Raw genomic sequence first — 72089 nt, 5'->3', positions numbered from 1 at the left:
GGTTATAATATACAGTTTGGGTTGCTTTGTTTACCATCCCTTGTATTCCTATGCTTTTAACATTTACCTACATGCCTATATGTGCTCTGGACCATATTCTAAAGATGTGTATCCACAAGCATGTATTTTAACAAATTCCCTTCTCTCTTTTCTCCTTTATAAGCAGAGTTGGGTAGCTTAGAACTCTGTAAAGCTGTTGGTTGGACTTGACCTTAGCTGTTCCTCAGTGTGGACAGTGCAGGAAAACCCTCAGTCTCTCTCAGCCAACCTTGTGCTAATTCAGGCAACCTTTAGATTTGACTGGATGGCATTGTAGTATTCTCTGCTAAGTGTCAGTTGCTACCATTATTTACTGCTGCATGGATTTAAGAATCTCACAGACTTTCAATCTTTGTCTGGGAAAGAAAAGGATTGTGGCCAGTTGCTAGCATTTATGGAGGCATTCACATGAGTGCTAGCATTTCTGCATGTGCTGTCCCATCCGACCAGTTGCCCACAATATCAACGCAGTGTTTCTCCCTTGTCACCCACATTGACTTCCACTATCACTATGGAACACAAATCTGTTCCAGCTATAAACAGAGCCTACAAATATTTGAGATCGGGGCGGGGGGGGGGGAGAGAAGAAAAAAGGAAAGAAAAACTTATATTGTCCACTACAAGACTCAGTTTCAACACATGTTCTCTTAGCCCAGTACACAATTGTTTATTATTGTGTAGAGAAAACAAAAGCAGAGTGCAATATATACCACTTAAAACTCCTGGAGGAAAGCAGAATATAAAACTCTGGGGGAAAAATACATTTTAAACAGTTTAAATTTGTAAAAGCATTTTAGTTTTTATCTTTCAAATCTGCATTACGAGCAGCAGCAGAAAATGGTCCTTATTCTCAACTAACATAAAGGGCCATTCAAAGAGAACCTCAGTGGAAGACGATGAAATCCAAGAGCTCAAATTCAGCCAATGTGTTCAATTTATTTATCCTGAGGTTTATTTTTATTTTTATTTTTTTAAACTATGCAGTGCCTTACCACTGAGTGTAAGGCGTGTAACCAATACAGGGCTTCAAGCCATAATATATAAAGTTGCTGAGCTCGAGTTCTTGTATTTAGGTCAATTAACAGCTCAACCTTGTGAGGCTCTTCTGAGAAGTGAACTCCATATGGCTAATGGGTAATGGTTTGGCTGCCTAAGGAGCCAACGAAGCTGTCCCAAAGATTTATGTAGATCAGATATTTCGTACAACTCTGGCATGTATTAAAATGTTTTCTTAGTCCATTTATTTGACTTCCTTAGGGCATTTCCAGCTTATGAATATTAAAAAAACAAAGCTCAGAGTAAGAAATTGAGGGGCAAGGGGGAGCAGTTTTTAACATGATTGCATTTTTATTTATTTGTTTATTTATTTTTATTTTTGCATTGAGTCCTTAGTTGACCAGCCAAAATATCTTAAATTCGACTTGAGTTTAAGAAATATTGCTACTCCTGTCCTTGAGCCAGGTTGCACTGATAAAATCTTTGAGGAGAAGAAACAGCTAGATCTCTCTGCCTTGGCCAATTTGTTCACATAAATTGTTTACTTATGCATGTTTAAACAACTACTGACAAGGCTCTCTTTGGAAAAAATATTTTCTAAGCCTGTCTTCACATGGAAATGCGTTTCAACTGAGGCCCACAGGATCCTTTGTACTTTCTCACTTCTGTTCCTGCCTTGACTGATTGTGACCCAGCAAGACGAGGGAAAACTTTGGGGCAAATAAAAATACAACAATCAAAGCTTGTGGTTACTCTCCTTTTTTGTTGTTTATCTGAAGATTTATAAACATAGAGGGAATAAATATATTAGCCTTGTGTTTTAAACCAAATATTTCCAGGCCACCCAATCTGACCACTTAGACCTTTTCAGTTTATTCTCACTTAGGGATCAGAACGTAGTTGCAGTAGAGCTCCACTCAACTGGTATAATACAGGGCTGAGAGATGAGATCTGGTTTGTAGAAATGTTAGGTGAGTCAATAAAAATATTCACAGACTGCAGAATTTCCCTCCCTCCAAGTTCGTTTAACTTGTGTATCTTAAAAATAAATCTCAGTTATTTAAATCTGAAAGAATCTAGCATGCCAAATCCAATCTAATCTAGGATACTTCCAATTATTGTCTCTAAATTCACAATCCCAAGGACTGTATTATTGGAAGAATGGAAAATGGTTGTTTTGCCTGACTCTGAATTCTACTGGCTAATTGTATTTCAGCCAAGCATATTGGGCAAATCCCATCTATGTAGTAAGTATACAGTTCAGTGGGTCATGCAAACCCAGAAAAGTAATTCAACTGAATAAACTATGGTTGAAATAAGTGCAAGGAAGTATATCACATGACTGTAATAAAATATTTCCTGATAACACTCTAAAATATAGGCACTCAAATGGCTGACTTGTATATTGGCTTTATATGTACAGGCTTTGTTAAGGACATCCACTTAATTTGTAAAAAGTGAAGAACTTTTACAGAATTTGTTATGGGACTTCCTAGACATATACATATATCCATGGATATATAAAATTATAGAACCACTTTGGTGTAGGAATTAAGGCACCAGGCTAGTAAAAAAAAGGAGGCAATAAGTTCTACTGTCACCTTAGGCGCAAACCAGCAGGGTGACCTTGAGCCAGTCATTATCTCAGAACCCTAATAAGCAAGCAGTGGTAAACCACTTCTGAAATATTGCCAATAAAACTGCCAGGACTTGTCCAGGCAGTTGTCAGGAGTCAACGCTGACTTGAAGGCACAAAATAAATAAGTATATTTTATAAATATGAAATAAATAACTAAATTAAATATTGTAGCAAAATATTAGTGCTATTGAAATTGTGAACCTATAACTAAATTTATGATATTATTTAAAACTAAAACCTGGCAACTAATAAATAATTAACATCTAACAAGCATAATATTGGTAGCATTAAAACTCTAAATATCTAAAACTGCTGCATATAATTTAGGAAGAACTATAAATGTCCTTGGGAGTTTAGAGTATATTTTTGTATACATAGCAGTAAAATTCTTGACTATTTATCAGCCAAATTTTTTCTTTCAATCAACAAGAAAGAACTATTGATACCAACTCCACCTAGTTTTAGAAGCAGTATAGCAAAATGTAGTGATATGCAGAGAGGTGGACTCTAATTGGTCAAATAAAAGAATCTGCATATAAAAGAGATTGATATGTTCTTGGTTCAAATGCTATGATATGCTACAAAGATCAGAATTGTATAAACCATGATATTCCCTGTGACAGACTATGGAAGCAAAAGTTGGAGGCAGAATGTGAAGGATATTGCTGCTTTTGAACATCAGGGCTGAAAAAGACTCAAGAATACAATGGACAGCCATGAAAACAAACAAATGTATCATTGAACAATCAACCTGGAATTCTCACTTGAGGCACAACAACCAGGTCAAATTATCCTACTTCAGAAATATGTGAAGACCTAAACTCTAGGTTTACATGAGAAGGCTCTAAAGGTGGAAGTAAAGAGAAGAAGAAGATCATCAACAATGATGTAGATGGACTCAGTCACTATGGGAATGAGTGCACTATTGGAAGATCTGAAGAACAAAGTTAGGGACCGATTATCATCGACAAAATCAATTATGTGGTTGTTAGAAGTTGATAACAACTTGATGACACATAATCAGTTGGTGCCATGGATATTTTATCATATGAAGATTTATAGAACAGGGGTTAAAGCCTCTACAAAATCCATAATATAATATGGGCAGAGGATTCTACAGCTTCTATGCCACACAGGCAAGAAGAGATAGCATAACATATTTTCTTGTATTTGCCTTCTAAAACAGTTAATGGAAAGACATTGAACAGAACAAATGTTGGAGTATTTCTCAGTTTGGAAACTCAGAGAAATATTTCGCAGGTCTAATCAGGGGAAACAATTACACAAAAATGTCTCTGGGCAAATGAGCTTGATCTACTTGTCTTTCCATGTCCAAAATAGATGCTGTCAATACTCCCTTTGTCCATGACAGTAGGGCTTCCTGATTAGGGCTTCCTGAGAGAATCTATAAAATGCAGGTTTTCCAGTAGACATTTCTTCTATCTAGGATTCAAATTATGTATGGCAAAGGGTTAAAAAAATCTTAACTTTAACTCATAAACAAAGAAATTAGCCAAATCTTGTATTCATCTTCAATTCTCCAGCTTTGCAACAAAGGACATATGAAGGATTGCATGGGACTAGGAAGATGATTCTTAAAAAGTTTGACAGCACAATTTCTAGTTTTGAATCAATAACTACATATTGTGCTTTGACAAAAAATATCTTTAAATACCAGGGATAAATGAGGCTTTCATTGATTGATCAAAAACAAAATTCAGGAATCTGTTAGCACTTTTTCCAATTAACACATTTTATTAAAAGGCATAGATTCCCAAAAGCTATTCTTTTAATGAGATGTGTTAGTTGGAAAAGGTATTTAAATTAACATAGGTCTCTAGGGGTACCAATTTCAAAGCCTAATTGGGGGGGGTTGAGGTGTATCCTGAATACCTAATCCAGATGAGCACTTTTTCCAGCAGAAGTCTGAAAGACCATTCCCTAGATATTTAAAAATCTTAAACCTCAATTTTATGGGCATTTAGTTGCCATCTGACAATTCTAAAATGTTTAGCAAATATACTTTGTCTTTGCATAGTGAATTGGTTCCTTCTTACTGCGTACCACAACTTTTAGCCCAATAGCCCACTAGAAACCTGAGACAGAAGAACTACATCATCAGCATATGAAAGCATATGAAAGCATATGAAAGCATATGAGCTAATGGGAAAATCAGCAGTGACAGGCAACCAGAAAGATCAATAATGATGGTGCCAAGATACAATCCTATCTGACTCACCAGGGTGATTGCTTCAGTTAGGTAGCCTTGTGGAATAGGAATCTTTAAGATTTATGAACCTTGCAGTAAATAGGAACAATAATATACTTTGGTTTCTTGTGGAATTAATGAGTTTATCCCACAGCATAGCTCTAGATATTGAGTTGAGGGTGATCCTAAAATTAATAAAAACTGCACATAGGGCTTCACCCATCTAGTCAAATAAAGGCATGATCAAAGAAAAAGCAGTCAGCTCTAAAGCTGGCCTTTTCCTCCTCAAAGATGTGTTCAGCACCCAGCCAATCCATACTTAAACTACTTGTTTGACATATAGTTTGCCAGCAATATATTGGACCGATATGGTAATATTTGCTGCTACATTCTTTCCCCACTCTATAAGCAGGGACTATTATGACTTTTCCAGTTCTATGCAGCATCACAGAATGATTTATGAAAGACAACAGACAGGCTACAATCAGAGCCTAACAAAGTTGGTAAAGATAAAGGTAAAGGTTCCCCTCGCACACACAGTCATTCCCAACTCTCCGTTTCAAAGCCAAAGAGCCAGCGCTGTCCGAAGATGTCTCCGTGGTCATGTGTTTGGCATGACTAAATGCCCAAGACGCATGGAACACTACTACCTTCCCACCAAAGGTGGTCCCTAATTTTTCTACTTGCATTTTTATGTGCTTTTGAACTGCTAGGTTGGCAGAAGCTGGGACAGATAATGGGAGCTCACTCTGTTAACGTGGCGCTAGGGATTTGAAACGCCGAACTGCCAACCTTTTTGATCTACAAGCTCAGCATCTTACCACTGAGGCATTGTATCCCTTTGGTAAAGATAATTTCTACAATTAAGAAATCATAACCTGGCACTTTTCTTGATTTAAAGTAGTTAAACAATTTTTTTTCAAATTTCTGAGCATGTTACCATAGCCAGCATGAAAACCAGTCAGGATTCAGATCAACTTAAATAAATCTAAGTTCTTCACATGCACATAGAGAAAAGAAATGTGGCTTCCAAACCACAGCTGGAATTAAAGAAGCAAGAGAAGAAAAGTGATTTGCTGGTTGTACAGCTGTAAGATGCCAAAACTGAGTTGAGTTCTGAACCTGGGATGCTATTATCAGCTGTTGCTAGGATGTTCTGAATTTTTTTCTTATAAAATAATTGCTTATGCTACCTTTTTAAAAATAATAATAAGAATGGACTATACACAAACATTTTACTTTATTTATTAAATGATCTAACTGAAGTTCTCTTAGCTTCAATGCAATCTAAGTCAAACTGTTATTGGGTTATCTGATCTTTGAAACTATGGCTATTATAAGAGCAGATTGGAGTAATTCAGTTAAATTAGTTATTTAGAATTGACTTACCCAAGTAAATAACAATTGCAGAATAGATTTCATCAGTTCACCTGGAATTTAAAATTGTAGTAAGCATTTCTCCCCATTGTGCCTACCAGATAGCTGGTTAGTTGGTTTGTTTGTTGGTTGTTTGGTTGGTTGTTTGGTTGGTTGGTTGGATGGTTGGTTGGTTGGTTGGATGGATATGGAGATGGAGATGGAGATGGAGATAGGCAGGTAGGCAGGCAGGCAGGCAGGCAGGCAGGCAGACAGACAGACAGACAGACAGACAGCTATCAGGCCCTGGAAAGTAATCACTGTTGACTATATATAAAAATGCTCTGAATAAAAGGAAATTCTATTTACAGAAGACTCAGAGCAAGCACAAAAGTCCCATCCTGTCCTTAGATTACCAAGCAATGTATGAGTTCAGGTGAATAATGGTGACATTTAGTATAAAGAAACATATTATTAGTGCTTATCCCTGCCAAAATAATAAATGCATGGTACGGTTTAGTTTGTAGGTCATATTCCGCGATGTACTTTATGAAAGCAGTGTCATTATGTCTGGCATCTTCTCCATCCAAATGCCAGAAGATGGCTGTCAGAGGTGAACAGCCAGGGAATGTGGAAGGGGGAGAAGGTTGAAAGCTCACTCTTGCATGTTATCCCTCTAAAAGACTTTTTGAAGGGATCAATAGTGATACTGTATTTTTCTTTAGTGGGGCATTCCAGAGTTAGTCTTATTTGACATTAAAGAAATTGGAAGTTCTATCATTGCCAGGTAGTTCAATTTTTCTTTAGCTTCAAGTCTTCTTATTACCTTTTTCTTAATTTAGGTATTAGTAACATTCCAGCAGGGGCCTCAGGGGTATAATCAAAATAGTTAATATTTGCTCTTAGATCCTGTTTTTTCTCCAGTTCTTGAAGCTAGCTGTATACTTTCTTTTAGCTCCCTATTCTATTCTTTATATTTTGGCAAATTAAAGTATTTGCAAAGAATTCAGTATACCATATTATTTGTGAATAGTTATGAGAGGTAAAGCTCAACAGTAATGATGATATTAAGGAACGGGGAAAAGGAACTGTCAAACTATAGAAAACATATGTATTTGCATTCTAAAAGCTTACTGCATTCCTTGTTTAGAAACAATTTTATGTATATAAAACTACTACAAGAAAAAAATCAAGTATCTTTTTAAGAAGAGTCTTCATGAAACAGACCGTGTGATAGAACAAAGAAATGCTTCAAAAGCGGGTTCTTATAAAGACTCTATGGGGCTGTGGTGTTGCAAATTTGGCAACTTTAACTTTAATGTTGGATATATTTCAAAACTGCTTAAAGAAATTTAATAAAGCGTTTGAAAATTAAATTTTGCCCACTTGCGTTCAAATGTATTGATGAAACAAATGCAGTTAGATCCATTCATTTACATGCAACAGAATAAACAAAGGCCATTTTAGATGTAACCCTTAGAAGCCATTGGGGGTATGAGTCATGTGGAGCTTCTGTGTTCTATTTTTTTGCTTTACTTTGAATATAGATAAGGTATCTAATTCTGTCTAAATTTGATTTCTTAATTCAGATTTTCTTTTCTTTAAAAATTAGCTCCAGTCTCTGAAAATCCTGGAGTGAATTGCTATTTTGTTTTTATTTCTATGTATACTCATATTCATATATATATATATGTATATATATACATACATATACATATACATATACATATACATATACATATACATATACATATACATATACATATACATATACATATACATATACATATACATATACATATACATATACATATCATATACATATACATATATATATATATATATATATATATATATATATAAATGAAGTACTTCCTCAAACTCTACAAGAGCAACATTCTTCCTATGGAATGGATGGCTTCTTATTGTCAAAACACTTGAAATCAAGGAATTATAAATTAGAAATGTCGACTCTCTTAATTTCTTCAGGAGTATTCAGATTGTACCAACTATTGGCCAGCTTAGGAAAAAAGGGCATGAGGCACTGGTTGGGTTGTCAATTTTTTCCCCATTCTCCTGTAGTCTAGAAAATGGCCTTTTTAACCTTTCTACTCATCTTTGGAAACTCCAGGTTTCAAAAGGAGGTTTGTTAGTTGTACGCTAGTGTTTGGATTAAAATTTCTTCTAATCTTTTTCAAATTTCTCTCTTCTTGTTCTAACTCTTCCTTTTGTCCCCTAACTTTTCTTCTCCATTCATATGGTCTCCACACCCTGGTAAGTGGTTTTAACTAAATTTAAATGAAGGATTTTATAATGACACAAATCACTGCCATTGATTAATCTAACGGTTATCCTGCATTCTGTTTTGGCAAGTACCTGGGCAGTGAAGCAATTTTTAAAATTACAGATTACATTTAACAATAAAATAAATACTAAGATTGTCTAACAATTACCCATAGTCTGGAAAATATGATGCGTTTTTACAGATTTCATAAACAATGAGAGTGGAACATCTTGAATATTCTAGTTTACATCCTGTGCTTTTCAGAAGTGATTGGGCTGGGACCTTCCATTTTCAAAAGTTGCAGACTTAAAATAACAATGAGCAAAATTAAAATGTGATCCAAATGAATGAATGGAAAAAGGAAAAATCAATATCTCAGTGGTTCTAAACATTTTCTTCACCATGAGCCTCCTTTAAGTACCTTTTTAGGTCATGGACCATGACCATGGACCACCAAGATTTAACTCAAAATTTAAACATAATATTTCTTCAAGCTTTTGCAGACCACCAACCCCCCCTCCCGCCGTGATGACATTGCAGCTACCCAGGAGTCCATGGACCACAGGTTGAGAACCACCACAATATATTTTATAGTAAGGAAAAATAGCAAGAGGTGAATGACAAGTAACACTTTCTAGAGAGGTCAACCAAAAGCTTATTATAATTTATAATAGCTTTATATAATTTAAATAATTATTCACTCTAAATAAACAAAGTTATCACTGTTAAACCAAGAATTCTGGTAAAGGTATTGGTAGTGATGGCCATTGTCTTAAAAATAGAGCATGACCTGATGGTTGAAGCCCTGCCCTTTTTACATGCATGCTAAATACCTATATAAATACAGATAAAGGTAATGTCCAGTCATTTCCAACTCTAAAGATTAGTGCTCATCTCTGTTTCTTAGCTGAGGGAGCCATCATTGTCTGAAGACATTTCCATGGTCAATTTCCAGCATGACTATACGCCAAGACACACAGAATGCCATTACCTTCCCACTAAAGGGATACCTATTTATCTACTCACATTTGCATGCTGTCAGCCTCTGCTTTGCTGCTGCTTCGGCTGCCATTGTAACAGGGAGGGGGGGCATGATATTTGGGAGGGGACTCATGATGTGCTGGAGGAAGATTCTAGATGCTGACCTGACCATCTTACTGTGCATGTGGAGGAAGGGAGTTTCCCGCCAAGGTTAACTGTCTGGCATTCCCTCCTGGTGATGTCTTTTGAAGTTATCTCCCACCTGACAGTTGGGTGTCAAGGGGAGGGGATTGAATTATACATGATATTCTTTGCTTTCATGCCTAATTAACCAGATTCAGCTTAGCTTTGCTACTGTTCGTTTATAATTAGTAAAAGTACACTTGATTTCAAACAAATGGCGTTGAGTGGTTTCTTTCCTGATTATTAAATGAAGTCGCATCTGACAATAAGCTGAATCTCAATCGCACCCATCCCGGAGCAAACAACTTCCGAGGGGGGTGCCGTCACAATAAGAAAAGAAAATGTCTTTTCATGAAAGCGACCAGGAGGAAGAAGCGGGGACAGCGGCGGGACCATCTCTAACAGAAAGACTGGCCAAACTGAGAGTGGAAGAACCTGCTGTCCATCCCAGATGGACTTGGGGTGTGGGACAGAAAGAGGAACCTGAGGAATTACAAGCTAGAGTCATGAGAAGGAGGCCAAAGAAAAAACCAGCGGCTGACTGGAGTGGCACTGGAAAAGAAGACTACAAAATCTCCCATGCCATGAGGCTCCTCGAACAGGAATGGAGTGAATGTCGAATTCGAGAGAGAGCTGTGGAAAGGGAGCCAACAGAGGAGCTGGAGAAAAGGTACTCAATGCATGGCTTAAGGGAAACTGGAGGGGCCAAAGGGGGATGTGCACAAGAAAACCCAGAGCCAGCCTCCCCCCCTGCAGCTAGAGACATTCCAAGAGCAGGGGGTGCCCAGGTGACGCTGGATGGCTAAGGTCCCACCCTTAAGCGTAAAAAATGATGGAGACCCTAGAGGCCTCGGGTTGTTTATTATTCAGGTCTGGAATTATATGGAAATATATGGGCCTGATTTAGAAACAGATGAAACTAAAGTGAGAATGGTGTTAATGGCTTTGGAGAAGAAAGCAGCCGACTGGATGGTCAGGCTACATAAATGCAATTCCCCTCTCCTGATGAATTTTGATTAATTTATAGCATCCATGAGAAGAAGGTTCGACGACCCTTTGACTGAGCGTTCCCTTAAACAGGGAAAGAAAACTGTGCCTGACTATGTGCAGGAATTTCAGGAATTGTCAGCCTATATGAGGGGGTGGTCGGAAGAGGCCTTGCTGGATCAATTCGCTGATGGCTTGGATAAAGTTGTTTACCAACAATGCATAAACAGACACCTTCCCCGTCATTTAGAAACTTGGCATGAAAATGCGGCAGACGTGGAATTGGATTTAGTCAGATTGTGATGCATGAGAGAGGGAGAAGTTGAGAAATCCCCCCAGCACCTCCTAACCACCCACCCCCCGCCCAAGGAGTGAAGGCAGGGGAAGTTTTGCGGGCAAAGCCAAGCCTTTCACTTGATTCCACTGTGGAAAGGAGGGGCATCGTGCTATGAATTGCCGCGTCAAACTGACTCAACCCGCTCCACCCTCCAGAGGGAGGGGAAACCGGAGAAGACTCCAAAAAAGAGGAGGGAGGCTGCCTTCGCTGCTGAGAATGTTTCTCGACGCTTCGAGGAAGAGGAGGAGGGAGACAGAAGCCCCAGCTCGTCTGATGAATCTGATGATGAGAATTCTCAGCGCTGGGTAAGTTGCCGATCTGGTCCTATGCTTATCCCAATTGAACTTAGAGTGCCCTCTTCTGGCACAACAGAGAAACTTTTAGCTCTATTAGACTCTGGGTGTTCCCGTTGCATGATAAGCCCTGAGATGGTGGAGAAACTGGGCTTAAAATTAAAGACTTTTAAAGTCCTATTGCTTTTTGCCAAATTGATGGTTCTACTGCGGGAGGCAGCCCTGCTAATTTTTCCACTGAACCCATCGAGATGTGGATGGGTACCCACCAGGAATTAATAACTTTTATTGTGGCCCCTGGGATGGACCGGCCCCTTATCTTGGGACTCCCCTGGCTCCGTAGATGGAACCCACGCATTAACTGGAGAGACGGTTGGTTACGGATTTGAACAACCACACCCCCTGAGGGGAAAGTTGAAACTCCAGCCTTTGATACTACTACCCCCACACTGGCAGCCAGGGGGCAGGAGAGAATTGAGGGGGAGGAAAGAATTCCAAAGGAATATTGGGACCTCAAGGATGTTTTTAGTGAGAAATCTTCTGATAAATTGCCCCCTCACAGACCCACAGATTACACCATTGATATTTTACCTGGAATAAAGCTTCCAAAGCCCAAAATATATTCAATGTCCCCTAAAGAGATGGAGGAAATGAGGAAATTCATTGATAAAAACTTGGAAAGGGGTTTCATTGAGCCAGCAAGACCCAAGGTAGCAGCGCCAGTATTGTTCAGAGAAAAGAAAGATGGCTCCCTCAGATTGTGTGTGAACTTCAAAAATCTGAACTGCATCTCAGCTCAGAACCTGTACCGATTACCACTGAAGGACATGCTGGCCCAACTGGGGAAGGGCCGTATTTTCACTAAGTTGGACTTAAGAGAAGCGTACTATAGAGTCAGAATTAAAGAGGGGGGCGAATGGAAAACTGCTTTCAACTGCCCCCTTGGTTGTTTCCAATTTTGAGTAATGCCATTTGGCCTACAAGGGGCACCTGCAGTTTTCATGCAGCTGATTAATGAGGTTTTACATGACCATCTTTACAAAGGAGTTATCGTCTATTTAGATGATATCCTTATTTACACGGAAACACGTGAAGAACACGTGAGGCTTGTTCGCACAGTGCTAAAAAAACTTCGGGCGGTTGAGCTCTACGCCAAATTATCCAAGGGCGAATTCCATCAGGAGAAGGTTGATTACCTGGGCTATCGCATCTCACTCAGGGGTATTGAAATGGACCCCGCTAAGGTCACCGAATGGGAGGCCCCTCGTACACATAAGCAATTGCAAAAGTTTTTGGGTTTTGCTAATTTCTACCGTCAATTTATTCCCTCCTTTGCTAAGATAGCTCTCCCAATAACTAACCTCCTTAAGTCTAAGGGAGGGGCCAAACCCAAACCTAACAAGCAGCTGGATTGGACTATGGACTGTCAAGCTGCTTTCAAGAAGTTAAAGGGCCTTTTTGCAGAGGAACCAGTTCTCAAACACCCGGACATGGACAAACCTTTTGTGGTCCAAGCTAACGCCAGTGATATGGCTGTGGGTGCTGTACTACTTCAAGCTAATAGCCAAGGTAAATTACAACCCTGCGCTTACACCTCTCGGAAACTGACCGAGACGGAGACACGTTGGGCCATTTGGGAGAAAGAAGCTTTTGCTGTTTGCTGGGCTTTGTCCACATGGCGCCATTTTCTGGAGGGCGCCGAACACCCTTTCGAGGTGTGGACTGACCATAAAAACTTTGAGAACGCCCAGAAAACTTTCTCCTAAGCAGATGTGCTGGGCTCAGCATTTCAATAGATTCAATTTTACCTTGAAATACATTCCAGGGGGGAAGAATTTTATGGCTGATGCTTTGTCCAGACTCCCTCAGTACAACTGTTCCAAGCTCAGTGTGGTCCAGCCTGTCATTCCCACGAAGAGCCTCGCTGCTCCTGTTGTTACTAGACGTCAAGCAACTTCTAAGGTGGAGGTTACTCAGGACTTTATTTCTAACCTAAAAAAGGCCCTTACTGGAGATGACTGGTTCCAACAGCACATGTGGGCACTTTGGGTTCGTCAAGACTCTACACCTCGTCAAGCGGCAATTTTGGTGGCCCTCGTTGAAAAAGGACATTGAGACATATGTTACCAGTTGTCCCATTTGTGCTGCCGCTAAACGCCCTCTGGGTAAGCCCCAAGGGTTACTCCAGGTGGTGGCTCGCCCAGTGGCCCCGTGGAAGGAGATCTCCATGGATTTCATTGTCGAGCTTCCTGAAAGTCAGGGACACACTGTTATTTGGGTTGTTACGGACTTATTCTCCAAACAGGTCCATTTCATCCCTTGCTCCAAGATCTCCTCTGCTAAATCTCTCGCTAAGATGTTCATCTCTCATATTTATCGCTTGCATGGGGTGCCCAACTGCATCATTTCGGACAGGGGTGTTCAGTTCACCTCCTTCTTCTGGAAGGAATTTCTGAAGCGGATTGGCTCTGCCCAGGGGCTAAGCTCTTCCCACCACCCTCAGACTAATGGGGCTTGTGAAAGGACTAACTCTGTACTGGAACAATATTTACGTTGTTTCATCAACTACCAGCAGGATGATTGGTTGGATTTATTGCCGCATGCTGAGGTGGCTTACAATAATTCCGTCCACAGCAGCACTGGTTTTACCCCTTTTTGTGTGGTGTTCGGCCAGGATTTTGGACCCATTCCTGAGATTCCTCGCGAGCAACCACAAGTGTCCTCGCTGTCCGAGTGGAGTGATCGCCTTCAGGACATTTGGCCTTTGGCTCTCCAGACTCTGGATGCTGCGCACCGTGCTCATAAAAAACAGGCTGATAAGAAACGGACTGAGCCCTATGAGTACAAAGTTGGTGATCAAGTTTATTTATTCACTAGATTTCTTCAAACACCCCAGAAATCGAAGAAATTGGGGCCCAAATATGTTGGCCCGTTTCCCATTGTCAAGATCATCAACCCTGTTTCTGTCCGACTCCAGTTTCCTAAGCATCTCAGCTGGGTTTACCCTGTTTTTCATGTTAATCTCCTGAAGCCTCTCTGCACGTCTTCTTTGATACCACCTCTCCCTCCTCCACCCGCTCCACTTTTGATTGAGGGTGAGCAACATTTTGAGATCCGTGAGATTCTGGACTCTCGTAAATGGCGAAGCCGTGTTCAGTACCTGGTGGCTTGGAAGCATTTTTCCCCGTCTCACACTGAATGGGTTGACGGGTCCCATGTTCGGGCGTATCGTCTGCTCTGCAAGTTCTACTCTGCTTATCCTGACAAGCCCTTATTGTCAGACAATCTCCTAATTTTTACTTTCTTTTGTTTTTTTTCCTCTCCTCCTTACCCTTTCTCTCTTTTATTTATTGTTGTGTGTCCGTTTGTTTGTGTTCTTTTCGTTTCTGCAGGTCTGACCACCCTTTTCTGGAGGAGGGCCGGATGTCAGCCTCTGCTTTGCTTTCGCGCCTAATTAACCAGATTCAGCTTAGCTTTGCTACTGTTCATTTATAATTAGTAAAAGTACACTTGATTTCAAACAAATGGAGTTGAGTGGTTTCTTTCCTGATTATTAAATGAGTCACATCTGACACATGCTTTCGAACTGCTAGGTGGGCAGGAGCTCGGGCAAATAATGGGAGCTTACCCCATGTGCAGCACTTGGGTCTCAAATATAGACTGTCACCTTTAACAGCTATATATAAATAGACACACGTTAAAAATAGGTAGGACTTATCCAGTTGTGTTAGTTGGAGATTCATACCTATAGTTACGAACATCCCTAGACTTTGGCCATTTTTTAAAAAGCCAATAGATGATGTTTAGTTTCACATTCTAATATCCTCTTGTGCCCATTAGTTAGTGCCCATTCCTGACCTTCTTTTCTATATCAAATATTAGGAAATATGGAACAGCATTGGGTGGTAAACATATGGCCTATAGAAGGAGACCTACAGTGTGGTCAATGCTGGGTCTAATCCAAACTACAGGTAGTCCTTTGTGTTATGATCACAATTGAGCTCAAAATTTATGTTGCTAGGTGAAACATTTGTTAGGTGAGTTTTGCCCCATTTTATGATCTTGTTTGCCACAATTGTTAAGTGAATCACTGCAGTTGTTCAGTCAGTAACAAAAGCTGATCATATGACCCCAGGACCCTGCAACCATCATAAATATGAGCCAGTTTCCAAACATCTGTATTTTGATCATGTGACTAGGACAATGGTAGAATTCAATTTTTTTTACTACTGGTTCTGTGGGCGTGGCTTGGTGGGCTTGGCAGGTTACTGCAAAATCCCCATTCCTTCCTGATCAGCTGGGACTCAGGAGGCAGAGAATAGAGAAGGGCGGGGCCGGTCAGAGGTGGTATTTACTTATCCTTCGAACTCCTCAAAATTTCTGCTACCGGTTCTCCAGAAGTGGTCAGAACTTGCTGAATACCACCTCTGGACCAGGGGAATTCTGCAACAGTCGTAAGTGTGAAAAATTGTTGTAAGTCACTTTTTTCAGTGTCATTGTAACTTTGAACAGTCATTAAATGAATTGTTGTAAGTTCAGGGCTACCTGTAGTAAAAAATAATTACCAGTTATGTATGTAGACAAATCTCTCCTGATTTATCTACAAACATCTGTTGCAAAAATGAACCACTGAATCATTCTCATATCTTCTAGGATTAAATGATTTTATGACCTTTTTGAAATATCTTGGGGGGGAGGAGGGTAATGAACAATTTTTTCTACTCCCTGTTCTTTAACAATAGTTAAGATTGGAAGAAGGCGGGGCTTAGCAGTGAGAAGACGGACTTTCAGGCAGTTCCTGAGAGACCATCTAACCGGGTCATTTTGGACGATTCTTTTTGGATCTAAGCTGTCCCGGAGAGACAGTGAAAGTGGAGGGAACTCCAGTGGTCCCAGAGATGTTCGCAAAATCTCTGGGAACCTAAGGAAAGCCCTCTTTGCCAGTGATTTCCGGATCAGCCAATGCTGACTGTAGCTGCAAAAGCCCAGAGAGAGAGTGGATATAAACATGTCGTTTGGTGTGAGTTTTAAATCTTTTTTTCTTGTTGGAAAGAGAACACTCTAAATTTGGAAACTTAGTTTAAAATAAGGCTGACTAGTGAGAAAAGCGGCGGGGATAAAGGTTGCCGATTGAAAGTTTATTTTTCTGTTCCTTTTTTTTATCTTTAGAAGCCGGGCTGGACTTTCTTGTAATATAAATCGGCCTCTTGTATTCCTCCTTTTTGCTGTCGACATTTTTAACTTTGAACCTAGTGGGTACATTCAATTTAAACCTAAAGTGCCTTGAAGATCTGCTTTTTGTTTTCTTTTAGCTTTTTGGTTGTATTTTAACAATTAGTAATTAACAATCGCTACGGAACAACAAAGCCAAAGTAAAACTATAAACTACAAACCACAAGCTAACACTGCCATCTAGTGGACTTGAACCTTGTTATTAAAATCCCTCCTGTAATGCATTTGATACCGGTATGTACGCAGCTGGAATTTTGCTAGACAAAACAGCAGAGCTGAGAGTGACCTTGGAAAGACTTTTATCTTAGGGGGGAAAAAAGAGTCCGAAAAAACCATTTGTTTTAGCTTGTTGGCATCCTTTCATCTCTGAATACCATTCTCACACCATCTGCTGTGGAGATATTGACATTGATTTTTTCTTTTTTGATCATCTTTATTGACTTTTTGATTTTTCACACCTTTTTTCTGTTTTGATCATTTTGATCATTCCTTTTAACCTTTGGATCATTCTTTTTGACCTTTTGACTATTTACACCTTTTTTTCTTTTTTCTTTTTCCCACTTGTAGCTGAAGCATCTCTCCTTTCCTTTTCTTCTTGGAGGGGGGGTTCCTTTATATATATATATATATATATATATATATATATATATATGTGTGTGTGTGTGTGTGTGTGTGTGTGTGTGTGTGTTTGTGTGTACACACACACACATATATATATTCTTTTGTATTCTCTCTGTATTTCTTCCCTGAAGAAATTGGGACATCAATAGATGGCTCAATTTAGATCTTGAACAAAATAGTTGGAAAGAGTTCCTTTTTTCTCCTTTCTTTTTTTTCCTTTCTCTCTTTTCCTTTTTCTCTCCCTCCCTTTCCTCATCTCTCCCCCTTCTCCCTTGTGTACCCTACGTACTTCAACCTTTGTATTTATAACCTTCCACCCTCTAATACTAATTGGCTATGAGTAGAAAAGCAGTTGCTTTTGGCTCTATTTCAACCTCTGCCTCCTCACCTGTGGGAGGCTAGAGGACAACACAGACAATGCCCCAGCATGAAAAAGAGAAGGAAGCAAACTTTGAAACACTTATGCAAATGATGCAGAAAATGCAAGCAGGAATTGACAGTAAAGATAGCAAGTTAGACACCCTTGTAAAGAAGGTTGAGAGTATGGGGAAAAAATGGAGGTAATGGAACAACAAAATCAAAGCATAGTGCAAAAAGTTGATAAAATGGAAGGGAAAGTTGAAAGCATGCACAATTGGATGTTGAAATACGAAGACAGGATTCAAAAAATTGAAAACAAAATCCAAGAAGGAAGGGGAGAAGAAAACTGAGAAGCTAGAAACTAGACTAAGTGATGTAGAAAGAGAGAGCAGTGGAATATTAAGATGGGAGATGGATAGGTCTGAATTCTTTTTAAGATTTTAAAATATAGAAGAAGAAAACGGAGAGGACTTAGTTCAGATAATTTCAAATATTTTGGTAGACGTTCTGGAGATGTCCCAGGACAAAATAATAGAAAATATGGTTGAAAGTTTTAGAGTATACACAAGATATGCAATGAGAAATGCTCTCCCAAGGGAAGTGCATGTAAGATTTACTAAGAAAACAATTAAATCACAAATCTTACAGAAATTGAGAGATAGAAAATTAGAATATAAACGTAAGGAGATTGTAGTTCTCAAACAAATTCCGAGAGAGGTGAGAGAGAGGAGAAGAGAATACCAATTTCTGACTAAAGTATTGATAAAAAAGGTGTTAATTACAGATGGCTCATACCGGAAGGTTTACTATGTACATGGCAAGGACAAAGACACAGGATAGATACAATTAAGAAGGCAGAAGCTTTCTACGAAGAATACTTTAGAGAAATGGCTGCGAAAGCTGGGAAAGACGACTCAGCGGTACAAATATTGGAACCACCTGCAACTGCGACCGAAAAAATAGAAGGAGCAGTAGGTGGAAGTGAGAAAGAAGGGGCAATGGGGAATGGAAGCCGTAAAGAAAAACGAGAACCTAGATCTACTAGAACGATAAATCATGTATATAAAGTATAAACATGGAAGAAAGAAAAATGATTACAATTAACATTAATGGACTTAATTTGGTAATTAAAAGAAAGAAAATATTCTATAAACTAGAGAAATTACAACTTGGCATAATTTGCTTACAAGACGTACATATCCAAAAGAAATATGATTACTTATTAACTCAACCAAAGCTTGGGAAAATGTTTTCATCATTGGCAAATTGCAAGAAAAGAGGAGTGGTTTTTTATATTAAAGGTAACATCCCAGCAAAACTAGTCTATGCAGAGGAAGAGGGAAGAATTTTGATGGTGGAAATTATGGATACCACAAAAACGCTCCTAATTGGAATCTACGCCCCCAACGAAAAACAAGATGAATTTTATAAAAAACTACACAAAAAACTTTTGGAACTAGACTATGCTGATATTTGTATGATGGGAGACTTTAATGGCATTGTGAATCAAAATATGGACTATAAAACACATAAAACAAAAAAATTAAATAGGAAGCCTCTGCCGAAATCCTTTTTTAGGATGACAGATGAAGTAAATTTAAAAGATATATGGAGAGAAAGAAATGCTAAAAAAGAACAATACACCTTCTACTCAAACAGACATTCTTCATTCTCCATAATAGATATGATATGGGTCTCAGCGGAGTTGAGCTCCAACATAAAAGAAATTGAGATTGAAGCAAGTACCTGGGCAGACCACAATCCAATTTTAATTAAATGGAAAGGCCAAAGGGCAAGACCTAGATGGACACTAAATAACACTATATTGAAAGAAAAAGAGTTTGTACAAAAAATGGAAAAAGAGCTAGTCCTCTTCCTTAAAGAAAATAGGAAAGAAGATACATCGTTGCAGAATCTCTGGGATACAATGAAGGCTGTTATCAGAGGTTTGACAATAGACTACACAAGGAAGAGAAACTTAAAAGAAAAGACAAATGCATAAAGCTTTAGATAACGACTATAAAATACTTGAAAGAGAACTACAGAGAGCACCACAAAAAAAAAATGTCAAAATAAAAATGGACATAATTAAACACAAAATGGACCTATTAGAAAAGGAAGAACTGGCACAAAAAATTAGAGGTGCCAAACAGAATTATTTTGAAAATGCGAATAAGCCAGGCAGGTGGTTGGCATATAAGATGAAAAAAGAGAGAGAAACAAAGAAAATAGTTCAACTAAGAGATAAGCAAGGAGAAATTCAGTATGGAAATATTGAGAAAAAAAGTATTATACAAGACTATTATGCTAAACTCTATGAACAAGAGAAGGTGGAGGAGGGATGACTTAAAAAGTACTTACAAGATGCCAATCTCCCCCAGGTACCAGACGAAACTAGAACAATGTTAGAAAGTAAAATAACAATGATGGAGCTGACAGAGGCACTTAAAAAACAAAACAATGGGAAAGCCCCAGGACGAGATGGACTACCGGTGGAATTCTACAGAACATTTGAAGAAACACTGACCTTCCCACTTCTACAAGTCATGAATGAAGTGATGTCTGAGAGCAAAATACCGAAGTCATGGTCAGAAGCGTATATCACACTACTACCCAAGGAAGAGACTGATCCAACACAAATCAAGAATTATAGACCAATCTCCTTATTAAATTCAGACTACAAGCTATTTGCATCTATACTAGCTGATAGACTTAAAAAATACTTAAATGGCTTCATCCACTCAGATCAAAATGGCTTCTTACCTAAAAGACAAATTAAAGACAATATGAGAATGATTTTGAATACCTTGGAATACTATTAGGCCCATCCTGAAAAGCAAATGGCACTGATGTTCCTCGATGCGCAGAAGGCCTTTGACAATGTGAATTGGCAATTTATGTTTTTACAACTGGAGCAGATGAATTTCGGCAAGAAATTTACTCAACCTATACGAATGATATATCAGAAACAAGCAGCAAAGATAATGGTAAATGGAGAACTAACAGATCCAATTGAAATAAAGAGAGGTACGAGACAAGGCTGCCCACTATCACCACTACTTTTTGTCCTAACACTAGAGGTCTTAAACAGAAAGATCAGAGAAGAAGAAGAAATAAGAGGAATGAAAATTAAGAGAGAAGAGTATAAATTACAAGCGTTTGCAGACAACTTAGTTTTTATTCTTGAAGATCCATTAGAAACAGCACCCAAATTGCTGGAAAGAATAGATGAATATGGAGAAGTAGCAGGCTTGAAAATAAACAAAGATAAAACAAAGATCATGACGAAGAATATCCCAGCAACACAAAAGAAAGCTGTCAGAAATGTTGCAGATTCAAAATACAAGCAAGGTTAAATATTTGGGGATACACTTATCACCTAGATGTAGCACTCTTAAAGAGGATAACTATACCAGACTAAAACGACAAATAGCAATTGACTTGGAGAAATGGGAAAATTTGCACTTATCAATGATGGGAAGAATTTCTACAATTAAAATGAACATTCTACCTAGAATTCTATACCTGTTTCAGACACTCCCAATCAGATTGGGTAAGGACTTTTTTCAAGATCTAAATAAAATAGTTTTGAAATTTATTTGGCAAGGGAAAAAAGCTAGAATAAAACTTAAACTACTACAAGATGCTAGATCTAGAGGAAGATTTGGGCTACCTGATTGGGAGCTATACTATCAGGCAACAAACTTGATGTGGATTAAGGAATGGATATCATTAAAAAACTAGATTATTGAATGTAGAAGGTCACGACTTACTGTTGGGATGGCATATGGTATAAGGGAACTAAATCACATGGTTACTTTAGAAGACATTATATAATGTTAAATGTTAATATTGCTGTTAAACTGGGAAAAGGTAAAAAGATTACACTATTTGAAAATTCCAGTCTGGATATCAACAATTGAAGCATTTTCATATCCAATAATATATAAAAAGGAACAAACAGTCAGGTATATAGAATTATTGGATACAGAGGGTGAGCTCAAATCTATTCAAGAGTTGAAACAAGAGGGGATGGAAATGAACTGGTATTCATATGTACAGATACAATCTAGATATAATGAAGATAGAAAAACTAAAGGTCTTTATAATAAAATGACTGAGTTAGACAAAATTTTAACAGGTACTGATGAAAAAGTAATTTAAAAACTATATGGATATTTATTGGAGTTTAAATTGCATGAAGAACAAGTTAAAGAAACTATGATAGCCTGGGGAAAAAACTTTAAGTATGGGATTGACTTAGAGAATTGGCAGAAATTGTGGTCTCAAAATTATAAAATGACAATGTCTACTGCATATAGAGAAAACTTGTATAAGATGTTTTACAGGTGGCACTTACCCCCAACCAGAATCGCAAGAATGTTCAAGAATAAATCAGAAAAGTGTTGGAATTGTCACCAGATGCCTGGCTCATACTACCACATGTGGTGGACTTGCACTGAAGCTAAAAGATACTGGACTAAAATCCACATGTGGTTGGAGAAAATGACACACAAACAAATAGACTTTAAACCAGAGGTCTTTTTATTGGGGATCATACCAGAAACCTACAACAAAGACTTAAAATATCTGATTGTAAATGTGTTAACAGCAGCCAGAATTGTATTTGCAAAAAACTGGAAAAACGAAACCATACCAAAACAGGAGGAAGTTATCCGAAAAATAATGGACTGTGCGGAAATGAGTAAATTGACATTTGAAATTAGAGAGCAAGAGGATGAACAATTTTATAAGATATGGGATTTGTTTTATCGATGGCTAGGTGGGGGGAAAAGTTTGGAAATGAAAAATGATATACTTATGCTTTTATTGAAGAAAGTAAATGATGATATAATTATGCTGTGAAATAATCTAACAATTACACAATGAAGAATTAATATAAGGTCTGGTGATATAATGTATAAGGCTAAGAACTTATTATAAAGATATTTCACTGCTGATAAGCAATTCTAATAGGGGAACAAATGAAAACTGGTATATATAGGCAGCGATGTTTTGTTGAAAAATGAAGGAATAAGATCTCTGTTTGAAGGTATGAAATGCAAGGTTAACAATAAATATAAGTATACTTTCTGGGGAAAAATAATGCTAATGTTAACTGAATATATATTGTAGAATGAAAATGAGGCCTTTAGTTATATTAGATGAAACATTTGAGACGGTAAATATTATTTGAAGATGCAGATGTTAAAACACTTGTAACCAAATGACATGCTGCATGTGATGATGGGGTTTTTTTTGTTTTGTTTTCCCTTTTTGGGTCTTTTCGCCTTTTTTTTTTAAACCCTAGGTTATTGTGATGTCTATTAAATATATAACAGAGAGATACGGGGTGTGTGTATGGGGGGAAACGTAGTAATCAAATGACAAATGATGGGTGGTTTTTTTTCCTTTTTTTTTTCCTTGTGTGTGGGTTTTTTTTCCCTCTGCCTTTCTTTTTCCGTTGTTGTGTGATTGTGTTGTCTATGTAATAAAAATAAAATTAAATTTAAAAAAATAGTTAAGATTAATAGATTTAAACCTATTAAATTAGGCCTATTTTAAAAAGAGAAATAATTTTTTGAAAAAAGCAGAACTATATTTATATGGGAAAGTTCTACTCTTAATATTTGAAAAGAATCTTAGGCTATAAATGGTTAGGGCCATCTTTCCCCTTATAATTCAAAGTTTATGCCTCACCTTTGGACCTCCATTTCTGGGTCTGTAATACCAAGTAGATTTGATGTCTGTCTGCCTTTATATCATCATATAAAGTACTTTTTTTGCATCCATGCTCATTTAAAGTAATCAAACTAGCTGAAGCTACTGGGTTATAGAAGGCATCACTTCCAGACATGATAACATCACAGGATTCCCCCCCACTTTCTCTTTTGTAAATAATTTCTGGTACAATCTGTGTTTCCAGAAGCTGTTTAGATGCATAAACAAACACAGTAAAAGAAGATTAACTTTACAGCTGATGTAAATATGGTGCTAGTGCAGCAATATAAAGATACAAGTAATGAAATACTTATTACTCCATTATCAGAACATACGTGTGCCAGTGGTGGGTTCCAGATCCCGTCGCAACCGGTATGCTGTGATGGGGCTGGGCATCCACCACAGGCACACGCGCTGCACACACATGTGCACCCACTGCCCTGAAATGCTCCACCTGCTCAGCAGAGCATCGCGCAGGCACCGTACGCTGTGAGTGTGTGGGCAAATGGCCCGGTTGGCTTAAATACAGGTAAGTAATGAGAGCGGGTGGGTAGGCTTCCAAAGCACTGTTCCGGTAAGGTACGCAGGCAGACTGCCCAGAACCCACCACTAATGTGTGCACATTTGTGCATGTGCATGTAACAATGGCTGGCAAATTTTAGTCAGTTCCTGGGGCACATAAACCCCACTAGAATTTATAGTTTACAGCTTGACTTTTCTGTACTCCGGTTTCAATTTTGTAAATCAACTGATACACCTACGGCTCTTTTATGCACCTTGAATTACACTTACTGCGGAAAATGCATTTATCTTTTTTTAACTGAGTAAATGACAAAAATCAGAACAATTTTGAAAATGGATCCAGTTTCTCTGATTTCTTGTGGAATTTGGAACTCTAATGGTCAAAGGAGAGCGCACAAGTAGAGCTTATCTTTAAAGGACATGTTGCCAGTTACATGGAAAGCCTCATGTTGGACTACTACTGCCTGTACAAATTGTTTTTTGTTATTGTTTATTTGTTTGTTAAATTTATTTACCACCTATTTTGCTGTCCAGAAATTTTGATTTTAAAAATTCCACTTTTAATCCGGGTAGAAGAGATAGAAATTATGGTATGTTGAACATTGGCAATAAAATAAAATAACATATTTTGATAGAATGCTTACTGATAGCCTGATTTTAGTGCTGCCTGTCTCACAGAGAAGGGAGCCTTGTCTGAAGAAACAAGTTAGCAAAACAAAGTAAATGTAGAGGAAGATTTGACTCTATAGGTTCAAGGTCAGGAAAAAAACATTCTGCAGGAATGAATCACAAGAATAGACAGCATGGCCAGAGAAAATAGAGTATTAAATTTTTATATGTGTAGACTCCCTCACGACTCGAATAATTTAAAACATAGGCAAGGAACATAATGAAGAAAATAAATTGGAGTATACTAGATTTGACTTCCTGGATTAAATAAACATTCTCTAGTGTCATCTAATTCTGATTGAATTTGGAGCTGGTTAATATTTACAGAAAGGCAAGTTTTGTAGACGCAATGAATAAGGTCCTAGTAGAGGAAAGAAACTATGAAGGATACACTAGTAGAGATTCATCAATTTTACCAACCCATTGTTAATGAGTCTTCCAAACAGAAAAACAGAAAGGAATAATTGGCATATTATTGACAAAGAATGTTTAACCCATTTAAAATTTCTAGAGTACATGTTCTAAAAGCAACAAGTGAAAAAATATAAATATAATCAAAGCTGTCTAATACCATCTGGGAATATTTCATTTTTTTAATTAGTATGGTAGAACCTTTCAACATATATTGACCTTCGGTAGAAAACAAGTTGATGGCTGATGTAAAATATTGACAATGAAATCAAATGAGGCTAAGCAGAAGCTGGAATAGTGATGCTAAAGCAGTTTTTGCAATTTTTGAGAAACCCCACATATTTTGGAAGTCTTAAAAGCCAGTTAGCCAGATTAAGGAAACCTAACACTCATTACAGATAACTCATTTGCATGGTTCCAGGAACCTCCAATTATTTTTGGGAGATTTGCAAGTCACTGGCTCTAAAAAAAAAAGATTCCACATGTGCAGACTCTTTAGGAGCAGATTATGTTGTAGCACTATAAATCTTTCCCACATGTACACCTGAAGAGTATCACACATGACAGTTGTTTAAATTTCAGAGGGAATTAATGATGCCTAAAGAGGCAAGGTTTAAGAAGATGAGAAAGCATAGCTATACTGATAGCATGCTGCCACTAAGGTCAAATTGTTTATAAAAGTTTGTAGATGTTACATTCTATATTGGTTAATCTTGAAGAATTTTATGAACAGCTCGGCCATCATTTTGGTCCTTCAATGACCTTTAAAACAATTAAGCCCATCAATTGTTCTCATCACCAAAGCATCTACAGATGGAGTACCGAGGTTGTTTAGGTCAGTAATGGTTTGGAGCCCTTGGAGTTGTGGTCAGTTTGCTCATGTTCAAGTCCTGGTTGTATTTCTGCTACATGTAAAGTCTTAAATATTTTAAGTTTTGTTGGTGCTTCTGTTGAAACCTTAGCTGGGGATGGAAGGGATGTTTCAGAGTTTATTCTAAGAGAGTGGGAGAGAAGGAAGAATGATAATGAAGAACAGATTTACCAAGTAACCCTTCTCTAATAGACTGTAAATGGCAAAAAAATGCACCCCACCCCCTTTTTCCTTTTATTGAATGACTAGACTTTTACAATGGGACAAATAAACTCGGTGTCAGCTACACAGGCATTCCTCATTCCCCATGAACCACTAGGCAGGAAATGTCCTCATTTCCAAAAGAATTTTTGTTTTCAAAGTCTGCTTCTATTTCAAAGACGGTACTGTGAAAAAAAAATTCCTTCTGCCTGGTAAATGTGAAGTGGTGAGATCACAAAGCCAGACCATGGGTGAGGGAATTATATAGTTCATTATAGCTGGATATTCTGCTGAAGGCATCTTCATTGTCTTCATTAATCCTCGGGAATAAGGTTTTGAATTTGGAGCATCAATCTTGCTTGAAATATTACATACTGAAGACTGGATGCAAACAGTGTGAGCGGAACAAAATTCTTTCTCAAAGCTCTTCCGCAGAACTGTTATGAAGGGGTTAGCTAATGAGGTGATTTATGTAACAATCTATCACCAAAGTTCAAAACATGATTCATGATCCAAGCTTCACACTGTACTTAGTACTTTTCAACGTGTGGAATAATGCAAGGAAAGTTTTTCTTTGCAAAACTGCCGGACCGCATGTAGCCGACATGCTTTTCAGTGCAAAATTATGTCCAGAAACTCAATTGCTTTTCTAAACTAGGTGAATTTCAAGCTAACAAGAAAAGGCTAATAAATATTCTCATGCTATGAAGAAACAGCATTATAAGATATGTTGCTAGTCCCAAATTATATTGCTTTATGTAATTATTTTCTATAATCTGTCGAGCCAGAGCATAATTTTAAAATAACATGCAACATTTAAATTAGACTAAGGAACTAGATAATAAAATAAAAGTGGATGGAAAGGCAAAGAATTAATATTAGCTAACCGAGAAACTGTAAAGTTTAATAATACATAATAATCAATAATTAAAAATTAATTAATTAATAATAAATTAATTGGTAATAATAAACAAATAATAAAATATTAAAAAACCTTCCTATCCTATTGGCTTGGAACAAATTACATTTGTTTTTCCCGATGTATATATTGCCAGTCTCTAAGTGTTTCCTAATTTAATAGGTAATTAGCTTCTTACCTTTAGAAAGGCCTGGAAAATGATATGTTTATATTTTAGAGCAGTGTTTCTCATACTCAACCACTTTAAGATGTGTAGATTTCAACTGAGTGAACAGAATTCTGGTTGAGAATTCTGGGGTTTGAAGTCTACACATGTTGCTCTGATTGAAAATGAAATAACAAAAATTATAGCTAGATTATTATGGTGAGTGGACAATTTCACCAAGTAATCCCTATACTAACCTTTTCGTCTCCTATATGTTCATTTTATATATTACATTTTCTAGATCGATTTGAGGCTTATTAACTTCAAAAAGATGAGGCAGCCCTTCCTAGACTGAAATTCTCAAGCTATACTTGGACTACATATCCCAGAATCCCCCAACAGTTTTATTGGCTGATTCTAACCACTTCAAGGCAGGATCTGCACTGACTCACAAATTGCACTAGCGATGGTACCTAGCTGGGTAACTAAATCTCAGCAGGAAACAACCAAGTTCAGAGAGAACCAAGGAGTTTACAGTTCAACTCTGAGCTATATATATTCTCTTCTATTGGGACTTATAAATTAGAAATGTTTTCTTTCAATAGTTCATTTTAGTTTTATGGACCTTACAGTCATTAATCACTTTAGCATAAGGTATGCAGACCACCTACACTTGGTTATTTAAAACTGAAAACTATTTTGGGCTTTTCTTCCCAGTCCATCCATATTTTTGTAATGGAACTGTCAGTTCCTGGATAAATGTAGCTGCATTACTTTTATTTGTTTGTTTTCAGTGGATGCTTAGAATGAATAAATGTCTAGTCTTGTGATTATTTGTAATAGCAGATATGTCACAATACAACTTTTCTATGATTATACAGACCATGCATTCAGTTTCTGTTTAGAGTGTTTTTAATGTGAGCCTTTTTTCTGTTGAAAGTCTTAGTTAAATATTCTGCCAGATAGAACAAGCTAATATGCAAGGAAGTTGAGTCTATCCATCAAGTATTGTTCCCAACTATTCATTCACCCTCAGCTGTAATTCATTTGTTTGCTATATAGACAAAATATTGAAGAAGGCTTCGTGTAGGGCAAGGAAATATTAAAGTATTCTATGAAAACTACAATTGCAGTATTCCGACCTGATTTATTAATAAATAAAAAGACTCCTCACTATTTAGATGAAAGACTATATTTCTGTTCATTAATACAACTTGCCAGAGTATGATAGATAGATAGATAGATAGATAGATAGATAGATAGATAGATAGATAGATAGATAGATAGATAGATAGATAGATAGATAATATCTGTTTCAGGATAAAAATACTTCTGTGTACAGAATTCTACAGAATTTATTGTTAGACAATTACTTATTATTCCAAGGAAAACAGGAGGAAATACATAAAAAGTCAATACAGAGCAAGGTACAGTATTGGTGTCATGAGTTCAGCAGCTCAGTCAATAGGAAAATAGAGGTTGCAAATTGTGTACTGTATATTAATCACTAGCAGAAGTTCCAAATATCAGGTTAGTCATAACATTCTTGGACATGAAGGCAGTGTCCTTTTCCCTACTTCCTATTCTGAAAACAGAGAAGGTAGCTACGGTCTATCTTTTGCCTTTGGCAAAATCCACAGGCACCTGGGATACTAAAATCTAGGTTCATTGAGGTAGAGAGATTTTTTTTTCATTCAATCATGTCTGATTCTCAGAGACTGCCTGGATATGTTTCTTGGGGGGTTTTTGGAAGTGGTTTGCCATCACCTCCTCTCTAGGTCTGAGAGAAAGTAACTAGTTCCTAGCCCCTCGGGAATAGGGCGGCATACAAATGGAATAAACATTTCAACATTTCAACTAGCACAAGTCATCCAACTGCATTTATGCCTAAAGTAGGACTAGAACTCACAGTTTCCTGGTTTCTAGCCTGCGGTCTTAACCACTACACCAAACTGGCTCACTAGCACATTTAAGTTAATAAAGGCATAGAATAGAAACTAGAAACATTCAAGCGATATTAAATATGCTTTTTTTCCTTTCATTTATGAAGGATTCAAATAAATTTAGAATAAGATTAATACAAATAGTATCAGTGGATTAATAATACAAGCAGCAGTTACATGAAAAACTGAATATATACCTTTTAAATTAAATAAAAACTTTTTTGTCATCGTCCTAAGAACTCCAAAATATAGACCAGGTAAGCTTCTCAATAACTAGATGTAATTATTCTGACTCAATGGACAAGAGCCTAATGCTGGGACCGATTGAGGGCAAAAGAAGAAAGAGACGACAGAGAATGAGGTGGCTGCATGAAGTCATGGAAGCAGTAGGTGTGAGCTTAAATTGACTCCAGAGGATGGTAGAGGACAGGAAGACCTAGAGGAATGTTGTCCATGGGGTCGCGATGGGTCGGACACAAGTTTGCAACTAACAATTATTTTGATAACTACTCTCAATTACTGGGAATAAAAATTAATCAGGATAAAAAAATTAATAGGAAAAAAAGAAATCCCAAACATAATATTTTCATGGAACTTACGTTGCTAAGATGTTTTTCCATATATTTACGTATGAGCATTTGCCATCAACTAATGTCTCCACTATAAAACTATATGTGCAGCCCAATATTGTCCAGATTTATATTACATACCCTGTGTAATAATCTCTCAATATATATATATTGATTCCTGGCTAATTTGTGGTTTGTTTTTATAATTCTTTTAGGATTCTAATCAATGTACATTATGCTAGACAAGATAACTAAAAAAAATGTGCAATGGCAAAATAAGCCATGATTATTTCATTGACCTGCAAGTTAATTTTGGTATCTTTAAAGATTGCTTAACCAACCGTGATTAAATAAAACTATACCATTTTGTGATGTGTGAATAGAGCTTATATTATTTTCCCTATATTGATATATAAATTATTTCTCTTGTTCTTTTATAGTTTTAAAATAGGTAATTCTTCTTTCTTCTATATAAAACTATTATAATTGATTTCCTCAAAATACTTATTTAGTTTGAGTAGTCCAAAAATAAATTTCCAGGAATACAATGAAATGTTGTTTAATAGCACATGCTATTAGAAGATTCTAGGTTTGATACTTATATTGGCTAAGGGTGGTGGACACATACACATGTACACATATTCTATGCCTTTCAAATATATAGATGTCATAGACTATCCTTTGAAATACCTTGAGAAATGTTTAATTAGCTTATGACTACAAGCAAATATATATATACAGAAGTTTTCAAAGCTCAGATGAGTGGCATTTAGCCAGCTAGATTATATTTTGTGAAGGGATGAGTTGTGACAAAAAAAAATCAAGTGATTATCTGACCTCCTCTTGTTCCTTGTCTCTCTGTGTTGTTCTATAACACATCTGCTTTGACCTCTGATATCCTGTAACTCTATTCCTTGCCCCATCAGATTTCATGTTGAAAAGCTAGAGACAAGTGACAGAAGGGCATGGACTGTGAAGCAAAAGCTAGGACAACAAATGCAAGCTATATCTAAAATTTCCAGCTAGTTCCTTCTTTCTTTATTAGCTTGCCTCAAAGGCAGCCTTTATTCTCCACATCAGACTGACTGATAATGAACTTTATAAATACTAAAAAAAAAAAAAGATTGTCACCTGATGAAGACAGAAGATCTATTTTCTTTAACAGGCCCTTTTACTAAAGGACATACCATTGTTCTCTGCCCCCACCACTCTCCCTGTCATTTCTCCATGTCAGTTACAGGCTATGCCCTTGAAAGGGCTGGAATGTATCATTATAGCTTTGTCATAGATTGCCCATGGGTTAGCTCCACCACAGCCAAAGAGGAAAGCAGACCCAATGTGAAAACAAGAGCATGGACATGTTGAAAGCCATCTCTCCTTCAAGTTATGTCCCCAGTGATGGATTCAGTTTGAACTCCTGCCACATGGAGAAGTGTGAGTGGAAGACATAAAAAACGTCCCTTATGGAGTATGAAGAAGCTCTTAGAAGAAGAAAGATGGGGACAAATGTGGTGTACAAGGCTGACAGGAATCATCTGCATAAAAAGTAAAGCCTTCTAGCAAACCTTAGTCATAAAAATAAAATGGCTTTGGCATTTAATCTTTCTCACAATAGCACTATATAATTGGAACTCCAAGCCTCACCATTTTTATGACTTTTACATCTGACTGGTTTTTTTTTGTTTAAATTAACACTAGAAGACCTGTTCTGAAGACCACCACCTTATCTCCCTGAGAGACTATCTGACATGACAAAGGGCCTACAGTACACCCAGACACTTTTATAAATCAAAAGAGAGAAAGGGGGGGGGGGTGAAATCAGTGGTCTGTCTGGCACTGGGGGTGGGGAACGAGCCTAAGAAAAAAAGTATCGAGGAGAGAATTGGGAGAATATGGGAAGATCAGAGAAGACATTTTACCCAGGATTTCTATAAACCAGGCAGGATCTCTATTTGTTCAGAAGAAATAATAATGTAGTAGAAAAATAATAGTTTCCATTCTAGCCACAAAAACCTGCTTTATAGATCGTCAAATGATTTTCATGGAGAATCAGGTCAGGTGAATGTGATTACCTTGCTGCTTGAATAGCCTTTAGTTAAAGGCAATGTTCTGTCTTTTCAGCCCAAAGATTAATATTATCCCTGTCTTCATCTAGCTCAACCCTATCAGCCTTAATTGGCTCTGACTTTTAATGATTTCAGGCAAACAACCTTTCTCAGTCATGCAGAAAATGTATCCTACATTAGTTCTCATCTAATTTAATGAAAAAGAAATGAACAAAGAAATTATTCCAAAAGAGAAGGGAATATCTATGAATTGTTTTTGGGTGGCAATACTGTGGTATTCTTGATTTTATTTAAATACAAGGTAACCAGGGAGTATATATTTATTTTCATTGCATTTTGCTTTTTGAACAAATGCAGTTGCCCATCTTCCATAGGAATTCTGGGTAACAAACAAAGATAAAATCAAAATCTAAGAAAACTAGTACAGCCATCCCCATAAATTCTAAAAGCTAATATATCCAAGTCCATAGACCCATCACCACCACCTCCACACCAGAATGCCCTCAACATCCTGGGCTCAGGACCTGGGGAAAAGGCAGGTCTTCATGACTTTCCGGAAGTTTAGCAGAATCAGGACTCCGCATATCTCAGACAGGAGGTTGTTCCACAGGATAAGCACCAGGCAGGAGAAGACACATTTCCTAGGACCAAAAAGTGGCACTGTTCACCAATGGAACATGATGCACACCTTATATAGTGAGACAAAGCCATTGGAGATGTTATATTTTTATTTTATGCAGAAGCAGAAGCTCCCCTTAGTTGTAGAGAAAACTTTTAGATAGGAGCCCCAGTGAGCAGATAGAAATGCAAACATTAAGGGAGTGAGGAGGTCATTTTATTGCTCCAGCTATGGTTTTGTACAATGGTTTCCCATGCCATACTGTTCAGTCAACTTGAAGAGAAGAGGAAAAGGAGGCCAGCAGGAGCAACAGCTGAACTGGGAGTGAAGAAGGAATAGAGGTAGTACCAGGGGCTCTTCCCTCATCTGCTTTCTCCTTCTTTTCATCCTCTATGATTGGTCAAGACTCCATGTAACCAGATTTGTTGGTTGATAAAGTTTGAAAGACTGGAATAAAGAATGGGACAAGAGGGTCACAGGGTAATGGAAATTCTCCCATTCGGTGATAACATTTTACACCACCTCTACGGAAAAAGAAAGTTAATTAACCAGCCAAAAGAAAGTCAAAGAAATTCTCAAGCAGCACAAAAATAAGGTAGAAAAAACTTTTGAGAATTTGCAGGTCTATTTCTATCTTTTTAATACTTATCATTACTGAGATACCTATGTGATCTAGTGAAGTAATAAATAAGATCTTAAAAACAATAGTTTGGATCCTCAGCTCTTGTGATTGGTATGCCATTTCCTTCTAGTGCAGGGCTGTCAAACATGCATTGTCATGGCAGCGTCATGTGACTTTCCCCCCCCTTTGCTAAACTAGGTGTGGGCGTGACTAACACATGATGCATCCCGCCCATGGGCTGCGAGTTTGACAGCCCTGCTCTAGTAGATGAGCTACATAATATTAATGTTTGCTTCCTTGTATAGTTCTCTCAACCACCCCAGGATTTAATTTTGAAGCTGTAGAAGAAAGGGGTGAAAATTGGTTACCAACCACTTTCTGCCAGTGTGAGCCTTGAGGGGACTAAAGTTCTAACATGGAAGAAAACATTCTTCAGCTCATGGTCCAAGCATAGAAAGCAAACTGCCACCTTAGGTGATTGGGCTACCTGGTATAGAACTCTCCCTTTAAAGAGCAATAATTCTCTGGGATACCAGATCAGAGTCCTCTTTTTGTGACCTACCTGAAGCTTAGAAGGGTGGTATTTGGGATCTTATATCCCAAGCCATGTGCTCTTTTGCTGGGCAATCATCCTTTCCCAAGTACAATACAAGATACACAAACACCTACATATCAACTTCACAAAAAGGTGTTTTGAAAGCTTTCCAGACTTAAACAAAATGCCTAATTTCACTTAATTGGTAGCTTTAAATGGCTTGGCATGGGTCAAGTCCTTCCAGTGTCGTTCTGATGCTGATACCATCCAGGACAGCTTCAGAACCTGTTTTGGTGGGAAGTTGTTGCTTTGTGTGGCTGTCTACCAGTGAAATGAATGGGGCTTCCTTAACTCTGGCCCAAGTAAACTGTTACTCACACGTTTTGTGGAGGCGGAAGGCAGTTGCATCCTTACTGTTGATGTTGTCCGCCTTTTGCACAAGGAACAAGCACGTGGCGTTGCCAAGACATCTATGCTGAATCACGAAAAAGCCGTTTGGCTCAGCAGCTGCCTGTTTACAGGACGAGAGTTTACTTTCAGCACTTTCAGCTTGGAGTGCTATTTGGAAACATTTAGCTCATAAAAAAGGCTTACAGTTCATGTGGTGACCCTGTGGTGACCTGAACATTTTGTTAACAAAGTACTCTGCTAATGTTTTGACCAAAAAGAAAAAAAGAAAAAGAAAAAGAAATGAATGTGCTTCAGATTGGTTGTTTTGCCAAAGTGGTGCTTGCTCCTAAAAAGGGAAAGTTTTTCACTCCATTTTCAGAAAGAGAGTTTCACTCCTAACTATATAAGGAAATGTCACCCATCAGTCCTGAAAAAAATGAGCCTGTGTGTGCAAGTGGAAGTGGCACTAGAAAAGCAAGGAGTTTGGTTCCCTGTAAAACAAATCTTACCCAAGAATAGGACGCAGCGGAAATCTTTGTCCATATCTAAATTTCTCACCATCTATTCTGAATAGATAGGCATATGACTTGACATTTTTTACTAGCAGTGTAAGTTCCTTTTCAGTGTAAGCATATATATACCAGAGCTTCCAGATGTGAAAAAAGGAAAGAAAGAATGGAAAATAAAATGTGCCTACCCCAAAATTAACAGAGCTCTCTAAAAAGAGGTAACCTTGTAATACACTTTAGAAGCCATAAAAATAAAAGAAAGAAGTATTAACCTACAAATGTATATCAGTATAAATATCTATCTTTTATAATGGGTTACCATTCTGTTTTGCTTAAGTTTTTGTTTTTTGTTTTTTTAGGAAAAAGGAAGTGAAAAATAATGTGTTGCCGAAAAGCAACTTTTTGCACTGTTTTAAAATAGGGTGTGAAATTTGTTCATGTCAAAAGCTACACTTGGCTTTGGAAATTATACCAAGGGATACCTTTCAACAAGTATGCATGCCCAGGACAAATGAATGAAGCAGACATGTGTGAAAATGAAATTTGACTTATTTGGAGAATAAAGTAATTTGAAATGTCAATATGATTATACCTCAGTTTTTTACAAATATCATTGCTGTTGCATTAAAACCATGATGGGTGGAAGTTACATGAAGGCGTTGGGGATATGTACAAATGGGTATTTTCCAGTGGTATATTAACCATTAAGCAGACTAAGCACGTGCTTACGGCACCAGGCCCAAGGCGGCACCATAAAGTTGAGAAAGAAAGAAAAAACCAATGAAGATTTGTACAGTATGTACAAAGGAGGGGTACACCAAGATTTGTCAGTGCTTAGGGCACCAATGAGCCTTAATCCACCACTGGTTTCTTCCTATGTTGCCTTGGTACTGCAAGTTGCACATCCTCTTTTAAAGGATCTTACCTACAAGTTGCAAGTAAAAACTGAACTATCTTTGGGACAAACATTAGACTGTGGCAGACATTAGAATGAAAATGAAATGAAGGTTCTGATGCTTCAATTAGATTATCAAAAGAAATTAATTTATCTGAATGCACTGAATCATTATGCCCACTTCAGAGACATTTACAGAGGCATATTTGATCCTGAAGCCAAATCTGATCAACTCTCTAGCTGAATAAGGGGAAGTAGCACCCAACCAAAATGATAAGAATCAAGCTGGAAGGAACAAATCAATTGAGTCTAGTCTACTAGGTAGACTAGACTCAAAAATCAACTTCATAGGAACATACTTTTATTGAGGATAGCCATAATAACAATTTTTTTCAAGTCCAAGTATATTGTTCTCTCCTCCTTCCCCCATGCGAATTAGAGTGGTATCTTTCGGGGCACTTCCACATACTTTCATATTTTTGGACTTAAGCTATGTTTTCCTTCTCATTGCTTTGGTAATGGATCTGACTTAGCTACGTCATGGTCATCTTCCTTTCTTTCTACATAGGAAGACAGAACTAGAAATAATATGTCTGTGAAAAAAGAGATAAACTTTTTTCGCAAACACGGGGCCACCTTTAGATTAAGGCTGAGTTAATGTCCTAGAGTGCCAAAGGTTAGAAGGCACCAATGATACCCTTTCTTGTGAATCATTCTAAAAAAGCAAATCTTCACATTGGCATCATGATCAATGTGGCCACGGAGTATTCCTTGAACCAGCACTGTTGTATAGAGCTCTCAGATCAAAGACGAACTTCTTTAATATAAAGAGATTAATTATGGGGGAGGTTTTTAGTTTCTGAGTAAATGATCTTTATGTAAATAGTTTCCAATATAAATATCTTGGCACGATAATTCATTTTCATGCAAACTCTATCCAACCAATAAACTTTTCTAATTTTAGACTCCAAAGAAATGTAAGTATTTTAAAATAAATAATTTAAATGTATTGGAAGGAAATATATAAACAATGTTCTAGTTTAACTCTCCAAGAAAAATGATAAAAGTCTGTTCAGCATATCAAATAGTTGATATTAATGTTTTATTGGTCATTTTTAACTTTAACATTAATTTTATTCACTAACTAAAAAAATATTCATGGATCATATAATGAAACACATCAAATGCAAATTGAGTTTCCATAATAATATCTCTGTAACCCTCTGCATGAGGAGTTTTTATGGTTATTTTAATAAAAATTATAATAACAACAAAATTAATATAAACTAAAAAAGAAAGAATAAAAAGGAAAAATAATAGAAACATAAAATTAGAAAATAAAAAAGAAAATAAAAATAAAAGTATAATATGTAAAATAAATAAATGGCTTACCCCTCATCATAAATATAATCAATTTTAGTAACTTATTGCCTTTTCTTAAAATGCAACAAATTATCTTTTCTTTCTATATCCCATCTGTTATCTATAAACAAGTCCTTAAAACTTTGTCATTTTAATAAGGGGATATAATATGTACTAATTTAATAGTTTTTAAACACTTTCACTGTATAACAATTAGCATTCAACTGTGTCAAAACCTTTTTTTCAAGACATAGAAAACATTTTTGTTCTTATTAAAAATTACAATCCTAGAAATATTCATCTGGGAATGACTATTGATAAACTCAGAACATTTTACTTTTGAATTAGAAAAACTGTTTCATTGGTAATGGAGAAAACATTGTCCAGAATTGTCAGATTCATTGTAATATTATTAAGATTATGCATTTACTATCAAAAATACTTTCATGACAGTATTAGTCATTAAATGTGGAGAAAGATTTGTCTAAATTTACAGTATTTTTATACTTCCCAATAATATGAAAGTATTTCATAATCATAATTTATAATTGTAATAACTGTAAGGTGAAACAGACTGGCTCTAATTTGGCAAAGGATTGCAACAAGTCTGCATACTCTCCCTTGTTTATTCCACCTATAAGCAATATACAGTACATATTACAGAAAGTTGTATTGGAAGAACACAAATGTAGTTTTAGTAACTTATTGCCTTTGCTAAATAATATATGCCTCTCTCTTTTTCCAATAATAAGGTATTTTCAACTAACATTGATAACTGATATCTATACCGGTTTAATTTACGTTGTGTTTTTTGTTTTACCTCACCTAGTACATATTTTTGGTTATCTTGAATTTTCAAGTTGAGGAGAACAGTGTTATAATAAAGGTATTACATGTATTACTAATAACTTTAGGAATTATCTGGATGGGAAATTTGCTAGATTACTGAGGATGCTGACTGGAATCTAATTCATTATGCCTACCAACAGCTTCTCTATGTAGAACAGAACAATTATTCCACAAAACACCTGGTCAGAGCAAAAGGCGATATCAAATGTGCAGCCAGCAAAATGTCTTTTATTGGATAGATCACAGTTGGTTTAACTTGTATGAATGCATGAGCCACATCTGATGGGCTGTATCTACTTCCAATTTGACACAGAAACTATTCAGCACCAAAATCATGGGTATATTCAGAATTAGCTTGTTAGTTGGAGACTTTTACAAAACAGAATAAATAATTGATGTACTAACACAATACCCAATCTGTCACTGAATCTGTAATTGATATAATCAATTTTTCTCAAATGGGTCTAGTAAGAGAGGCATTATTTCTATGGTTTGTAGCCCCTTTTAGCCTTCTATGTTTTACAACAAAGTATCCCTAGAAGCTGGACCCAAGTAGTCAACTTACTTCCCCTAACCAGGTCTCCCAAGATAGGTTGGCTTCTTCATCTGTTTCTGGATCACTGCCATTTTACTTTCTGCTGATGGCATTACAAGTAGTACAGAAAGATCTCATTTACAGATGCAACAAGAATCTGAAAGCGGCCGGGGTATTAGATGGAGAACCAATTCCAGTTCTGATTTTGATGTTTGCTGCTTTAGATTGCCTGCATTAGATATTCTATACCCATTACATGCAGTTTATGACAGACCACTTGGTGACCAAAGTTACAATGGACCTACCTTGGGGGGTGGAGTATTTACAACCTGGATCCAATGTTCTGGTGGTTGTCCCCCGCCACATGACCGTATTTCAGATGCTTGACAACTAGACCATATTAATGGCTGTTTGCAGTGTCTCCTGGTCACATGATTGCATTTTATGATCATTTTGCCAAAAGCTAGCATTTACTTTCATTTTTTTGACAAAACTAGCCCATGGCAAACCATAAGTTTGCTTAATTAGCATAGAATTTGCCCAAGAACTGCCACAAAAGAGGTTTTATTACTGTCACAACTTACAATCATATTCAAGCACTATCTATATTGATGCAAGAACTACTTTAGCTTCAGTGAATGTGTGCAAACATCCCCCCTCCCCTACCACCATCATTCATTTAAAGACTTATTCACATCATTCATAAAGACTTACTCACATCAGGGGAAACATAATAATGACAAGTTAGATCTTTTTAAATAACATACAGGATGAAGAAAAAATGAGAGGTTTCAAAATCAATGGCCTTTAAGTAGATGAGCAAATAACACAACTTCACATTTTGCACAGCAAATTGGATATTTAAATTAATAGCTTCACCAAATGTAATTCTCCCATCAATTGCCATAATTGTTCCAACAAATGCCCAGCAAATGCACATAAATGCCAGTGGAGACAACCAATGAGCAGGGGATGGTCTTCTTGAATAGCTGTCTCCATAAGGTCTGAGATGATAAGAAAAAGGACAAGGCTGATCTCCAACTTATTTCTTCTAGCTGGCTTAGAAATAGCAAAATGTTTACAGTTCTTAATGGTTCTGATCAAGGAGCTCCATGCAACTATTAACTTTTTTCTTTCAAATATTATTTTATGAGAAGGAAAAAATAGGAAGGTAAACAGAAGACACGGAAGGGTGATAACTGGAAGTTTTGTAATAATTATTTCCTCTGAAAGCAACTTAAATCAACATAATTCAACAAAGCAGCTGTTTTAGTTCACTAGACCAGTCTATCTGTTCCAGACCTCAGAAAAAGAATCCACGTCAATTATTGAATGATTTAATTGACATGCTGAAGTTTTATGTTATCTCTGGTATGTCTGTACTACATTGAAAACCTCCTCTATGATAAATCAGCTGGATTTTCAGACCTGATAAATGTACTATTTTTGGACTCTTTATGTAAACCATTCCAGTTACAATGTTTTTATCTTCTGCAAAATCTATAATCCCTTTTAAAAATAAACCTATAAAATATGCTAAAAGTTTAGTGTAGATCTACGTTTCACATTTATTAGTGAATTTTTATTAACTATTTTGTATTTTAATATGTTTGATGTTTTAAAACGCTTTATCAAAATCTGTCCTTTTAGTAACCTGAATCTAAATGTTGAACTTGCTCAAATATAACTGGATATATAGCCAAAATACATTCCAGTGAATTGCTTACCCTTTTGATTACAGAAATAATTGGTTATTAAAATGCATGTCACATATTATTTTTGTTTCCTGGAAATCAGCAAGTCCATACAAATTGAAAACTGCTAGAATTCTACTAAAAGTCAGTTTCTGTGTATCAATCAGAGGTGGTATGCTGCCAGTTCTCACCGGTTCGGGTGAACCGCTAGTGGGAGTGGTGCAAGGCCCCGCCCACCCATCCTGACATCATCAACAACCTTCTGCGCATGCGCAATAGGTTCTGCACATGCCCAGACGCGTGCACTCCTGCTACCGAGCCAGTAGTGAAGAAAATAGATCTCTGGTATCAATGCATTGGAAAGAAAGAGAAGAGAGGATGATGAGCAAGGTGATTTATCTCAAACAGGGGAGCGCCATTGGATGTCAGATCATCCAATGTATCTATGTGGTTATTAAGATTCAACATCCAGTTGATGGCAAGGAACTAATCTATGTGCACACCCACAGCAGCTACTGAATCCGAACCAGTTATGAGGATGCGTGAACAGAGAAACCAAATAAATACACAGGGTTGTTTCTCAATTTCTGTAGTAGAAAGAGGGGGAATATGACCTCCATGAATCTTGGAATACTATTATCCACAGTAAACTTACATTTATTTTTTTCTATCTGGAAAAGGAACATTTGATACAAATAGCTTATGTGATCTAGACGAAACACACTATCTCCCTCAAGTGGTCAATAATGTTAGTTTTTCTATTCCTATGTTGCATTATTATTAGTATCAGATAATGTTGCAGGTAATATTTCTTTTTTATTGTATGTCATCTATACTTTACTTTTTATAAAAGGTATATATTTATAATGTTTTTATTTAATTCATTGCAATAAATACCAGTAATTAACTATATCCTTGTCAGATGAGACCAAACTTTTTTGAAGTATGTGTACAAGCAGCTAGTCCTCAACTTAAAACAGTTCATTTAGTGACCATTTGAAGTTACAATGGCATTGAAAAAAGTGACTTATGACCATTTTTCACACTTATGATAATTGCAACATCCCTGTTGCATGATCAAAATTCAGATACTTGGCAACTGGTTCATACTTATGATGGTTGCAGTGTCAGGGATCATGCAATCTGCTTTTGTGAAATCTGGACAAGCAAAGACAAAGGGGAAACAACAGTCACTTAACAATCATGTTGCTAATTTAAGAACTGCAGTGATTCACTTAACTAATGTGGCAAGAAAAGTCATAAAATGGGACAAAATTCACTTAACAATTGTCTCACTTATCAATATAAATTTTGAGCTCAATTATGGTTGTAAGTTGAGGACTACCTGTATTTTCTTCCAGATTACCCAAGGATGTACTAAATAATTTAAAGATATAGTTGTTAAAATGCTAACATTTTAAAGCAAAATATTTCAGAATTGGTCTTTTTCATGTCCAGCCAAACTGAGAAACAAAACACTCAAGAATGACCCAATAAAGGTCAACATGATACAAAGGAGTGTTAATATTAAAACTTCCCCCAAATGTGGAAAGTTGAGAAACCATGGAAAAGAACGAAGACAAAGTAACGAAAAAACATCTGACTCTTGAGAACTTGAGTCCTGAAGTTACAATACCATACAATAGCAGAGTTGGAAGGGACCTTGGAGGTCTTCTAGTCCAACCCCCTGCCTAGGCAGAAAACCCTATACCATTTAAGACAAATGGCTATCCAACATCTTTGTAAAGACTTCCAATGTTGGGGCATTCATAACTTCTGGAGGCAAGCTGTTCCACTGATTAATTGTTCTAATTGTCAGGAAATTTCTCCTCCGTTCCAAGTTGCTTCTCTCCTTGATTAGTTTCCATCTAATCCATTGCTTCTTATTCTATCTTCAGGTGCTTTGGAGAATAGTTTGACTCCCTCTTCTTTGTAGCAAACCCTGAGATATTGGAACACTGCTATCATGTCTCCCCTAGTCCTTCTTTTCATTAAACTAGACATACCCAGTTCCTGCAACTGTTCCTCATATGCTTTAGCCTCCAGTCCCCTAATCATCTTTGTTGCTCTTCTCTGCACTCTTTCTAGAGTCTCCACATCTTTTCTACATCATGACGACAAAACTGAATGCAGTATTACAAGTGTGGCCTTACCGAGGCATTATAAAGTGGTATTAACACTTTATAATGCCTTCAAGTTATGTGCCTTCTCCTTGGTACTAACAATGTCTCTGCTCATAGAGGCAGCTAAAGGAAGGAGCAGAACTTGTATGTTGCCTGCTGCAAGAACAGACAGAATTCAAAAGTTTTGTAGAGTTCACATACCAACATTGCTCTGTCATAATCTATAAGAGCATTCCATGTGTTCGTAGAGATAATAATGGCGGATGGTGGTTCTTGCTGAATGAAATATGAGAATATGATGATGTTGACTGCAAAGAATTCATTGATATAGAAATAGGTTTTATTTCCATTTTCCTTTGAGAGCTATTGGTGTTTTTATCTTGCCTTTCATAGAAAAAAATTCAAAATAATTGTTGAATGGTTTGGTTTTTTTTTTGCTAATCTTAATCCAGGAATCTTAATGTTAATTCAGAAACTAAGGCTTTATTTTGGCATTCATATAAAAATCCAAAATTGAGTCAATGGTTTGTCAAATAAAAGAATAGGTAGGTCAAAGTTCATCTAACATTCTAAATGAAATTGTTTAGCCTAAACTGTTTGATACTTTCATTTATATATTGATTTCCTTTTTAAAACACAGCTACTTCCAATAACAAAAGTAGCCCTACTACAAGCATTCAGTATGGTTTAGTACAAATCTATTTCCCACCCCCCCCACCCTCCCAGGAGTGAAATTCAGCAGGTTCTGACAGGTTCTGGAGAACCAGTAGCAGAAATTTTGAGTAGTTCGGAGAACCAGCAAATACCACCTCTGGCTGGCCCCAGAGTGGGGTAGGCATGGAGATTTTGCAATATCCTTCCCCTGCCATGCCCACCAAGCCATGCCCACAGAACTGATAGTAAAAAAAAATGAATTTCACCACTGTATATCCCTCATCGGAAACCTGCAGTCTGTAAGAAACAGAGAATATCCCCCCCCCCCGGCCCCATGATTTCTATTGATATCTGGCTCTGATTCTCTCCATGTACATTGCTAAAAATTTCGTAGCAATATGCTGACAATTGGCTGCAAAGCATTGTATCACTTTGTGCGCATGTTAATATTCTAACTTTGAAACAAGCTTCATGTATTCTCAAAAAAAATGGAAATTGATGTACAGGTTTTGGAGTGCAAAGACAGATAAAGAAAAACAAGATATGAATCTTGCTGATGTGTTTTGCCAATATGAGCACATAGGTTGATGGTTTTTTATTAGGACAGGGGAAGATGAGATGCCTTTCCTACACAAGTACAATTTATACAAAGTGTAGAAAAATACATTCTATGAGATGATGTGCAGTCTGTTCGCTTTTGATATTATTCTTCAACTTTAATGCACATTCTTCAAACAGAGGCCCTCTTCTGACTTTTATACAGTTGGGATAAGTCAACATTGCAACGCTACATAACAAAATATAGGGTGCCCAGAATATTCACACATTTGCGCTGAAAAAGAGCAATGGTTGGGAGTTTTCACCCACTAGCAGGGCAGTTTGCATCTCAAGTAGATTCTCTAGAGGTGAGTTTTGAGTTGACTGTGCATACAGTACTATTTGAGTACTGAATCAATTACTGGAACTGAAATAAGACGTCACTATACAATAGGTTGTGTAATGATCTGAAATCCAACCTAAGCTCTGGACTCTTGCTCTTTTCTTTGCATAAAAAAACCTATCTTTTAAAAGTCTTGCCAGGTTGCTTTCGAAATCTTGGACAATAAAATTGTTTCTGCTCCAGATATGTAATTTAAATCAGCAGCCAAGCTTCAATAGGCAATGCAAAGTCCAATTCAGTTGTTAGCTGCCTGATGTGGTGCCATGTTGGAAGCAATGCCATGGATCACAGGCAGCAAGAATATAATATTTCCTGAAGCTGTCTTGTTCTAATATATGCAGAGAGACACTTTTCAGCCTATTTGTATTGCACACACAAAGATTCGGGCCAAAAATGGTGTGATGACCAAAGTCTGCACTGCCTGTTGTGCTTTTTTATTCTCTAGAGAAACTGCCAATTTCTGCTCTGTGGGAGAAAGGTCAGAATAGGCTATTTGCAGCCTCTACCCAATGAACGCCTCAATTTATATAGCAATGATGAACCCAGTTCAGAAAGAACATCAGACAATATAACTACGTTATCCAAATATGCAAAAAGAGAGAGAAAATCCTAATGTATAATGTATTGAATCCTTTTGTATGTATTCAAGGGCAAACCCATCAGTATATCAGATATTTAATGCCAAATCTCCCAATCAGCAAGTCAAATTTATTAAAATCTATTTCATGGATTCTCAAGAAGGATAAAATTGAGAATGGTGGAATGATGGAATTCAGTGTGAGATTGTTGAATCATTGGAAAGGGAGGTGGAGGGAGGGAGGGAGGGAGGGAGGGAGGGAGGGAGGGAGGAAGGAAGGAAGGAAGGAAGGAAGGAAGGAAGGAAGGAAGGGTTTCTGATGTTCTTTGCCAGTTTCCCACAACTCAATGGGGAAGTCAGCAAGATGCTGGAAGTCACTCCCGTCCATGGGCATTCTGTTTCTTTATTTACATAAGGAAATATCTCTGAAACAATATCCAATTGGGCATTGGGTTGTCTACTATACCACTAAAATCCTAGTTCTGGTAACCTTTAGCTGGGAAAAACAGCAGCTCATATGGCAACAATTTTTGAACCAAAGTACCTCAACCTTATAAAATGTCTCCAAAAACTGGAAACCATGAATCACGTGTAATTGAAATTTGGTAGGTTTATAATAAAACATTTTATGCATTACAAATTATAATTCATGATTTCATGACAAGATGTTATGAAACATTTTCTGATTTTTGGATGTGCTATATAGTTTAACATGGGCTATTTCGAGGCAGATATATCTCTGAATATCTCCCTGCATTTTAAAGAATGTTTCAAGTGAAGGGTGTACATTAGAAGATCTGTCATTATTGAAGGCACTGAAGAATCTGGTCAGGAAATATCTCAGAAATGATGATCTAATGGGGTCACAATTGTCTAGAATCAGTGCAAAAGCCTTTATAATACATGGCCTTTAATAGTGAGAATCCTAGGAAACAGAGCAAAGTAATGCCGTCATAGTTTATATATTTATTTGGAATAAAATTCCATTGCGTTTAAGTGGATTCCTTATATGATTTGATTGCATCTGAAAGTCTTTCATTTGCTCCCAGTTATTCTTTAAAATGGAAGCAAGTGCATTTGACAGTTCTTGGAAACAATATAATAGGCCTTGGTTAACATCAATAGCTAAAGTTTTCTTAACATCTACTTATCCCCATTTGCACATACATACACAGATACTGCTTGCCAAAATATTTCGCACTAAGCTATTCGGAATCTCTGCAGCCACTTTCTCCTGGTGGATTATCATGTGAGGATATATTTATTTATATGACACTGATTGAAATCACCAATTTCCTTTTAAATGCAAATGAAACAGGCACCAGCATATTGATAGCTTTTACTCGTGGTCACTACTAATATTTTTTTTAAAGTCCTTTCAACAAAGTTTAAAGAAGGCTCACAAAGTTTAAAGAAAAACTAAGGTTTTTCTAGTATCTTTTGGCTTTCTACAAACAGAATATTTATTTTATTTGTAGTTTTATGAATAATTTGTTTTCTATTTATCCAGGTAAACATTTTATGAAAAAATTACAGGAAGGTGGTATTCCCATCTTCTAGAGATTTCTGCAAAAAAATCAGCTTTATTCTTCCCACTGTAATCTAATATACCTCCCACTGTAGTGTCAATCAGTGGTGGGATTCCAATTTTTTTACTACCGGTTCTGAAGCGTGGCTTGTAGGCATAGCAGAGGAAGGATACTGTAAAATCTCCATTCCCTCCCCCCTCCAGGGGAAGGTTACTGCAAAATCCCCATTCCCTCCCAATCAGCTGGGACCAGGTAGGCAGAGAATAGATGGAGGCGAGGCCAGTCAGAGGTGGTATTTACCAGTTCTCCGAACTGCTCAAAATTTACCGGTTCTCCTGAAGTGGTCAGAACCTGCTGAATACCACCTATGATGTCAATCCTAAGTAATTTTACTTCATAAGATAGAGAAGTAATGAAGATATATTTTTCCTCTGAAGTCTCTTATTGCTCCACCTATATTGTAGAATTTGCCATTCCTATGGTATATAGCAGCTATTTTTCCAATCTGGCACTCTTAGGCAATGTGATCCAGCAATTCCCCTTGCTTTCAACTAACAGATTATAGGATGGAGTTCTCAGGTTATGATATTAATAGTCCAACACATCCAGAGAGCATTGGGTTGGTAAAAAATGGCATACTGTATTATTGAATGTGTGTGAAACAATCATCTGCAGGACTGGGGAATAAGCCCTATTAAATGCAATCAGTTAATTCCGAGGAAGCACATGTGTCTTGATTAGCACATATGAATATGTAAAAGCAAACATGTATTCATACTTCACCCTCTAAGCAAAAATGTTGTGAATCAGAGTGAAAAAGCATTGCTGTAATGATAATGTAAATGATTCACATCATTATCCCTGTTTGTCATTTATTCCTTTTCTGGAACTTTACAAACAAGTCAGGTTCTTTTTGGTTGGATTGCCTGTCCCTTGTGATAGCTACAGAAAGATCCAGGAGACCACCCTTCCCTTATGTCTAGACAGGAAAAGGCCATGAAGTTTCTTTTGACTGCTGAAGTTGATGCCAGAATCTTGTTACTGCTGAAACATATGGTCCCTGTGTAGAAGGGATTGGAAGCCAATGCAACAGAGAGGTAGTCTCTGTTACTAATCAATCCAATGTGAGTGATAAAATCATTTATAAAGGTGATAAGCTAACAATACTGTCCACGGATCACCAATAATGCTGACAAGCTCATGGCTCAGACAGGCTTCTGAAAAACATCCCACAGAAATCAAAATAATTGATTCCAGCTGTAGGCTTCTACTTTCACTGAAGCACAAATCCTTTAACTCTACTTTTAATCAACAGAGTGAAGTGCTACTAGAGAGCTTTGCTCTATGCTGGGGAGGTGGGGGTACCTTGTCTCCACAGCTGGCAGGTAAACATTCTATGAAACAATTACAGAAAATCTTCAAATCTACCTACCCATCACAACCACTTGCTGTGACTAAAGAGGAGCAAGGAGCAGCAACTGTTAATGAAAGAATTTAGAAGAAGGCAAAGCGGAGAAATCATTCTCCCAGGTCCTTTCTCTTGCTTCTCCATTCTAGAACCCAAGCAGACAAATGCCTTCTGAGGCATTCTAAAGAGAAATTCCAAACTTATATAATGCTTTTTTCTTCTCTACTTGAATAACAGGACTAAATGAGAGCCCACATCCACCCCAGTAACTTCTCTTCTGCACTTTTGAAGCTTTAAGCCACTCAGAAGAGCTGATCAGAAAATTATATCCTTTGAAGATTAAATGACCTTCAAAAGAGGTCTTTTTCCTGTAACAGACTGGAAGAAGGCCAGTTTAACTGGTCAAACATGGATTGTATGGCTGGCCAAGAAAGAGAATTAGTCATGTTTGGAGAGAAAGAGTGGAGGTTATGTTATATTGGCCATTTATATTAATATGAGGATCCATATGATAATGCCTTTGTGCTGTATTTAGGGTAACAAGATTTGAAATGGAACTGAGCCAGTGGTGGGTTCCTACTGGTTTGAACCAGTTCAGCCAAACTGGTAGTGGTATGGCAGCCTAGGTCACTGAAACCGGCAGCGACCCAGGCTTGCCACACCCCCGAACAGGTTCCCTGGTCGTCGCTGCCCTCTTGTTTTTGAGTTCTGCACATACGCAGAACAATTTTAATTGAATTGCATATGCACACACAGCGCTCATCCAGCACATGCACGCAAAGCGCAGGCATGAGCGAACCAGCAGTAAAGCTGGCCGGAACCTATCCCTGACCTGAGCAATTCATAATTTTACTTTTGGGATAGAATTATTCTGTCATCCTTATTCAATTGTGAACACTCTTTAATTTTTTAAGGAAAAAGAACACATTAGAACAGGTAAATAGGCTAGCACAGTGGTGTCAAATTCACAGCCCACAAGCCAGATGTGTCATGCCCCTGCCCGGTTTAGCGAAGGAGCAAAAATGTCCCAATATATCACATGACTCCACTGTGATGATGTGAGTTTTGGCTAGCAGAACCATTAAGACAAAATAAAAAGATTCTATTTTATTTATTTAGCTTGGGGAGTCATTCAAATAAATAGTTTCCTTAGGGCACAGAATATATGCATAATAAAACAAATAGTTTTTTTTAATCAGGAGAAAGGGTAAAGTACATGAATTAACATATATTTTTACTTTTGTCATGTTCTCATCATATACTAAACAAATTTATATATCCAAATATAATTTGATGAAGGTACAGTATGTGGAATTTGGGGTGATCATACTGCATGTAGTAGAGCTGACTATTACTGAGGTTTTGGGTTGATGTCTGCACAGTTCTACATTTGGAACACAATAAAACAGCATTTATTTTTACAGGATGGGAATTAATTACATCCCTGTCTCCAGAAAGGAAAGAGAAGGCAGTCACCTGTTGTTTAGTGCCTCAGTTCAACAACACATTGAAGTCAACGGCACAATTCCCATTAATTTTCCACAGAAGCTACAGTACTGGATTCTGACCGAGTGCGACAGACTTTTCAATTAAAGATAATATGGATCACATCATTCTGCTCTTGGCTCTTGGATAGGAAAAGCATAACCCAGCAAATGGAAGCGATTTTCCTATTAACATTTTTTTTTAAAAAGAAAGACTTTAAAGAAATATGCAGGCTAAGCCATTATTAATTACTTTTCCTTTTTTTGCTGACTCATTTTTTTCTGTCCTTGGTTTTCTAGTAATCAGATTACTTCTACGGTACTAGAAGTCTGGGTCCAAATTCTGCATCTGAATAACTACAACAAGTTGAAGCAATAAACACAATATATTTACTGGATATCATGAATATACACACTTGTGCATATTCCAGAATTATGTGTGTTGTGGTAGAATCTATATTTCTTATCTGTTCAATTCTATTTAAGTCTCAATTCACATGGTTTATTTTACATTCAGGACATTTGCTCTATCACTTTCTCATGTATTTCTATATGCTGAGAAAATAAATATATGATCAAAAACTCTTCATTACCCTTCTAAAATGAGAATTCTGATCAATGTATGGAAAACCATCTTACAGGACATATGGTTTCCTAACATGCAAAAAGCAAAGAACTAACTACAGAGGACAAAGCCAATAAATCATCCCATTTCTTTTCAAATGATGATTCATGCAATGAGAAGCCAGAAAAGCATCCAAATGGGGCATTAATGAAAGTGGAATATGTAATCCTATTCTACAGTTTAAGTAGAAGTGAAGATGAGATAGTTTTGTAATATTTCTATAATTACCCGATACAACTTATTCTAATTAATGAGTTGGATTGATTGATTATGTGCTATCAAGTCAATGTGGACTTTTATCCATCACAGATAAAGACTTTTTCTAGGATGATATGCGCCCAACCTGGTCCTTCAAATCTTTCAATGGAATACTGGTGATCCTAAGCAATTTTTGCTGGCATATGAAATTAAGAATATTGTGTGATAGTATGCAAAATGGTGAAGTCTTCATTCTGTATGTAGACTGATCTGTTTCTATCTGTTAGCTATTGTGTTATTTTACAGACTGATGGCAGAGCACCTTTCTTCTGTTGCTTGCCATATTTTTATAGATATTTGATGAACTCCTATATTTATCTGACTCATTAATGTTTAAATATCTAACTTTATCATCTACCAGTAGCACTAGAGATTCTTATACTGTATCTCGAATATCTCTGCTACACAGAATTTCAGTGTATTTTTTTCATCTTTTTTATCTTCTTGGAAACAGTTGTTCTGTGTCCTTTTAGCATATCAGTTTGAGGTTGGAACTTCACTCTGAGTTCAGAAATTGGAAATCTTTTTCTTTCTTTCTTTCTTTCTTTCCTGTTTCCATCTTCAATCTCTTTAAAAAATGTCAGTGTAATATGGCTTGTCTCTTTTAATAGCTGCCTGAAATTCTTAGTTACATTTTTCCCAAGATCTTTGTCTTTCTTGGCTTACCTTCTTGGCAATTTCCATTTTTTTCTGACATTTTCTTTGCTTTATTTTGTTTCTTGAACTTTGATTGTCTCTTTTCACAGTCATCCTTTAAAAAATACACCTATATACCAGTACATACACAAACAGAATTTTCAAATACAAGTTATTTGCACAGTTATTTAAATTTAAACCCACTAATAGTTAATCCACTCAAATGAAAACAATGTTCCTCTTAAATTATAGGGTAATCTATTAACAATCCTTCTATTCCATTAAACTAAGTCTCTCTAATTCATCAGACAGAACTATTGTTGACCAATCTGTTACTAACAAATTCTACCTGAAGTAAGTTTGATCAAATAAACACATGGTAATGTTTTAGATTTTAGACAACTTTGCTGAAAATTGGTTTCAGATAGCAGTGTGTATATTTTTAGATTATATGGGGCAGATTTAATGAAATTCACAAATGGTTTGAAAATTCATGAATGGTTTAAAGGTTGGGAGTAATATTAAGTAAAATAATATTATCTCATTATGTTTGGTTTTTCCAAATTCTACTTTCTTCCATGAAGACAAGATTCTCTACTAAACATTCTCCTTTCCTCACAGTGTCAGTGTTATGTAATACCAAAAACTTTGTGGGACTACAAAAAAACAAGAGGGGGTTCAGGAATCCATCTCACAGACTTCCTGTTGTAATGAACCAATCATGTACACTCCAGTGTAAAAGAACTGTAGTTCAAAGTTAATCCAACAGAAAGATGGCATATTCACTGTAAACCTTTTAATCCTTAAATTTATTCTGTGTTGCCCTTCTGGCCATCTTTACAGTTAGAGCCAATAATTCCTAAATTTTTCCTGGAACATCCATAATATTCTGATATCAGTAGTTTTGAAGCTAACTCAAGATGATATATATCCCTCCTAAATTTTATATATAATAAAGTTTAATGTACATTCTCTGCCCATCCACAAAAAGTTTGGATCTTTTCAAAGACTGAAGCTGGCTTTCAAAGTTTCCATTCCTGCAACTTTTTTTTTTTTTGGTATAAAGTATGAAAAAGACAAATGCTTATTTTTTGGATTAAAGAAAAGGTGTTCCTACTCTGTAAAATCTATTCAGGAGAAAGCCAGGTGTGAATAGTAAGCAAGGTGAAATTAACTAAATACAAACCTTCCACATTCTATGTTTATGCCATTGGTGCTACTATTAATGAAGCCCAAGATTGCATTACCTTGTTTAGCATCTGTGTAATATTACTTGGTTCTGTTCAATTGGTTGTCCACCAATACTCCTAGTTCTTTTTCATATACCATGCTGCCAAGCCAGATTTCCCAAATTATGTAGCCACAGATTTCATTTTTCTTACCCAGATGCTAGACTTTATATTTGTCTCTAATTGACACTGTCATAATGGAATTGGCCTGGGTTTAAGCATTTTAAATCACTATTTTCTCCATTGACAGTCCCATTAAGTTAGTGCTAACTGTGCATTTGAAAAATATATACAATAATACAATAATAAAATAGCAGAGTTGGAAGGGACCTTGGAGGTCTTCTAGTCCAACCCCCTGCCTAGGCAGGAAACCCTAAACTGTTCCAGACAAATTACTATCAAAAGTCTTCTTAAAGACTTCCATTGTTGGGGCATTCACAACTTCTGGAGGCAAGCTGTTCCACTGATTAATTGTTCTAACTTTCAGGAAATTTCTCCTCAGTTCTAAGTTGTTTCTCTCCTTGATTAGTTTCTATCCATTTCTTCTTGTCCTGCCTTTAGGTGCTTTGGAAAATAGCTTGATTCCCTCTTCTTTGTGGCAACCCCTGAGATATTGGAACACTACTATCATGTCTCCCCTAGTCCTTCTTTTCATTAAACTAGACATACCCAGTTCCTGCAACCATTCTTCATATGTTTTAGTCTCCAGTCCTCTAATCATCTTTGTTGCTCTTCTCTGCACTCTTTCTAGAGTCTCCATATCTTTTCTACATCGTGGCAACCAAAACTGAATGCAGTATTCCAAGTGTGGCCTTTCCAAGACATTATAAAGTGGTATTACTTCATGTGATCTTGATTCTATCCCTCTGTTTATGTAGCCTAGAACTGTGTTGGCTTTTTTGGCAGCTGCTGCACACTGCTGGCTCATATTTAAATGGTTGTCCATTAGGATTCCAAGATCCCTCTCACAGTTACTACTATTGAGGAAGGTATCACCTATACTGTACCTGTGTATTTCGTTTTTTTTTTTTGCCTAAATGTAGAAGCTTACTCTTTTCACCATTGAATTTCATTTTTTAGATAGTGCCCAATGTTCAAGTTTGTCAAGATCCTTCTGTATTTTAAGCCTATCTTCTGGAGTGTAGGCTATTCCTGCCAGCTTGGTGTCATCTGCAAATTTGATGAGTTCCCCATTTATTCCCTCATCCAAATCATTGATGAAGATGTTGAAAAGTACTGGGCCTAAAACAGAGCCGTGGGGTACTCTAGTGCATATTTCCCTCCATTGAGGACTACACGTTGAGTGTGGTTGGTCAACCAGATATGAATCCATCTGGTGGTGATGCTGTCTAACCCAGTAGTAGGTTATAGTCTACCTTATCAAATGCCTTACTGAAGTCCAAGTAAACTATATTGACGCCATTCCTCTGGTCCACTAATTTTGTCACTTTGTCAAAGAATGCAATAAGATTAGTCTGGCATGATCTGTTTTTGACAAACCCATGTTGGCTTTTGGCTATTACTTTGTTTACTTCTAGGTGTTCACTAATTTGTTGCTTGATAATCTTTTCCAGAATCTTTCCTGGTATTGAGGTCAGGCTGATAGGTCTACAGTTTCCTGGATCTAATTTTTTTCCTTTTTCGAAGATAGGAATCACATCAGCTCTTTTCCAGTCCTCTGGCAGTACCCCGGTGCTCTGGGATCTCTGAAAGATATAGTTCAGTGGTTCTGAGATCTCATCTGCCAGTTCCTTCAGAACCCTGGGGTGTAATCCATCCGGTCCTGGTGATTTAAACTCGTCTAGGGTAGACAGGTGCTCAGTTACCTTTCTTTTCTTTCTTTCTTTCTTTCTTTCTTTCTTTCTTTCTTTCTTTCTGTCTTTCTTTTCATCCTTTAAAACATATTTTATAGATGTTAAATAACATTTATTGGAATCTCAGATCTGGGGGAGCCACTAACAATTTATCTCCAGGTACAAGTGCCCAACAATTTACATTCTTCACCATCTTTCCTGCACAACAGACCAACAGCCTCCTTGCCCTTTATTCTAGCCATACCCCCAAAAAACCTTATTATAATTTGCATATCTTGCTTGACTCATCTCATTCCAGCTTTAACCTTTTCAACTCTGTTCTACTGAGGAATTTGCATTATCCTCTTGTTTTTTATTATTCTTGTTGATTATTTATAGTTGGTCATTGGTTATTTCCTTCATTTTGTTTCTCAATTTATCAGTGAGCTTCCTATTTATTCATATTGGTCTCTTGATAACTTTTCCTGTTTTCCTTCTCTTAGGTTCGATTTTGGACTGAAGGGCCATGGTCATGCAGTTGTTAGAATGCAGTATTAAGGCAAAATCTGCTCACAGCCTGGAGTTAGATTCTGAAGGGGTTTGAGGTTGTCTCAGCCTTCCATCCTTTCAAAATTGGTAAAATGAAGACCCAGATTGTTGGAGGCAATATGCTGATATTGTAAACCACCCAGAAAGTGCTATAAAGCACTATGGAATGGTATATAAGTCTAAATGCTATTACTATTTTCAAATTGCTTATTTTTAAAAACTTGCCATCTTACTGGGACATTTCTTTTTCAGTTATCACATACTACCTACTTTTCATCTGATTTTTATAACAGTCTTACTTCTTAAAGTCCAGGTTGACTTCGATGACTGACTTCAGTCCATTAACAATACTTATCCTTTGCTCAGGATTAAATTCAGGAGTGTTGACCCCTTCTTTCTTTTTCTATCTTCCAAAATATGAAACTGTCAGAAGGAAATGTCAGAAATCTATTGAGAATTCTATTTCCAAATGAGTTAGCTTTCAAGACAACAAACTTGCTTCAGGTTGAGGGACATGCCAAGGGACAGACAATTATCCATTCAAATATTTTGTTGCTTTCTGCCAGTACGTGCGGTCAGCAACAACTCCCTGACAATGAAAAGGCTCATTTTCACCTCAATAAACAGTCAAAGAAAAACTATTTTGTGGGCTCCTGGAGATACTAGTACTGATACAAAGATTTCAATTTGTGTCAATGCTGTTCAGTTGGGAACAAATGAGAGTTCAAAGAAGCAACAATACTTCATATAGGTCCTTAATTGTTTGCAAAGAGTCATGACAAATTATCAGGAGTCATCGGATCAAATGATAAGAATATTCAAAATTTACATATGGAAACATAAAAGATGGTTCCATTTGTTAAAATATAGGGTGTGTTAAAATTATCTGATGTTAAAAAATATATTTGTAAACTAAGCATATGAGAATACATTATTATGATAATTTATAATAAACCTGAAAGTTCTGTTTTGTTAGGAGAAATTGTAGATAGGCATTTTAGAAAACTAGATACAATTAATGCAATGCTTGTATCATATCTGTGAGTTTGGCCATTGATCTTAATAGCATATAGGTTGAATTATCTAAGCCAGGTGTGTCCACCTTTGATGACTTTTAAGATTTGTGGACTTCAAATTTTTAGAATTCTGAGCCAGCATGGGTAGCTGGGGAATTCTGGGAGTTGAAGTCCAAAATTGCTAAAGCTGGATACCCTTGGCCTAAGCCTTTATTTTTATAACCATTAATAAAGAACTAGTTCTGACTATAATCACAGAAGCAAAATTATTACAGGGTAAACCTACATTAGCATTGATGAATATCATGGCTGTTGTCCTTTTAGGAACACTCCTGCATGCTGCATTTCTAGATAGAAACAAACAAAGATCATAAAATTATGCAATTTTTCGCAAAAAGGTGGGTGGGCATGAGAGTCAGCCAAGAACAGCAAGAGATGAATATATTTTCACGTAGAATAATAGTTTATCATCTTCTAGCCAAACTGTGTATCTTTTATGAAGAGTTAGTTTTTTTATAGACATAGACATGCTGAGTGTGTTGTTGTTGCAATGCTAGATTTGGTTATATTGTTCCTTATAATGTTTTAAATCAACTATGCACTGCCTCAAATCGCTTTTGATTAAGTAGCCCATTAAATGGATTTTATATTATTAATAAAAGTATTGAGCACCTATTACTAGAGCAATTACTGTACCTGAGCTAGCTCAGGTCTTAAAAGATATTTTTGCACTTGATTTTCTCATCCTCAGAGAATTATTGCATTCTTGACACTAAGTTGCATTTGCAGGTCAGTGTCCAGCATACATCATATTTGTTCACCTACCACACATTCAGCAAATTGTTATGTTGTTATGTTGTTTGCATGTTACATATGTGTACAAACCAGAACAATGTCCCAAAAGTGCTTATTCAAAAGGCAACTATGCTTTGTTTTTCTTTGAAGATGTTTTGCTTCTTATCCAAAAACTTCTTCAATTCTGAAGGCAACTTCTTCAAGGAAAAACAAGTGCAGTTCAGAGGTGGGTTACTTCCAGTTCAGCCCGGTTTGCCTGAACAAGTACTGGTGACAGCAGGAGGCTCTGCCCACCCGCAAGCATGCACAAGCGAACCAGTAACAAGCGAACCAGTAGTAAACTGGTTAGCAACCCACCATTGGTCCAGTTGCCTCTTGAAAAAATTTATTTGGGATAACCATGACCTGGAGGACTGAGAAACTCCATAGACAAACCAGAACAATGATATACTGAAACACATAATTCCATACAATGTTATTGCATCTAATCTGTTTTCTACCTTGAATAAATAAACTTACATGGGTTTTCTTTCCAAATAATATACTTTCCTTTATTTAAGGCTTCCCTGACACAACTAGTTATAAATGGCCATATGAAGATATTATTTATTTGAAAACTAAAGAAATAGCTGAGCTTATAGATTTTATGTCATAGCACAAGCATTTTTATTTTACTCTTTACATAGGTACTAAAAATGTGCAGATATTCCAGTACATTCTTAAAATTCTTCCTGGCTAAATATAAATTTAATATCAAGTTATATATGCTGCCGTAACTTTAATATTTTCTCATCAAATCCTATTAAGTTTTCTTTCTTGTTGAAATTTATATGATGACAAAAGTAGATTTTTAACTCTGCCAATAAGACTCTGCCAATGACTCTTTGCCTTTCTTGAAAACTGACTAAACCTCCAATCATTTCTTTATTTCTTTTTTATATAAATTTGTATAGCTGACCCTCTCATGTATATGACTCTGGGCAGTTTACAAACAGTTAAAACAAATATAAAAGCAACAATAAAAAACAATACAGCAATGCAAAAAAAGAAAAATATAAAAGCATACAAAGGTTCATGAAGTTTATAGAGTTTGTATCTCAGATAATCACATCTAACAATAACACTCAATACAACTCCTGTTCTGGCTTTGCACATTCCCTGGTCCCCGGTCTCAAAGGCAGCACCACAACCTCAGGATCTTTCGAAAAGCCAGAAAGGTAAAACATTTACTACATTTTACTGTATATACTCGAGTATAAGCCTAGTTTTTCAGCCCACTTTTTGGGCTGAAAAAAGCCGCCTCGGCTTATACTCGAGTCAGTGAAAAATTTGCCCGAAATGGAGGAGAAAAAGGGGCGGGGCCATGCCGCTGGGTGACACTCGTGAATGGCCCAGTGCCCCTGTGAGTTTCCCCTCCCTCTGTGTCAGTTTGCCGCGCAGCGCGCACCGCACCATCCCCCCTCCTCACGTTCTAATGTAATGCAGGGCTGTCTTACGATTCCCCTTCCTCCCCCTCCTGCCGCTCTGCAACGATGTCCCACCTCCTCCTTGTTATGGCAAGCAGCCACATAGCGATGTCCCACCTCCTCTGGTACAGTGATCCAATGATAGGAATCACTGTGCCGTGTGTCATAGGAGGCGGGACATCGCTCCCGCGGCTGCACGGGACATCATCATCACAGCGGGACATCAGCATCATGAGGTGAGTGAAGTATTTCATTGAATACACCGCTAGTTTACTGTTTTTCTTTGAAATAAATATTCAAAAACATTATTGGTATCTATTTTTATTTTTGAAATTTACCGGTAGCTGCTGCATTTCCCACCCTAGGCTTATACTCGAGTCAATAACTTTTCCAGTTTTTTGTGGTAAAATTAGGTGCCTCGGCTTATATTCAGGTTGGCCTATACTCGAGTATATACGGTAAGTTCCTTTATGTGACTTTTTAGGATTATCAGGAGAAAAATGTATTTGAAACCATCATATATTGCTGGAGTTTTTTGTATTCTTAACTGGCAGATTACATGGTATGTGGGTTTTTTTAAACATGTAGTGCTTTGCAACAACCACCTGTATAATTCTTATATTTAAACCATGGACTTTTAAGAGTGATATATAGTTATGATGCTCTTAACCAGAATCAGAAAAGAGCTGGAAGGGACCTTGAAGGTCTTCTAGTCCAGCCCCCTGCTCAAGCAGGAGATCCTATCCCATTTCAAACAAGTGACTGTCCAGTCTCTTCTTAAGAACATCCAGTGATGAGGTTTTTAACCAGCAGATGCCTGTCAGACAGCTGCCCTCAGTTGTGTGCAATTTGCTGGAATCACTTTCAGGGATAATTCTCATTGTTCTTTCCTCTATGTGGAAAAAAGGACTATGTGGGGAGGAAAAAGGACTTGTTTACCACCTGCAATGACTTAAACATGGGCCCTGGATTCAAGGCCACTAATGGTACAATTTGTCCCAAGTCACATAATACTTGGGTAAGTATTATGGCTGAGATCTAAATTGTGTGGCCAGACATAGACTCATTTAGCTTATTTATATACCTGGAATGTCACAGTCTGGATGTCAGGTGAAAGCAACCAAAAACAATTGTGAAGGGTATCAACAGGAGTTTTATTGATAGACAGCTATGTTACAAGAATCTTGCCAAACTGGCTGTATTCCCTTGGGAACCCCAAGATAAGATTTCAAGGATTCTACGGCAATGTCAGATCTGTGCCAGATCCTGCAGTGCAAAGACTCCAAACTTGAGCCCCTCTTGATACCTCCTCTAGTCTAGCTGGAGATTCCATCACAGGTATAAAAGTTATAACCATCAATTAGTCTGCAAAATACTCAAAGCTGTTTTCCAATGTATAAAAAAATTCAATAAAATTATAATATATTTTATTACAAAATTGAATTTTTAAGATGAAGTGGTAGACAAATGTTTTTTTAAATAAATCAAGGGGTATTCATCTCTTTTCTCTGATGCTAAGATTTACTAGATCCTTTCCCTATATAACAATGTTTGTTAGTTTTTCACTCTCATTTGATTAGAGCCACCCTTTCTTGATTAACACCCTTTCTTGTTAAACACTTGATTAACAATCGTTTTTCTTAAATAGTTCATGAACATCCTGGAGATATCTAAATATCTTGCAAATGGACAGTGATTAATCTTCATATCACAACCTATTTTTTTTCCAAAGGAAGAGGAGCCTTGTGAACCATTTCTATTGTTTTTATTTCATTTGTTTGTTTAATACATTTATTTAGCCTCACAACTCATACAGAGAGACTCCACAAGTTTTATCACTTCAATACTTTTATAAGACGGTTTTTATGTTCTGCTGTTAAGATTAACTTTGCTGAGATCATCTAAATATACAAGAAATATTTTTATTATTTAAAACAATACAATGAAAGACATTCTAATCAGTCTAATTTCATCTGTTATTGAAACATTATTGACAATTCATTCACCTTGTATTAAGCAAGCTAACCAGGTTATTGGTTGGGAACTATGGATTATCACCAGCTAGGTACAAAGGGTTTGCTCAAAATACAAATGATTTTACATAGTATAGGTCACTATATTATACTGTTGAACTTGTAAGACAATGGGAAACACCTTTTACATCCCGAAGATGTGGAGCATCTGGTATCCAGCTTTCATACTGTGCTATTTGTTGGCCCCTAAAGCATTAGTTTTAAAGGAAAATCCATTATACAGCTTCAGCTTGGCCTCTTACAATAAATAACTTTAAAAAGCCATTCATGTGTTTGATGATAATCCACTTATTTATGGACATACTAATAATAATAATACAGTCAAACGGGTTCCACCCAAACATTTTGTAGACAAGATACTTGATCTTCCAAATTATGGAATAGAAATAGAACTATTTGTTCTCCAAAGGAATGCATTTGAGAAATAAGTGGCCTAACACAATCCAACTGTTTAGGCAGTAGTGGAATTGACCTAAATTGATGCACATTGCAGCAATTGTCCTTATTTTTATCAGCAATTGCCCTTTTTTTTCAGAATAAGAGGATCTCAAGATTCAATTAAAAAGAGAAAGGATTTGATATTAAGACTAATGGAGCTCTGGTTCATATAATGAATTGTAGATTGGGACATAATTAATGTTATGTATCTCTCTCTTTTCAATTGCAATGTTGCCCTGACAAAAGCTGCCAAAAACCTATGGTAACTATTGGTCATAATAAAGGTTAAGAAACAAGACATTTACTTAAAAGAAATGTTTGTGAAAATTTTGCTAGTACCACAGATTGCAAAGCCATTCTCAGAGACTTCTAGACTAGGCAAGAAAACAGAACACATATCGATACACATTACATTTTTTTCATAGCAATAAGAGATGTAATATTTCTGAAGGCTGGAAATTAATGACAATTGGTAATGTATGTGCTGGCACATATAATGATTCTCATGCCAGATTTCTTTTGTCCTATTCTGTAACACTGCCCAGCCCTTAATATTCCATCAATTGTTTCCAATTCTCAAAGCGGGTGCAGAATTAGAACACTTAATTACCTTAGATTATGACCTCAAAAATTCACAAATTATAAATATTCTAACATCCAGTGAGTGCTTAGACAATAATAAACAACAAATCTGAATTAACCGTAATGAAATAATTACACTGGATCTATGTCTCCATGAAACATTTAAGATGATATGCAGCCAGTCTTTTCAGGTCAGGTATCACACAGAACTCTCCTTATGATCAGAAGATAAAAGAAAACAGTCTCTGCAATTTTGAGTTCTTAAAGAAAAGGAGTGTGAATTTACTAATAACCAACTCTTTCATATCTGAGGTGCCACTGGATTGTTCAGAATTCAGGATGAACAGCTCATAGAAAAGTCCTATTCATGCATCACACCTTCTAGGGTCTTATTGGTTTGAAGTAGAATTATAGCTGTATATTTAGCCTGGCTCCATGAGGTTATCATGCATAAAGCACGCACCATTGTGCTCACATCAAGACAACCAGGATTTCTGATAGCAGTGGTGTTCCAGTTGCAAGGAGCCTTTATACCAGCAGCTATTTGGGTATTATGCTGCATTACATTGTTCATGCTTTAGTATAGTAAAATGCTGGAGAATAAGTGGGTTCTGATTTTCCCAAAACAACAGGAACTAAGCTTTGAATACAGGAATACAATACAAAGCATTAAAAAAAATAAACTCTCAAGGAATAAAAATACTACAAATTTTGGAGGAGGAGCCAACATCGAGACAATATGGACGTGAGGCCTTGATGCTCTGAGACCGCAGCCAATACTTTTGCCGCTGGGTGGTCCAATCGGACCTAAACTGTCCCAAAGAGATGGTGAACAGGAAGAATATGTCGTGCTGACCTCAGGGATATCGCAAAATCCCTGAAAGAAGCAAGAGAAGTTCTTCAAGCTGGCAACAAAAAATCCAGCCAAGGCTGACGAAGTCGGGCAGCTCCAAAATGGAAGGAAAGAGAAAGTGTTTCCAGCTGGTGAGGAACTTTTACTGTTTAAAAAAGAGACTGCCTATAAAAATTTAAAATTAATCAAAATTGGAGAATAGAAGAATCAAGTGGCGGAATTAAATTTGGAATGGTTTTGGACTGTGGTTATCTTACTTTTTAAATGCTATCCTCATGGATGGAATTTATGCAAGCCTTTTGAAACGGATGGTTTAAGTTTTCTTCTATTTTTTCTTTTATTGTTCTCTGTAACCTATGGACTAAAGTTTTCCTCTTTCATTGCTGTGGGTATTTTTCTAATTCATTTAAAGATTGGACTCTTTTTTCTAACTTGAAATACAAAAGAGATACAAAAGGAAATTAGATTTTCAACAGTATTGCCACTGCTCAGAGGCTGGGAGGATTTGTTGATTGGAGTTTGTGTATTGAACATGGAACACTTTTTTTTCCTCCACTGATTGTTTTGACTTGGCATTACAAGGTTTCACTGTTTGGCTACAGAGAAGCATAAGAAGGGAAGCACACAGATGTCCCTTTGAAGTATATTCCTAATCAGAGAAAAGTGAAAACAACGTCCTTTGTGAATCTATGCTTTAATTTTATTAACTTTCCAAGCTAGAGTAGCTGTGTTTGTTAAAATGGCACAATTTCAAAAGAAAATAGGACTCTCAAGTTTGCAAAAGATACTTTCAGAAATACAGAAATTATCAAATACATATGAAAGAATAGAGAAAAAACTGGAATATTTAGAGCATATAACACTAAAATATGATGAAGATATTGAGGATGTCTATAAAATGCAAAACGGGGTGGTTGAAACTCAAAAATCGAAGTGGAAAATGAATATAAAGAGATTAAACCTGCTGATATTTATGGTGATTGGTTTGTCTCTGAAAATGGAAAGAATGGAATACTGAAAGAGGAATTAAATGGAGAGGAAATCTATTCCAGAGGGCAAGATACAGAAGAAGAAAAAACTAAAGAATATGAATTTAAAGAGAGAAATTCTATTAGCAAAAGCATTGATAACACTGCTGACAATCAAAGAGAAACTGAATAAGGAAACAGAAAGAGGGCATCAAGATTATATGAGAGATCTTATAAGCAAGGAGTTGCTAAGAGAAGTCAGATTGATAGATGGAAGAATATAATTTAAAACTAATTAAACCTAGTGAAATTTATTGACAATAGATATAGCTTAAATAAATAACTGATAATGTTACTAATGTATACAATGTGTAGTGTTATGATGAGTATAATTGGATATGAATATTGAATGGTACCTATGTAAGGAAGATTAGCAATCCCTTTGGATTATACAATAATAATAATAATAATAATAATAATAATAATAATAATAATAATAATAAACAGAGTTAGGAAAATTTTGAAATCTAAATTGAATGGTGGAAATACAATCAAGGCCATAAATACCTGGGCAATACCAGTTATAAGATACACAGCTGGTATAGTTAACTAGACACAAGCTGATTTGGACCTTTTGGACCGAAAAACCAGGAAACTAATGACAATGCACTATAGTTTACATCCACGTGGTGATACTGATAGACTATATCTGCCCCGAAAATCATGTGGCAGAGGATTATTACAAGTGAAGCAAACAGTTGAAGAAGAAAAACATGCACTGGCTGATTATTTAAAAGAAAGTCAAGAACATGTATTAATTGAAGTAAAGAACAAAAATCTACTGAAGGCCCAACAGACGAAACAAGAATACAGAAAAGATGTGATAAAATCAAGAATGGAGAGTTGGCAGAACAAAGCACTGCATGGCCAATTTCTGGAAAAAATAAAAGATAAAGTGGACAGTGAACAAACTTGGTTATGGTTAACAACAGGTACATTAAAGAAAGAAACAGAGTCACTAATCCTGGTTGCGCAAGAACAAGCTATCCGCACAAATGCCATTAAGGCCAAAATCGAAAAATCCTCTGATGATGCCAAATGCAGACTTTGCAAAGAAGCTGATGAAACTGTTGATCACATACTCAGCTGCTGTAAAAAAATCGCGCAGACTGATTATAAATTGCGGCACAATTCAGTAGCACAAATGATCCATTGGAATTTGTGCAAAAATTTTAATATTAAAACAGCAACAAACTGATGGGAACATCAGCTTGAAAAAGTCACCGAAAATCAGAGGGTCAAGATCTTGTGGGATTTCCGTATACAAACGGACAAAATACTGGCGCATAATACACCAGACATCACACTGGTTGAGAAAAATAAGGTCACAATCATAGACATCGCAATACCAGGTGATAGCAGGGTCGCCGAGAAGGAACATGAAAAAATTGCAAAATACCAGGACTTAAAAATCGAAATTCAACGACTATGGCACAAACCAGCAGTGGTAATTCCAGTGGTAATTGGCACACTGGGTGCTATTCCAAAAGCACTGGAATTACATTTAAAACAGTTAAAAATTGACAAAATCACCATCAGTCAAATGCAAAAAGCCGCACTGCTTGGATCTGCACACATATTACGAAAATACGTTACGGCGTCCTAGGCCCCTGGGTGGGGCCCAACTAGTAACCAATGCCAAATCCGGCGAAACAACTGGCCGCTGTGATACAATTGTATAATAATAATTCAGTAGCTCAAATGATCCATTGGAATTTGTGCAAAAATTTTAATATTAAAACAGCAACAAACTTATGGGAACATCAGCCTGAAAAAGTTACTGAAAATCAGATGGTCAAGATCTTGTGGGATTTTCGCATACAAACGGACAAAATACTGGTGCATAATACACCAGACATCACACTGGTTGAGAAAAATAAGGTTACAATTATAGACATTGCAATACCAGGTGATAGCAGGGTCAACGAGAAGGAATATGGAAAAATCGCGAAGTACCAGGACTTAAAAATCGAAATTCAACGATTATGGCACAAACCAGCAGTGGTAATTCCAGTAGTAATTGGCACACTGGGTGCTATTCCAAAAGCATTGGAATTACATTTAAAACAGTTAAAAATTGACAGAATCACCATCAGTCAAATGCAAAAAGCTGCACTGCTTGGATCTGCACGCATATTACGAAAATATGTTACGACGTCCTAGGCCCCTGGGTGGGGCCCGACTAGTAACCAATGCCAAATCCAGCGAAACAACTGGCCACTGTGATACAATTGTGTTGTTGCAAATAATAATAAAAAGAACTAAGTTAGACACAATTAAAGTTTTTATTGTTAGGGGGAAAATGTTATGATACAGGATATAGTCAAATAAAGGAGTGATAAGTATAACAATGTATATATAGATATGGGTATAACATAAGGAAACTGGATGTAAACTTTAAACAGTGATTTGGAAAGGAGGATTAGAAAACTTTGTTATTAAATATTATGGATGTTTAGCTAAAATAGGACATAAGGATTTAGTGTTAGTGGAGGATTTTAGAAATAGTAATTGAAAGGCCAGTATGTGGTCATGTATTAAATTTTGGTATATTTTGTGATGAAGGACGCTTAAACAATTATAGTCAAATGAAAATGGAGATATAATGATGGTGACATGTATAAATATTTGAGTTAAAATACTTGTTAATATGAATTATGTTTGTTGACTGTGGAAGAGATGCACGAAAGTCTTTTTGTAACCAACTGATACACTTTCTATAGCATGTAAAGAAGAATGTTGTATTTGTTTTAAATTTAATTTTTTTAAAAAAATATTTAAAAAATACTACAATTTTTTAGGAACAACAGGCAAGCACATATGAAAGAAATTAATATTTTTCCATGTTTAACAAGTTTCAGGTATTTACAATTACTTGAGGATGTGAATTTTATGGGAAAATAAATGCTTCTTCCTAATAAACTCATTTTTGTATCTTTAGTCATTAGTTAATTCATCTTGAGAAATTAAATATTAGAGGAACTCTTAATCAATTTTGGATTCTTAGGCTGTAGCAGTCACCTGAACTGAATAGGTTTACTTCTGAGTATCCATGAATACCATCTACAAAGATTGTTGCATTTCCAGCAGCTTGAATTAGTGGAAGCAAAAGAAAACATAGTTTTGGTTTGGATTCCTACAGGAATCAGGTTGTAATTTTAAAAATCCATTATCAAGAACAATTTCCCTCCAGTTTCCAACCACAAATGTCCAGTAGTGGATGGAGGTTTGAGATAAAAGACTTGGGGCTTAGTTACATCATTTTAATAGGCATGGATAATGGAGCTGTTTGAGTTTTATTTCTGCCAAACCTCATCATTCAGGTTTGGCTCTCAAAACACAAAAACAAGTTGAGAGTGGTTTGACTCAAGTTCCAGTTAATTCGGATCAATAAAATGAGGAGGTGGGATTTTGGAAAGGAAAGAAATGGTTGGAGAATGGCATTCCAGTCCAGACCCCACCTTTAAATGTGATTACAGAATAACACTGCAACATTTCTCCGCAGACAAATAAACCAGATAAAAAACAGAAGTATTGATTTAATTGAGAGCTCTGTTCACCATATAGGTAAAACTTTTACATAACCACTGCAACCATAAATAACTCTGGTGGCTAATAGTTTATATTATCGTATAGAATAGACCATAGAGAAAGTTTGGGACATGTGTATATGTGCTTTTTGTGTAATAGTCTATCTATAACAATAGAGAAGAGGATAATTGGAACTACGTTATCTCTAGATACCAAGGTTCTGCATAATGAAAAATTATGTTAATTTGAATTTTTCATATTCTTGTATTAGCAGTTTGTTTATGGTATTCGGTGCTATACATATTTACATATTTAGTCTTTGCTAGGTATTCTTTACTGATAATACACCATCAGGAAAACATCAAATGTGAACATTTGTAGCTTCAGATAATCAGGTATTGAGAATGATAAAGCAATTTCTTACTTTGACTTTTGAGACTGTCAAAAATGCTTGGTAAAGGAATCAGCATCTGAAAAAGCAAATCTAGAATTCTATGCTACCTGAACACATACACACAATCACATTTATATCTTATTCATTCATTCATTCATTCATTCATTTCTATAGCCATCTATCTCATTTAATGTCTCTGGGTGGCTGTAGAAATTGAATGAATGAATGAATGAATGAATGAATGAATGAATGAAGCAACTGCATTATCATTTTTATTATCTGAAATTACAAATGTTGATCTCCAATGTTCTCCTAATTTTCCTAATGGTGTAGTATCCCTAAAGAATACTTAATATAGGATTTAATATGTAAATATGTAGTTATTGATTTAATAATTAAAAAACAAGCAGAAATGAAGGTGTAGTTTAATTTGGCTCAAATGCCTGAAAAAAATATTTTGAAAATAACTGCTTCTTGTCTCCACTAACATTTCTCTGTGTTGCTGACTATTCTGTGGTAAAGAGTCAGTCCAATTCCTTTGAAACATAATCTTATCTGTATCAAGTTGAAAACTTTGGAGAAGTTTGTAGAGACCATATTTTACACTGTGGCAAATAAAGTACTTGCAGATCTGCTAAAATGAGCTTTAGTGTAATTTTTATTCTGTAAACAGGAAACATGTGTAGAAATTCATCTAAAATAAAATCTTAGAGAAAAATGAAATAGGTAATCCATTTATGGGCAGAGAAATTATTTTATTTCATAGGGTAGGATTCACCACTAGTAGTAAAGTAACTTCTTTCTATTTTCTATTTTCCTCTCCCCACCAATCTTAGATGCTCAAAATGACAGCAGCAGCATTTACTCTTCTGGCAGATCTGATGGAATGTTATCTGAATTCTCAGGAAGGAGAGAATGCATTTCAGAGGGGCAAGATACATCACTTTAAATAGTTTGCGTGGGAGAAAGAGGATGTAGATGTCTCCTCCCAAATAGTTCCAATCGTGTTGTGTTTTATGGTGCAAATAGTCCACTTTAGTCTTGCAAAATTTTTGATTATAGGTCAGAAACAACAAAGAGAGTCTCAACATGTCTTTTTCCATTTTTGGGGAGCCTGACAGTTTCCCTTTAGTTATCATGTTCCACATTATGTTGTTCTGGGGCATTATTGGATGGAAGATCACACATTATCTCACACTCAAAGTAGAATATCTAGAGTGCAGAATATCTAAAGAGAATTCTGCATAGTGATATTTAGGGGAACACTGTGAGGAAAAAAAAATGTCTTCTGAGAAATGTCAGCTCAGCTGAATAAAACACAATGAAGGCCATGATTTCTTGGATGTGGTGGTACTTGGAAAAATTCAGATATACATACAAACCCATATGCATTCATGCATGCACTCACACCGACAAATATTCTTGATGCTATTGAATAAGTATGCTGTCCATCCATGAATTATTTTGTAAGTTTAAGTAAGTTTAGCCTTTGGAATGGGCAACCTTCCGAAGTTGTGGGTGCTCCATCATTGTAGGTTATTAAGAAGAGATTGAGTAGCCATTTGTCCAGAATGTCTTCTGCCTGTGCAGGGGTCAAATTAGATCCAAGATCCCTTCCAACTCTGTCATTCTGTTTTTTTAATTCATTTTTTTTAAAGTATAAATTATACCTTTTTTTGGCTTACACCAAAATGTCTGATGAGGCTTCAAAATCTGTGCATATAATATGCTGAATTTTCCCTTGCTAGTCTTTTTGCAAATTATTAAATTACCTCCTACATATTTTGTCCAACTTAAACGTTTTCAGAAATACACAAAATTAAGTTAGATATATTTTTTCCAAGTGTGTGCTTTGTTTTCTATGTATCTTTAAACTTCACAGTTATTCCTTAGAGATTCCATTCTAGTTCAATGTTCTGGTTTTCTTTCTCATTCTCGTACTACAATATGGTTCTGTTTAGACACAGCTTGACAATTTTGTAACCCAATTTGGATTTTTCCTCTTCTATACAGAATGGCTTTCGTTTACTTTTATGCACACAGCATGCACAACAAATGGGGAAATGAATAATGCTATATACAATGCCATTATAATGTTATGCCTATGTATGAAATTAATTATAAAATACTTCTAAAAGAAAAAGGAGGAGCAGTCAAATATGTTTCCTGCATTAACTCTTGACTTTTTTCCTCTCTTGAAAAAGTCAAGTTTTTATGAGAACTTCTCTTAGTTCAAATATGAAAAATATCTGATCCAAAATATAACGTTGGGTTTATTTATGCCAACATATTTTTAATAAACCTGTTTAACAAATCTATTTAACAAAAATAGGGCAGGGTTTTAAATATTCTCTGACACTGAAATTTGCTCTCAGGTGTGCTTTTAGGGAAAGGTCTTAATTAAGTCAAATTGAAAAGAAGAAAAGAATTCATAAACCAAACACAGCTGAGTTCTAAAACCAAAAAAGACAAATCAATAGATAACGTGTACAATTGGTTGGCTTCAGAATTGGTTGGCTTCAGTTAATTAGTTGGCTTTAGAATTGCAGAAAAACTGCACCACTACTGCTCAAAATACTGTAATCACTTGAAGGAGAACTTAAAGTTCTTGGAAAAATGTCTGAAGTACAATATTGTGTATTTCAGACCCATAAAACAGACCCATGCCATGGAAGCAGACACTTTTAAGGTTTTTCCTAGGTAGACATCTTACTGATGGTTACACATACCAATCTATTTCTGAGCATCACCTTATGTGACATTAAACGCTCGTATTTTTAAAATCTTTTCTGGGAGATGAAGAGTGAGGATTATTCCAATATGTTTATTCTTACTGCAATGTGCTCCTGTAGCTTCAAAAGCAGTTTCTTATCAGTTCTAAAAGAAGTTGGCACCTTGGTGAAGAGTCATTCCTTTTTTATTCTCCCAGCTACCCAGACTATTATTATTGGCTAAAAGAAGATTAACAGCACAGTCCCATTTAAATATACTCAAAAGTCAGGTCTATTGATTTCACAGAAACTGGCCCCAGATAAATCAATACACAGTTGCAGGCCTGAGTAATCTAATTCAGATTAGCAGCTTTCAAAAAGAAAGCTCTCTTACCAAGCTCCCTCTGTACCTTTCCTAATCTCTGTCCTTGGCAAAAAAAAGTACAGGAAAAGAAAACACAGAAAATAATACTATGCCAAGAGTAAAGATATAACCAAGAAAGTACCAACTAAAACCTTTAAGGATTACACAGAAGGGAGAACCCCAGGACAAACTAGCATTTTGTACAAACATGACCATATTTCTGAGAAACACCAGGCGTTGCTCACTGGAGGAAAAACTAGGGGGAAAGAAGACATGTTTGCTAAATGATCTTTTAAAGAACAATTTTTTTAAAAGAGCAAAGCATAAGGCAGTCTGTTTACTTTCATAAATCAAACCAACCAGAGCCACATTTATCACATGGTTGTTAACACATAACATCAAGCTATTGTTTCTTATAAGCATGTTTTTAACAAATGATAAAGATCTGATTTGTATATAACATTAAGCCACCAACCAGAGTTAACATGCCACAATGATTAGGTTGATGTGTCATGATTTGTTAGTTTTTAATCCAAGTTTAACCCCATCTTTCTACTCAAATGAGCAGTTAAATTGGAGGACAACATTACAAAACAAAGCAGGAAAAATTAAAAACCAAACTTGAATTGTGAAATAACAAGAAAATGAGAAAAGATGTCATCCTAACAGTTTTTATTAAAGATGAGAGAGATGGGAAGTCAAATATTCCCATCAAGGGATTGCTTTTCCATAACTTGGGAGCAAACAGGAGATAGCACTGTCCCTCAGACCAGCTGAACAAGCTTCTAACAACAGATTCATATTCTGAAGAGTTGATCAGTTTCATAATTAGCAAAGTAACCTTTCAAACAATAATGCTTGTTTTTCAATAGCATTAGAAGCAAGGCTAAACCAAGGAAAGCATCTTCTGAACTCAAAAATATGGGTAAAAGTGAACAATACAACACAATTGTTTGGTGTAAACAGGCAATGGACTGCCATCTGGCACTGACAAAAGAGTCATGCAGAAAAATGCTTCACTCAACAGCATTGCTGGACTCTTTGCAGGGTGATTTCCATCCTTCCTCAGATGGTGAGTCAAGGAATTGCTGAAGCAAACTTTCTTCAAAGAGCTCAACCATGTGATAAATGCATTGGTCTTTTCATGGGTTTAAAAAAAATCTGGGGAAAAAAATTAAAAATTCCTCAGTTATTTTGTGTATTAAAAAAAGGAAGTAACTTCTTAACTGCAATATTAAAAGGTCGCACATTGTCTGCTCTAGGCATAGTCCATCTGATCATAATTATATTCATAGCAACAATAATTATGAAAAGAAGAAGAGAATGAGTTTCTGCTGAAAAATTTTTTAACAGTTAATAACACAATACTCAATACTTTTGTCAACTTGGCTTGATAGGTGATGCCATACTTTAACTGTCCTACATTTTTGGTACCTCAGAGCAATTTTCCTTAGAGCTAAAATCTGGTATAAGTTTTCAAAAAAGGAAGAGAATTTGTCAATAGGCATATTTCAATATTTCATATTTCTAAAATGTCCTATTCTAATTCCTTTTGGCCCTTTCCCCAAATTAATGGTGTCTTTTTACAAAATGGCTGCATTATTAATAGAGCAGGGTGGCTTTATATTAACGTTGCTATGTGATTTTCAAAGGGAAGTTATTATTCCCATATGCGACTTTTCCTTCTCCTTAATATGGTCAGCAAATTTGTTGTGATGTTTTTAGCATATGGCATGAGTACTACAATTGACAGTTGACTTTAATTTGAATCCATCGAAATGCCTTAAGCAAAGGAGTGTAATGCCTTAAAAACTCCTAAACTGCAACATGACTAGTGGCATGGCCTTAAGGAAGTCCTTTGATCACAAAAACTGATCCATTAGATTTCTGAACTGCCTAATTTAATGCATGCCTAATCCTGTGTGAGGCACTTTGGATGTTCCTACCTCACTGGATATTAACTCAGTGGAATACTGTTATTTCTCATTTTCACATCAGATTTCAAGACTGTGAAATCAAAGGTTTCACTGGAAATAAGTTTCTTTTTTGTTTTAACAATAAATTTATTTCATCTATTTTCTTGTGTTAGAGAGAGAGAGAGGCAGAGGCAGAGGCAGAGACAGAGACAGAGACAGAGACAGAGACAGAGACAGAGACAGAGACAGAGACAGAGACAGAGAGAGAATGTATGTGTATGAGCTCAAAATTTCTGTTGCTCCGTGAGACATATTTAAGTGACTTTTGCCCCATTTTATGACCTTTCTTGCCACAGTTGTTAAGTGAACCTGGCTTCCCCATTGACTTTCTATTTTATTTGTATTTGTATTTTATTGGTCTTGTATGCCGCCCACTCCCGAAGGACTCCGGGAGGCTTCCAATAAACAAGGGAAGGGGATAAATAGACAAATAGACAAACAACAATTTAAAATACACAACATTCATAGTTACCGTGGGGCTGGCTATTTCAACAGCCCCCCAGCCTGCCGGAGCAGCCAGATCTTAGTGGCTTTGCGGAAGGCTGGGAGAGTAGTAAGGGTCCGGATCTCCACGGGGAGCTTGTTCCAGAGGGCTGGAGCTGCAACAGAGAAGGCTCTCCCCCGGGAAGTCGCCAGCCGACATTGGCTGGCAGATGTGGAAATCTACTTCTAGTCTGTGCGATCTGATCGGTCTATACTTCTAGTCTATTTAGGATTTAGGATTTTATTGTCATTTATAGGCCGCCCTTTTCCCTGAGGGGACTCAGGGCAGCTTACAATTCGTGGGAAGGGAGTGCAAGACAGAACATGAAATAATATGTGAATAAAAATAAAAATAAAACGATAAAACACAACATTCATTCAGCATTCGGGTGGGGCGGATGAAAATCTTATCCCCAGGCCTGCCGGGATAGCCAGATCTTAAGGGCTGTGCGGAAGGTCTGGACGGTCTATGGGAGGTAATTGGCAGGAGGCGGTCTCTCAGGTACCCAGGACTTTGTTTGTCAGAGGGTTGCAAAAACTGTTCACATGGCCCCAGGACATTGCAACCATAATGAATAGGAGCCAGTTGCCAAACATTTGAATTTTGTTCATGTGATGTGGGGATGGTTGTAAGTGTATCAGTTTTTTTCAGTGCTTTTGAAAAGACACTAAATGAGCTATTGTAAGTTCACGGCTACTTGCATATGTACTATAATATTTTATGTAGCACAAAATGGAGAGACTTGCTGACATTCTTGTATAACTAGATACTACGATCTATGCAAGCCATTCAAAAGAGATTCTTCACAGGATGTAGGAGTGCATGCAAAAACATCTGCAACTGAATCCCATACAGACACAGCTAAGAGCATCCATGTGAGCCCAGAGCATGTGGCTGCTTAAATATTTGGGAAAAGTTGCTTCATGCACATGTGCACTCATCATGAAGCACATTATTAACATATTTTACACATCCCTATTAACTGGTATTAAATGTAATACTCCAGCTCCTTTTTAAGCAACAGGTCTATGCTTAATCATGAGGTTCCT

General features: G+C 36.6%; 1 long non-coding RNA gene across 1 annotated transcript; it reads right to left on the bottom strand.

Moving 5' to 3' along the window:
• Positions 1-32568: 32568 nt before the first annotated feature.
• On the bottom strand, positions 32569-46898 carry LOC116507408. The gene is made up of 3 exons (XR_004255201.1): positions 46820-46898; positions 33709-33841; positions 32569-32620 (listed from the first exon to the last, which is right to left on the bottom strand). It is a non-coding gene; the product is annotated as an uncharacterized LOC116507408 (long non-coding RNA).
• Between the last annotated feature and the right edge of the window lie 25191 nt (positions 46899-72089).

This window comes from Thamnophis elegans, chromosome 4 (assembly GCF_009769535.1).
Source record: "Thamnophis elegans isolate rThaEle1 chromosome 4, rThaEle1.pri, whole genome shotgun sequence".
Classification (NCBI taxonomy): Eukaryota; Metazoa; Chordata; class Lepidosauria; order Squamata; family Colubridae; genus Thamnophis; species Thamnophis elegans.
The sequence above is the reverse complement of the archived record's forward strand: the minus strand, read 5'-3'. Positions and strand labels throughout refer to the sequence as shown.